At 41.5% G+C, this 70,778-nt stretch overlaps 6 protein-coding genes across 10 annotated transcripts; 3 read left to right on the top strand and 3 right to left on the bottom strand.

Moving 5' to 3' along the window:
- The first annotated feature begins 15,012 nt into the window (after positions 1 to 15,012).
- LOC134217175 (uncharacterized) lies at positions 15,013 to 17,342 on the top strand. 2 transcript variants are annotated; one of them, XM_062695958.1, is made up of 5 exons: positions 15,013 to 15,142; positions 15,197 to 15,311; positions 15,380 to 16,163; positions 16,223 to 16,693; positions 16,758 to 17,342. In XM_062695958.1, the coding sequence occupies exons 2-5, from the start codon at positions 15,223 to 15,225 to the stop codon at positions 17,211 to 17,213; spliced, it is 1,800 nt and encodes a 599-aa protein (XP_062551942.1). In that variant the 5' UTR covers positions 15,013 to 15,142; positions 15,197 to 15,222; the 3' UTR covers positions 17,214 to 17,342. The 2 variants fall into 2 exon arrangements, with proteins under 2 accessions (XP_062551942.1, XP_062551949.1); XM_062695965.1 differs by having other exon boundaries at positions 15,063 to 15,142; positions 15,203 to 15,311.
- Positions 17,343 to 27,284: 9,942 nt separating this feature from the next.
- LOC134217155 (uncharacterized) lies at positions 27,285 to 28,578 on the top strand. The gene is made up of 2 exons (XM_062695939.1): positions 27,285 to 27,414; positions 27,802 to 28,578. The coding sequence occupies exons 1-2, from the start codon at positions 27,364 to 27,366 to the stop codon at positions 28,159 to 28,161; spliced, it is 411 nt and encodes a 136-aa protein (XP_062551923.1). The 5' UTR covers positions 27,285 to 27,363; the 3' UTR covers positions 28,162 to 28,578.
- An 8,071-nt stretch (positions 28,579 to 36,649) lies between these two features.
- Positions 36,650 to 38,770, top strand: LOC134217145 (zinc finger protein 816-like). Its single transcript, XM_062695930.1, has 2 exons — positions 36,650 to 36,801; positions 36,867 to 38,770. Exon 2 carries the CDS (start codon positions 36,874 to 36,876, stop codon positions 38,713 to 38,715), a length of 1,842 nt encoding a protein of 613 aa, XP_062551914.1. The 5' UTR covers positions 36,650 to 36,801; positions 36,867 to 36,873; the 3' UTR covers positions 38,716 to 38,770.
- Positions 38,771 to 40,078: 1,308 nt separating this feature from the next.
- On the bottom strand, positions 40,079 to 42,109 carry LOC134217135 (protein C19orf12 homolog). The gene is made up of 2 exons (XM_062695918.1): positions 41,770 to 42,109; positions 40,079 to 41,706 (listed from the first exon to the last, which is right to left on the bottom strand). The coding sequence occupies exon 2, from the start codon at positions 41,684 to 41,686 to the stop codon at positions 41,264 to 41,266; it is 423 nt and encodes a 140-aa protein (XP_062551902.1). The 5' UTR covers positions 41,687 to 41,706; positions 41,770 to 42,109; the 3' UTR covers positions 40,079 to 41,263.
- Positions 42,110 to 54,833: 12,724 nt separating this feature from the next.
- LOC134217118 (protein C19orf12 homolog) lies at positions 54,834 to 55,734 on the bottom strand. Of its 2 annotated transcripts, none has more exons than XM_062695908.1 (2): positions 55,468 to 55,734; positions 54,834 to 55,407 (listed from the first exon to the last, which is right to left on the bottom strand). In XM_062695908.1, the coding sequence occupies exon 2, from the start codon at positions 55,359 to 55,361 to the stop codon at positions 54,939 to 54,941; it is 423 nt and encodes a 140-aa protein (XP_062551892.1). In that variant the 5' UTR covers positions 55,362 to 55,407; positions 55,468 to 55,734; the 3' UTR covers positions 54,834 to 54,938. The 2 variants fall into 2 exon arrangements, with proteins under 2 accessions (XP_062551892.1, XP_062551885.1); XM_062695901.1 differs by having other exon boundaries at positions 54,834 to 55,387.
- A 6,037-nt stretch (positions 55,735 to 61,771) lies between these two features.
- Positions 61,772 to 70,572, bottom strand: LOC134217108 (uncharacterized). Of its 3 annotated transcripts, XM_062695884.1 has the most exons (7): positions 70,485 to 70,572; positions 70,347 to 70,427; positions 69,719 to 70,155; positions 69,475 to 69,652; positions 69,233 to 69,420; positions 69,000 to 69,171; positions 61,772 to 63,183 (listed from the first exon to the last, which is right to left on the bottom strand). In XM_062695884.1, the coding sequence occupies exons 1-7, from the start codon at positions 70,570 to 70,572 to the stop codon at positions 62,735 to 62,737; spliced, it is 1,593 nt and encodes a 530-aa protein (XP_062551868.1). In that variant the 3' UTR covers positions 61,772 to 62,734. The 3 variants fall into 3 exon arrangements, 1 of the variants encoding a protein (XP_062551868.1); XR_009980915.1 differs by lacking the exons at positions 69,000 to 69,171; positions 69,233 to 69,420; positions 69,475 to 69,652; ... (1 more) ...; positions 70,347 to 70,427; positions 70,485 to 70,572 and adding exons at positions 68,237 to 68,509; positions 68,570 to 68,721; XR_009980916.1 differs by lacking the exons at positions 69,000 to 69,171; positions 69,233 to 69,420; positions 69,475 to 69,652; ... (1 more) ...; positions 70,347 to 70,427; positions 70,485 to 70,572 and adding exons at positions 68,237 to 68,501; positions 68,570 to 68,721.
- Positions 70,573 to 70,778: the final 206 nt, after the last annotated feature.

Below are 70,778 nucleotides of genomic sequence, written 5' to 3'. Positions count from 1 at the left end.
TTGGCAAAAATCCATAGATTTAACTCATGATGTATATCAGCGCACACATAACCATTCTCAACGCGAACTACAAATAAAATATATATCAAAATAAATTTTATGTGTGGTCTCGAATTAGCAATTATTTAATTTATGTGTGGTTCTATATTGATTATATTCAAGGGGCACGACACTTCCGCTTTTTTGAAAAAAATACCAAAAAACCCTATCAAACTAAACCCTTTTGAATATCCTATCAAATAAGCATGTACTTTCTTCGTCTATCCTTTAATATCTGTTTCTAACCCTTTATATTTTTGTATATTCCTTTCAAGCATATGTCCAAGGGGTAAACCACTCGGCACACTTTCAGAATAGCTAATTGTGCCCACTGTGCCGTTAACTGTGCCGAAGTGTGCCGATTAAAAAATAATAATTTTTCTGGCGGCACTGGTTTTTATATTTACCTATTTGGCATCACGGGAAAAATGTGTAAATAAATAACAAAAACAGGAACTTCTGAATTTCCGATAAGGAACATTAATCGCAGCTGAAATATTCCGTATTCAACCGTAGGAAGCTCCGGAGACCTCAGTTTAAATAAAAACACGCAGGGAAACATAAAAATATGTCTAATATTTCGACAACCTTGGCTTCACCCATGTGGTGCGGGAAATTAACAACTGAATCATCGCTGCCACTATCATCGAAACCGGGTGCTATCATCACAAAAGCTACCGGCGTATTACTATTCCCACAAGTAAGTTTCTTAGAATTAATCAGCCTTGCGAATATATTTATATAATCCGTTTTCACCTTTCTCCGTATTAGGCAATATATGTTGCTGCTACTCTGTATGAATGCAATATAAATCCCGAATATTCACTACCGATGCACGTTCATCCTCTGCCAGTGCTATTATACGATCCTGGAAAATCTCCAGCTAATTAGCAGCCGCACGAACTCGGACCATCAACCCTCCGTCATATCCCATCGACGACCATTGAACCGGAGTCCCATGCCTAATCTTTTCGGAAGTGCTCCGGAACGATACATCGCCGAGTCTCGCGCCGAGTATACCTTGTCGAGTAATGCGGAACCGTTTGTCTAAATGCAACAACTGAAATTGATGCTTCTTATTGTCGTCCCGGACCAAAAGCACCCTCTCAACAACGTCGAGAGGAAATATCAAAGTGGCGGCATGGTACAAGATAGCACACTAGTGGTACAACTTGTACCATGGTACGAATACCACCCAGTGTGTCATTAGTACAAACCTGAGTAAATAAATACTCTTAAATCAAATCTCTCAGCGTACTGGTGCAAATATCTTTGAATCTTCACAGATATTTGAGTAGAGTTTATTCATATGGGCTAAGGTAACGTAATGATTCAAGGGATGGCAAGACTAAATGAGAAGAAGACAGAGGGTTGTGGCGGAATGAGACTAAACTTGTTGTGACTAAATGAGAAGCAGACAGAGTGGTTGACCGACGTGTGACGGTCCATACAAAGTTTCCAGATATTTCATACAAAAAGTTGACATAGGGAGGAGGTGGGTTGAAAATTACCCATTATATATCTTCCCTAAGGGGCCCTCCTTAGCCGTGCGGTAAGACGCGCGGCTACAAAGCAAGACCATGCTGAGGGTGGCTGGGTTCGATTCCCGGTGCCGGTCTAGGCAATTTTCGGATTGGAAATTGTCGCGACTTCCCTGGGCATAAAAGTATCATCGTGCTAGCTTCATGATATACGAATGCAAAAATGGTAACCTGGCTTAGAAACCTCGCAGTTAATAACTGTGGAAGTGCTTAATGAACACTAAGCTGCGAGGCGGCTCTGTCCCAGTGTGGGGATGTAATGCCAATAAGAAGAAGAAGATATCTTCCCTAAACCGACGGACAAGGAATTTAATAAGCACTGGAAATTCAATCTTCTTAGCGCCGTTTTTCAGAGAATGTAAGTTAAAAATTATTTCTAATTTGTTTTTAAATTCTTCGAATAAATATAGGGTTACAAGCTATTTAGCATGTTTAGTTCCTCGTTGAGATGATTTGATACGCTAGCACAAAATTTGCAATTTAATTTGCATTGGACCCCATGGAAAATCTGTCGAATGCAAGGCAAACGCTCTTTACACTTCCTCCAGTCTTAAGGACTTCGTGAGTCCTCTTCTTTCAAATTCAATTACAGCATTGGTATCAAGATTTGTTTTTCCGCATATGATAATACTTGGGTATTGTCGGGCCGCCACCAAACCGGACCGCGCGATTGAGCACTCGCGCTGCGACGCGAGTCGCGACAATTTGAAATATTTCATTAGTAATGCGCATTATGCACACATGGATGTACTATCATGCGCACTAATCAGAAATGAGTTGCGACGTCTGATAACTGCAGATATTTCATTTTATTGAAAACAAATTTTCGATTTTCTACTATACACGGAATATATTGGTGTGCATGGTGTAGATTTATATTTCACTTTGCTTCGTGGCGCAGTCGGTACTGTTGAGGATCGCCTACTGATACACTTATCATCGTATCCTGTTGGTATCACTTCCGGAGCAACCAGCTACTTTGATTAGCGAATTACCACAGACTGTGGTGTCTGTGGAATTACTGTTGGCGTATGTCACTTGTAGTGGAATTCGCAGCTTATGATCGATTAGGAATAGTTTCAAATCTTCGATGTAGTTTTCGGCCACTTCTTTCGTCTTCTGAGAAAAACTCACTTAAATAAAGAACAAACAAAAATTCTGAGAAATGTGAGACCAGAGGCAGGTTACGAAGCGGAATCACGTCGTTCGGAGGAATAAAACACGGGAAAATACGGGACAATCGGAGACTTCTAAAAAAGCACGCGGCGTCGTTGCGAAACGTTTTTATATTTTGACATTTACCTTCGACAAAGTATTAACAACATAGGTATGGTATTAATTTAGTAATGCGCGATCTTGGGGCGCAAAGTGGATGATAGAAGGGCGCACCGTTGTACTCACTAACACTCCTCCTCAACGTAACGTCCTCAATCAGCCACGAGTCCAATTAGCTTAGCGAATCGGGTATGTTTCACCGCATCAAGCGGCTTGGTAAGAATATCCGCCTTCATCACTTCAGTGGGACAGTATTTTAGATGCACTACACCTTGTTCAACCAAGTCACGGATGAAGCACTGTTTGGTCTCGATGTGTTTCGACCTCTTATTTGTTCTTTCGGACTGAACGAAGTTTAAACAGCCCTGGTTGTCTTCGTTTATCAGAGTCGGTTCGGTTTGCTTTTCGCCCAGATCTTTGAGAAGACGTCGCGTCCACACCACCTCCTGGCATGCTTCGCCAAGGGCGACGTATTCGGCCTCCATTGAGGATAGGCTGACACATCCCTGCCTTCGGCTTGTCCAGGTCACAGCTCCTCCTCCAAAAAACAATATGTATCCGGTCATCGACTTCCTGGTTCTGGGGTCACCGGCCCAATCGGAATCTGTAAACACCTCCAGATTGTTAGCCGTTTCACCTCCTAGTCGCAGTCTCCAGTCTGCTGTCCCCTTAAGATATCTGACCACTCTTTTGGCCGCTGTCCAGTCGCTTTCCTTCGGTGCCTCGAAGCTCCTACCCAATATTGAAATGCTTGCTGCGATATCGGGTCGAGCACAGGTTGCAACGTACATCAGAGCTCCTACAATGCTACGGTATTTGGTATTATCAGCAAACTCTTTGCCCTTCTCTTCAATCTTCATATAGCCTGTGTCCATTGGCGTTCGGGCAACCTTTGCGTTCTCGAGTCCCAGACTCAGAATCAACTTGTGGATGTACTGCTGTACTCCCAGACTGAATACTCCATCTGCGTCTCTGCGGATCTCCAAACCCAAAAAATACTTGGGATCTCCAAGCCACTTCACCTCAAAGTGGTTCTTCAGTTCATGGTACACTCGCTTTATCTCCTCCTCAAATGCACAGCCAATTAACAAATCGTCAACGTACACTAGGAGATACACTTTCCGTCCATTTCGGGTCATAACGAACAAACAGGGATCGGCGGAACTTGCGGTAAAACCCATTGCAGTCAACACACCAGACAATTTCTTGTTCCAGCAGCGAGTGGACTGCTTAAGCCCGTAAATGCTTCTCCGCAAACGGCACACCTTCTTCTTTTGTCCCCGCACAACGTAGCCAGGTGGCTGCCGCATATACACCTCCTCTTGGATATCTCCGTACAGGTATGCGGTTTTGATATCAAGGTGTTTCAATACTAATCGATCTCTACCAGCTATCACCAATAGCGTTCGCAATGTCGAATGTCGAGTAACAGGAGCGAAAATCTCGTCGTAGTCGACACCAAACTTCTGCACATGGCCTTGAGCCACCACGCGAGCTTTGAAGCGTGTTAGCTAACCAGTTTCGTTCTGTTTTACTTTAAACACCCATCGACTGCCTACAACCTTTCGCCCTGCTGGTAAATCCGTAAGTTCCCAGGTACCGTTGCGCTCAGTGTTGTAAAATGTCATTTGCATTCGTTTGTATAATTTTCCCAGAACTTTTTCCAGAAGGTATCTATCAATTCATGATGTATGACAAACTTATAGCTCTTAAATGTGCCTACAACTTTGTCTAACAAGACATTGATGTAAATATGTAATCTGAGGCGTGGGAGGCAAAATGTCATTCAAATGACATTATGTCAAATGACACGTGACATTTTGGACAGTTTTCACTCTCCAGCCTCAGATGATATATTTAGAGCAATGTACCCTTGGACAAAAGTATAGCCCTACTAAAGCGTTATGAGTACATCTAAAATTATGGAATAAATTTGGCTTCTAAAGAAAGTTATGAACAAATTAGTCAAATGACATGCAGATGACATTTACAAGCCTGGTTGCGCTTATGCGACCGGATTTCGTCATCCATCGCCTGCTTCCAGGACTCACGTTCCGCACACCTTACTGCTTCGTTATAGGGCATAGGTTCTTTCACAATCTGCGTAGCCGCACCAACCACGAATTCAGAATATCGATCTGGTAATGTTCCGCGATTTTTACGCTTTCCGTGCATCTCACTCACTGTATTTGAATCGTCATCGTCACTCATGGGGCTGTCATAGTCAATGTCACACACTTGCTCACGTTTGATTGTCAAGGGATCTTCGGCCATTTCAGGCTCTTCCACTTGGAATTCTTCACACTCATCATATTCTTCGTCGTTCGACTCTTCGTACTCTTCACCTCGTACAGGGTCAGCATCCGGAATCTCATCACGATCCTCCAGCTTCCGTGCAGGTGTCAGCGAAATACCATCTTCTTCTACCAAGTATCGCTTTCCGTCAGCTCGTACATCAGCCTCGCCTAACTCAAGAAACCGAGCGTCTCGGCTTATGATGACTTTCTGTGTCGCCAGATCGACGAATCGATAGGCTTTATGCTGATCAGAATACCCTATGAAAGTCAACTTCTTGGCTTTACGTTCGAATTTCCCTCGTTTCACCGCTGGGATGTGAACCCACGCACTGCTGCCGTACACCCGCAAGTGATCCAACTTGGGCTTCCTTCCATGCCAATTTTCGAATGGAGTAGCATCGACCGACTTGGATGGCAGTCTGTTCTGCAGGTAGGCTGCTGTCAGAACTGCCTCACCCCAAAACTGATGATTCAACTTCGCATCTAGAAGCATTGCGGTGGCCATTTCCTGCAGGTATCTGTTGCGCCGCTCGGCAACGCCGTTCTGCTGGGGTGTGTACGCGGTCGTAAATTGAGCCTTTATCCCCTCAGCAGCGAAAAACCTCTGTAAACGCTCATTGGCGTATTCACCGCCGCCATCGGAACGCACAATACGTGGCTTCCTGCCAAAAAGGTTTTCTACATACCTGACATATTCCATCAATCGATCTGCCGCCTCAGATTTCTTGCTCAGCAAATACACGACGGTATATCGGCTGTAATCATCGATTACCGTCATGAGGAAACGTTTTCCGCCCGGTGTTGTGGTGCGCATCGGGCCACACAAGTCAGTGTGCACCAGATCGAGAACCTTCGATGACTTTCTTTCGGCTGCCTTAGGGATGGCCGTTCGTGGCAACTTACCCTCGAGGCACACTTCGCATGTAAGACGAATGCCACAGTCCTTCACCTTAACACCATCAGCAAGATTCTGCTTACACATTTTTTGCACTACCGTGGGGTCCCGGTGCCCAAATCTTCGGTGCCACTGATGCTGGCACAGCTCATTGTGTCCAGTGCTGGCTACACTTCGCACAACTTCTGACACTTCCAAGTGATACACACATCCGCGAAGATTACCCTTGGCAACCACTTTACCAGAATTGTCTACAATGTCACAACTGTTCTTCGCGAAAATCACAGTTAGTCCTTTTCCGATAAGCTTCGGCACAGACACCAAGCTGCTGCTCAACGATGGCACGTACAGCACATCACTAAGTGTGATTTCTACTCTCCCCCCACAGCCATCGACACCATACACTACCACTTTGCCGCATCCTGCAGCCTTTACTGTCGTACCGTTCGCCAACGAAACGTCCGGAGTAACACTTTTGTCAAACGAGCTGAAACACTTTCGATCGTTGCTCATGTGCGCGGTCGCACCGCTATCAATAACCCAATGGCACTTTTGTTTCTGCCCAATCATGAACAACATCGCACTGGTACACTCCGCGCTCACTTGCTTCGCCCTATAGCGGCTCTTCTCTTGCTCTTTAGGGTTTTTCTTCGCTTGCAGCAACCGACAGTTGCGACGCAGGTGGCCTTTCTTCTTACAATAGAAGCACACCTTTTCCGAAACACTGATCGAGTCTTTCACGTCACTTTTCATCACGCGCACTTGCGACGAACCACCACCCCGCTCTTTTCGCCTTTCGTGTTCGTCAAGAAGCTTCGATTTGACGAGCTCGGATGTCAAATCTTCGTCAGAGCGACTCTCTAACGCTGTTACAAGTCCACTATACGACTCAGGTAAACTGCGAAGCATCATCGCAATTTTCAGTGGTTGCTCCAACTTCATGTCAGCATTCTCCAGTCGACAAAAAAGTTCTTCAATCTCGAGCAAGTGGGCCTCCATGTCACCCCCTTCTTCTAGATTTAGGTTGCACAACTTTCGCAGTAAACTTACACGAGAGGTGACGGTCACTTTCTCGTGATAATCCCGAAGTCCCGTCCAGAAATCTTGAGCGTTTATCGCACCCTTCACGAGGCTATATTGGCTTTCTTCTATACATAGCCCCATGGTAGCCCTCGCCTTTTTGTCATCCTTTGACCACCTAGACGTCACGGGCTGCGGCATTGGTTCTTCAATCACGTACCAAAGCTCTTCACGGGTCAAGAGCATCTCCATTCTGAACTTCCATGACTGGTAGTTTTGGTTTGGAGTCAGTTTGGAGAATTTGCTCAACGCTTCCAGCCCGTTATACACAATTTTTTCGACCCGGCAAAGCACACGCACACTAATGCACCGCGGAAGCACCCGCCGAACGAAAAAAACGAGCCGAATCACGCACAAACTTTGCACCGGAAAAAACGATTGAAAAAACACTTTTCCTCGGAACTTCTACCTGGGCACAAAACCTGTGAGACCAGAGGCAGGTTACGAAGCGGAATCACGTCGTTCGGAGGAATAAAACACGGGAAAATACGGGACAATCGGAGACTTCTAAAAAAGCACGCGGCGTCGTTGCGAAACGTTTTTATATTTTGACATTTACCTTCGACAAAGTATTAACAACATAGGTATGGTATTAATTTAGTAATGCGCGATCTTGGGGCGCAAAGTGGATGATAGAAGGGCGCACCGTTGTACTCACTAACAAGAAAAAGTTGAATGGAAATAAGGAAAGGAATTTGGAACGAATCCCCTTTTGGTACACCGTTTTGTTTCGCGATGCTATTGCTTCCGGTCACAGTGCGTTAAGAGCATCATTATCGGTCGCGAGCATTTTAATCACCCGCGCAGCGCTTTCATTTTAGTTTCGTCACTCGTTTCTGTATCGGTCACTATTTTCGGCTCTCAATTTGGTTGCTGTATTCCGTACCGGTGACGTTTGACAGTTGACAGTTCATCAAATAGCAGCGCTCTTATCGCGCTACCAAATTTGGTCACCTGTCAGTCGCGCTACTGTTATAGCAGCGCGTTTAGTAGTGTCAAGTAATGATACTGCGCTGCCAAACGGCTTAAACTCCGAGGGGCGATGCACTTATGTATTTTTGATTCAGTCCGACGTATTGAATAATATTTCGATGTATTTTTCGTGTATTTCCGCGTATTGAGTGTAATAATGTATTAAACTGAATTAGAGTGAATTGTTGTGCATTAATGTAATATTTGTGTATTTTCTTCACATAAACGGATTGAAATCGAATTTTCGTATATTTTTACCACGATTTTGACATTTCAGTGTTTACGATTGATTTCAAGAAAAAAAAAATGAATTTATTATTTTATGTGCATCAAAATTTTCTTCGATGTTTTTTTCAACATCGTTTGATTTAAACCATTACATTTTACAAGCATTTTATTATAAACTATGCTTGTTATTTCGTCGAACAAAGGAGTAGAATTCAATCCTTCCAATCTGGAGATTCGAAACCTATTCTCACCCCGGTGTAGGATGTTTTAGAATGGAAAACAATGTCGACTCTTTGGGCGTAGTGTATCCATTTCGATATCCATTGTGCTTGTGCTCGAATTTTATATTCATGCCATATATCAGGCATGGAAAAACTTTCAAGTATGAATTGTGGAAATGTCAATAAATTTAGATTTGGTTAAAACATGTTCATTATATTTCTCATCTCTCTGTTCTCATTTTTATGTGGTATTGGATGATTGAATTCAAGTCATGAATATGTTCACCGAATCAATATGATGAATATGAACACCCCTGCGATGCACTGATATTTATATTAATCACGTCCCGGTGAAAATTCAAAAGTCGCATATGCAATGTTGTTTACATTTTGGACCTCGGCTGTTGATATCCAACAAACCAAATTTAGGATCACTGCTCCTGATCTTAAACGTGGTTTGTCGAATGTCTGAGATGATTTCTTGTCTGAAATGCAAGATGACTGGCAGAGCAAATATTGGTTTGAAATTTTTTTTTTTTTTTTTTTGTATTTCATTTATTTGGTAGGCTCGAGGCGCCAACATAGGCTTAAAGGAGCCAAAATTCTTCTATTTAAATGTGTAATAATACAAATTCAAACTTATCTACCAATCTGAGTCATCCCCATACAGACTTTCTTTTTCTCGTTCTGTTTCCGAGCTGGCAGCCGTCGCTTTGATGTTTCTGCGGTGGTACTCTGCAAATCAATTGAATTGGAGCTAGATGTCGATGTATTGTCGTTAAACTGTTGATCATCGTTATTCTCCTCCGTTTCTGCTTCGGCTGGAAGAAGGCTGTCAGCGTTCTTGAATTCGTCTGGGGGAGATGATGCGGACTACTCGACCAATGGTGTAAAGCTCTCGTCATTTATTACTGGTTTCAAAGATGATGAGTTAGATGCCGGTGTCAGTGATGTGACACAATTCTTCGAACATCGCTGCTTGGAATGAGCCACTTCGCCGCATGTTTCACAGATGACTTTCTGTCCAGTATAACTACATAACGATCTATCTCTCCAGTCCAGCTATCGTAATGTAAGACGGAATTTGGGTCTTTAGTCTCATTTGCAAAGTGCGTACTCCGTTGTATACCCCAGGAAAGTAGTGCTTCCAACGTTCTCGTGCTACGGTGAATACATCTCCAAACTGCTGCATGTAATCGTGGACTACGGTGTTAGGCATGGATGTAGGCAGATCGTGAACTCGAACAGTTGTCGCATCAATATCAATGTGCACCGGGATAACAAAACGAGCTTCGTCAACCACAATGAAATGTTTATTGTTGTGTTCCCTGTCGTATCGATATGCAACTTCATGACTGAGCATTTCAATGTACACACATTTGTTGATGTTGTGGAATTGAATATGCTTGACGTCGGATAGCTTTAAATTAATTTCGTCCATAAGAAACTTGTGAACTTTTCCAGCATCAGGACGTGAAGGAAGTACACTAAAATCGACAACTAATGTATTCTTCCGAATAGCCATTTTCACGAAAAGCGCGCGCGTGATATTGAAAACGATAGAAGTAGCACGTCCGATGAATACGAGCTCTAGCTGCCAACTGAGGGTTTGAAATTAATGAAGAGGATTCTCTCGCACAGTTTGAACAGACGCTACCAAACTTTTATTTTCTTTGAGGCGTGCGTTTTCTTGCGTAATGACGATTGTACCCGTATTTAGATGCATTTGATTATATTTTTTGCACTATTTGCATTAAAATATGATGTTTGAATTTTTCGTGTAATGATGTGTATTTATTTGTATTTTTGTGGATTATTTGTATTTTTTGTGCAATATTTGTATTTCCGTGCATTATTTGTATTTTTATGCATTATTTTTATTCCCATATTTTCGATTCATCATTCGATAGTAGTGAACCGCCCCTCGTTAAACTCACCACCGGTAATCTTGCTCTAAGGCTGGTTTACAGTTTGGAAAACGTGTCACAGGATTTGGTCTCCCATGTATTTTTAAAGATGCGGGAATTTTGTTTTCCGTGCCCAAATCCTGTGAATCCTGTTCCTTCAAAAATGCTTGGGGGCAAAATTCCGTGATACGTTTCTAAACTGTAAACCAGCCTTCGGGATGCACAATCTAATGTTACCACTTACCACAGGGTGCTGACTTATTTAGCAGCCGTGCTCCGCACACTGTTCTATCGTTTTGTCACACGTGTCTTCCATAAAAACGGACCCACTGCTCAGCTTCAAAACTCCTGCCGGTGTTTGTCTCTATCGGAGAGACGGAGAATCCACAGCGAATAGTAGCAGCTTAACACATCGAATCCTTCCTTGGAGTACAGCCTTCATGCATGAAATGAACCCGAGATTGTTACCAGTTGCCAAGCTCCAGCGTTTCGTGATCAACATGTTTACAACGTCCGTGAGCCAGCTTGTGAAGCGGTATGTTGTCTGGTTTGTTCACGTCGATGCTCGGCAGCTGGATGAACAGCTCCCAAAAGTTTGTCGCTCGTCGGGAAGATACATGATATGGCCGTCTTTCTGCTTCGTTCTGTCGCCCGCTGTCGACTTGGAAGACAGTTAAAATTTAATGTCGTGTTCCAGTATGTCCTGAAAAACCTATAGATACTAGTTAACTTAACGGAGATTGTGGAGCACCATCAGTACTCAGCAAAGTGTTTTGTGTTTGTTTATGACTTTTTGTTTAATTCCAAACACTTGACATTCGTGCTTGACACTGAAAGCTCAGGTGTCAAAACTAGAAAGGGTGCCCAGATGTGCCGAAAGTGTGCCATACTGTGCCGCGGGCACATTGTGCCGAGTGGTTGACCCCTTGCATATGTCAAAATTTGGCAAGTCAACTCAGATGTGACAAGGGAAAACGATGTGATGAAACGATATAAAATGAATATACAAAAATAAACAAGATTTTTTTATTTTGAGAAATGGTAAATGGACACCTGATGATGTTCTCAGGTGGTGTGGGGATGGGAGTCATTGTGGTTCTCATCCAACCCACTAAAACCAAACCCATTCACCAATCCGTATCTCCCGTCCCGCAATTAAACAATACGGTAATAAAGGCAAGGCAAAAGGCATGTAAAACACACAACATCGACTTCCAGGTGGCAACTTCTCTACCCGTTGATCGCAAATCCGTGGTGGTGGTGACCAAATGGTCTCACGGTGGGGAAGAGCACCCCGCCAACAACCACCACGGATGAATCGCAAGGACCTTTATATTTGCATATCCTCATGCCGGCACATCCTATTAGACAGGTTGCCCGGTGTCGCTCAAGTTTGAGTCGCGAGCAAACAGAATTTACAAGTGAAGACATTCCACTAAAAAGCTCAAAATAATTTTCTTAGGATTCTTTCGCCAACCAACAATACAGGAACCGGGACAGTAACACCTGATATCAGATCATTCTTCCATGTCTTGCATGCTACAAACTATTTCGTTTCTGTTCCGCGGTTGCACCAACTGATACAGCAATTCAAGACAAAATTTTCAAAACGACTTATCTGCTTTTGTAAACAAAGAGTCAAACGAAGATTTGACGAATCTGATAGCTCTCCCACGCAAACCAACACCATCAATAGGTAGGTGAAGGATTCCGCTACCTGTTGATGGTGTTGATTTGCGTGGGAGAGCTATCAGATTCGTCAAATCGTCGTTTGAATCTTTGTTTACAAAAGCAGATAAGTCGTTTTTAAAATTTTGTCTTGAATTATCAGATGTGAGAACATCAGGGGGAGAAGGCGGAGCACTGAATCCCTACCCCAACATGTGCGACATCTGGATTTGGTTCTAAACTGTAAACAACAGTGTTAATTCTCTACCACCTTTTTGTTATGGCGAAGCAATTTTTATGCACACTTTTCTTTTCGATATTTTATCAAAATTAAACACTCAATCATGCAGCAATATAACGATGTGATATGCTTGAGATACCTGCTTGATTATAGGGACTCGAAAAAGAATTTATTTGCAGTAACTAACCGAATATAAAAATGTTCACATTAACGATTGCGCCCTAACACCGGTTCTAAGCTTCGATGCAGAGTACACGAGCTTTGTTCGCCAGTGACAGGCGTATGAGGCCCTTGGAGAACATTGATGCCTGTGACGCAGTTTGACAAAAATCTGAAGAGGCTATTGTATAGAAGAATATCAAAATAAAGTCGAGGATTATTTCCCATTTCCTTTTTGTTTGTCATTATGACAGCATATTGACAGTATGCCACACGGAAATATCCTAAAATATCCGTTTCTAAACAAATTTAATCTAAGAAAAGATAGGGCCCATTCACAAATTACATAACGCTTTAGGGGGTGGGAGGGTACCTATCAGAACGTTACGCCCCATACAAATTTCAGAACCCTTTAATACAAAAAACGTTACAAGGGGGTGGGTGGGGGTTGAAATTGGTCAATTTTTGCGTTATGTAATTTGTGAATGAACCCATAGTCCAATTTGAGTTAATTTAGGCTGTGAACCGTTCCACCGATTCGTTTAACTTTTAGTTAAAATTTGACAGTTCGATGGTTATTTCGCCGTGATTAAAAATAACCCTGCTCCGGAGCATGGTTAGATTTGACAGTTCGATAGTTAAACTTTGTTCGCGAGAAAATTGGCGCCAAATCCATTTCGCTTCAAATAACCATCAATCTGTCAAAACACAAATGGGTCGGCTTCAGAGTAAAATTTTAACCACGATGAGAAAATAACTATCGAAATGTCAAATTTTAACTAAAAGTTAAACGAATCGGTGGAATGGTTCACAGCCTTAAGCTATTTTTATCTAAGACTCTGAAAGTAATGTTCGGAAAAAATATTTCAAAAAATCCGATCAGAAGTATGGATATTTTTTTGAGAATTGTCTTGTGTCGTGCCCCTTGAAATAAATAACTTTGAAGTAGTTTGACGTAAAGAGGCTGCACTCATAACAAAGAGATGAAGTGTCAAAATTGGAACAGCGCATTTGCTGTCAAATCGGTTGTTCCAATCGAGCACAAGGTTGTTAAAGGTAGGAGCACAGACAAACAGACGTCTCACTTAGAACAAAATGCAATCAAAATTATCGTCACGAAAACATTGTCGCCCAATGCTAAAATCCCGGTGAGTGGCCAAGCGGCAACCAGATGGCGGTAGTGTGCAAATGTCAAACACAAGCAAAATCGATGAAAGCGCCATCGGTGGCCGATTGACCACCTACAAAAAGTTAAATAAACCGTTAAAAAGGTGTACGATGGAACATACCCAAGTAACCATGAAGCTACATATGCATGTAAAAAACACAGCCCTAAAAGTTGACTTAAAGTGGAAAAGGGCAATTATAAGACCGAATTAATGGTTCATTACTTTGGCATGTTGAAATAAAGCACCAGTAATGTATCGCTGCATTCGTACTGCTGATTTAGAGTATCGTTGTCTGACAGTTGATAAATAAATGCAACAACACATCGTTAAAACAGATCTAATGCAATTAGCATTTAGCATGCCGATTTGTGATTGATATATGTGCAATATTGTAATGCTTGGTGTTACTTGGGTATGTTGAGTGAGACGTCTGTTTGTCTGTGGTAGGAGTATTGCGTCTCTTTGTTTTTAATCCAGGCTCGTTAGTTTGACGAGTTTGACGAATCTGGGAGCTGCGGATAGAGTCGAAACGAGTGTCAAAAAATCTCCAAAGTATTGCAAATTTTGCGCCGTGTTCGACTCCCATGCAGAAAATATTGTCCCACCAAAATATGTTCCCACCAGTTTCTCCATATATGGATGACGTCTCAACTGCAAGAAAGAGCTTTTGGGGTGTGAAAAAAGGTGCAATAATGATGTTTTGGGATTGTGCTGTCGCTAATTTCTATACAATTCGACGTGTGAGCATTTGTTTTGGTATTTCGACAAATTTGCACGGTAGTCTATTTTTCGGTGAGAAAAGCAATAAGCTGTCAAATAGTATCCATCGCATCGAGAGAGGTTTTGTGCATTTTGAGCGTAGACGAGAGAGTACACGTATAAATCAACTCATACTAAATATAGCTCATTTTCAACTAATTTCAATTTACTGGCGTCATTTTAAATATATCGACGGATTCAACATAACTGGAGGGTATGAATTAATTTAACATTCGACACGTTAATATATACGATGCCGTAAATTGATGAAATCTTTGTAATTTAATTTTATAAAGATAAACATAATGATAATTCGATGTGAGAAAATCGTAACGTGTACAGTGAACACTGGGAGGAAATTTGCGAGTTTCAAGCAAAATATCTTGAAAATTTGATTCGATTGAGTCCGCAGCTCCCAGTCGGGGACAGTCCGGGACATTACATTTTTTTACGTGAAGAATTTTCTCAGTGTACGCGTGTACAAAAAATCGATATACGGTCAAATGGGCCAAATGGGCCGAACATCAAAAAGTCGATACAAAATATCGATTAATCGGAATGATCGATTTCCGTATCGGTATCGCCCATTCCTATATGACTTGCAGTTTGCGGACAGCACTCGTGAAAAATGTGAAAAATTGCGTTGCTCCCCATAAATATTTTTGAATTTCACTGGATTTTTATTCTGAAGGTAAGTTTTTATAAATTTTCGTATGTTTGTATCTTATTAATGGGATTTGAATAGATATAGAGCATACATATTTGATCAAAATGGGCGTCGTCGGTCTGGTTACATTTCTCACGCGGATTGGAGGCTGTCGTGGAGTGAACATTCTGGACGAAATTCACAAATGCGGCAAGTACGTTTTACAATTTAACCGAGAGATACGATAAGCGATAATTGATCGAGAACATTTCCCATCGGCAGGAAGGAGCCACTGATAGTGATCGATCTGCTGACGTTGATCTGTTCGTTGAGTGGTCCAATGGATGAGCAGATCTACGGCTGTCGGAATCAGTTCGCCTGGACGTACGCCACTCAGTTTTGCGACAAAATGATCGACGCCGGTGCTCGGTTGGTGTTTTTCATCGATGGTAAACTGCAGGAGGGTAAGTACAAACACTGGATTCAGCGACAGGAGAAGGTCTATGCGGAGTGCTTGAAGAAGCTGGAGACTATTCCGACGGAGTTTCGGGGTAAGAACCGCGGCAATATCCAGGGTAATGTGGTGAAACATGCATTCATTTCGGCGCTGGTGGCTGCAGCTCGGAAGAAAGGAGTACTGATTACGTCGTACGATGCGGAGTGCGACAGGGAATTGGCAGCGTTTGCGCGGAAACATGACGCGCTGGCGATAATAACGGGGGATTCCGACTTTCTGATATACGAAGGAAATTTTAGGATTTGGTCTAGTTCGGATCTGAATTTGGAGATCATGCGAACGTACGAGTGGAACAAGGAAGAGCTGCGAAGATGCCTTAAGCTCGAGTGGAGCCACATGCCGTTCTTTGCTGTTGTGGCCGGGAATGACCACTTCAGACATAGGCCGTCCGGAATTTGCACATTCTACAACGTGGCGCAAAAGGTTCGGGAGCTGAATTTGAGATACGGTTACACAAAGATTACAATCGAACTGTACGAGAAGATATTCCGCCGGCGGGATGAAAACTATAAAAAGAGTTTCGAAGATGCCCTCAAATTGTATGACACAGTAAGGGACATATTTTGAAGATTTGTCATAGAAGGTTATTTAGAAAATCAATATTTCAGGATTACATCGTTCGAAAGCCGCTTATACCGTCGGAGATGCGCCACTATCCCAATTACGCCTTGTGCATAATCCGAGGAATTCCGGGGACAATTCGTCTGCCCTGCCTGGATCTTCGTGAAGCGGAGTATTCGCAGATTGCACTACAGCTCCATCGTCGCCAGGTGGGTGCACTGTTCCGCCACCGCCCGGTAGTTTTTGGACAAACCCTGACCTCTCCGGTGTTCATGAAACCAAATCATTACGACACCTACAAAATTGTTGCAACGACTCCGATCACTCCGCCGCTGGCGGTGAAAGTTCCCCTACCGGAGGAGCTGTATTCGCTCGACCCGCAGGTGTCTAAGCATCTTGAAGAGATCAAGTATCGGCTTCTCACCTGGCTCGTGTCAGATACGCTTACTTTCGAAGAAGTATGCCACATCAATCCCAAGTATCTGATGGACGTGTTCACTTTGTATTTTTTGGTTGAGGTGAGCATTATGCGATGCAAAACTATAGACGGATCTCCTTCATTACATTTTCGTATGTTTTCAGAAAAACCTACTGGACATTACCACCGCCGACATCATCCTGATAACCATTGATGACTGCATCAAGAATCTCATCCCGCGCCAAATTCCACTGCAGCCACCGCGCAGAACAAACGCCCGGACCTGTTTCATTTACACCAACTTTTACGCGGTGATGTATTTCTGTGCCGAGACGGCCGGCATGCGGCAGCAGCTGGACAGTACGTTCCTGTGCAAGTTTGACGGGGTGTATTTTAATCTGATCGTGGACCACCTGCGGTACGATGCATCCTTGCTGGCGTCAAAACTGGAGGCTATCCAGTCATACCGGGTGTATTCCAAGCTAGCCCAAAATCGGGTGAAGGCTGAGACAGGGGCCGGTAGCTCGGATACGAGTACGACCTTGAAGGCGGAACCGGACTGGGAACTGAAACCCAACGCGTATGGAGAATTACCGAGGAAGATGAGTCGGTGGAATTGAACTTTACCTTGGACTGTTGAATTTCTTTGAATTATTCGTTGACATGGAATTGAATTTTTAATATTTTAGGATTTCGATATGCTGAATATAGCATATTTACTAGCTTCAATTGAGGCGGACAATATTAAATACAGTTCGTTCTTTCAAGCATAAAATCACGGTTATTGAAATAATTGCCTACTTTATCTACAGTGCGCTCTTTGGATAGATCTGCTTACCTGAAAAGCGCAACAACTACGATTTTTGTCTAGAATGGGACATTATTTTATTGAACATTTGATGGAATGTCTCAATATTAGAAATTCTATGAAGTTCATTGGTACTAGGGGAACTGTTCCGATTTTCATCTCACTGAATATATGTTCATCTCATCGCAAAACAAAGAAATACAACAGCAATATTGTCGCTTCTTTTTGCTAACCCGCGTGCTCACTGGTGAAAAAAATCACAAAATTAAGAAACAAACCAAATTCCTTTTCATTGCTTTGTTTTTGATGCGATCGAAATAGGAGCTATGGGATGAAGTGCCGAACCGTTCCCCTATTTATACCACGGAGGAAACTTCAGAATCATTTTCATTTTCTTATTTTGAATCCTCTGGAGTGCCTTCTTTCTGGTATTGCAGCAACTAGTCCATATTGGCACAGCATACAACATGGCTGGTCTAAACATTTCTTAAGACAAAGTTTTGATTTTCTGTTAATAAGTGGATATAGACTAGTCACTATTTGTTACATTTGGCTTGAATGCCTTCAATGTGATTTTTAAAAGTTAATTTTTGGTCTAGGGACGATTCAAATATGACGTCCACTACTTTTTGAGATTACTAGACCCCCTCCTTCTGTCACGCTTTTTGTGTATATACCTAATATATGCAGTGTCACAAAATCTTAGACCCCCTCTCCCCCAAAAACCTGTGACATCATTGTTGAACGACCCCCTAGGAGAAGTCCTAAATATTTAGCTTCGCTAGACCAAATAATTGGAACCCCATTTATAGTGACAATATGTCTGCTAGAAGGTTTCAAATAAGAAGCTGTCGGCTTATGTTGGAATATTATAAGCTGAGTTTTGGAAGCATTCAAGAAAATTTTCCGTTTTCGCAAATAAGTGGAGAAAATATCCAAACATTTTTGCAATCTACTACAAATGACACGAAGGCTTCGCCCTTTGGCGGAAAGGCCCGTGTCATCTGCAAAAAAAGATTTTTGACACCCTGGTGGTAAATTAGGTGAGTCAGAAGTAAAAATGTTATACCATATGGGCCCCAGTATGCTGCCTTGGGGAACACCAGCTCTTACAGGTAATCAGATTTAGAATTCTGATAGTTTACCTGTAGTGAGCGATCTGATAAAAAGTTTTGAATCAGTTTAATAATGTACAGAGGAAAATTAAAATTAAAAACATTGTGGAAAACTTTCTGTAGTCCGTAACTTTTATTGCGTGACTCAAACTGTAACATATGATTTTTTTAGAATTAAAATAAGGTATGAATTATTGTATAACTTACAGTTAGTTTTCTCTTCAATTCGCAATTAGCTGGCAATCATAGGGAGGAGGTAAAGTTCGAGGTTAGGTGCACCGAGGTTATGTGCTGTACAGTAGATGTGCTAAAATATTCAAATTCAATAAATTTGTAACATACATTCGGAAAAAGTTGAAAGTTCTTACAAATTATTTCAGGTTTTACAGGATCGATGTGCCTTAGTTAGTTGAATCAACGAGTTTGAAAAGGTTTTTTCCTGTGATTATAAACAAATTTTAGCATGAAATTGGAACAGATAATTTTTCCATCTAACCTCACCTCACTTGATAAACATAAAGATAACAATTAATAGTCCAACTCGCGATATTTCAATCTTAGGCTAATAGTTTAACTAATCGGTTAACTTGTTTTAATTATAGAGAATTTCTTAGTCAATCAACGTGAAAAATATGACTCCACGCTTTCTGTTGTAGTTTGACAGATGCAGCGATGTGGAAGTTACACAAAGGCCTAGGCTCACTTCTCGCAACATCCCCGCCCGTAATGCCACTCCATTAATCGGCTTTACCATTACTATCCAGTATATCCAGAAGAGCGACCTTTGTGGCAGGACGTTGCATCACTCCGGAGTTCGTTTGGACATCCACTTTTCGTACCTGCCCGTCTTTACTTGGGTAGACCTTTATTACTTTTCCTCTAAGCCATCCGTTCCTCACCTGCTCGTCTACAATAACTACCAGTTCATCAACCTGTAAAGGACGTACTTCCGAAAACCATTTCGTTCTTCTCGCGATTGTGGGTAGGTATGCTTGAATCCAGCGTTTCCAGAATTGGTTGAGGAGGTGTTGCATCAATTTCCAGTTGGTACTGAGTGATAATTGATCGTTGACTGGAATTATCGATGAACTGTTTGACCCATCTGAGCTCATATGAGGAGAAAACTATTGAGCGTGATGACTTGCTGATCTGGAGACTCCAACGGTACAAACGTTAACGGATGGGAATTTACAAACAACTCGATTTCCGTGAGAAGTATCACCAGCTTTTCATCGTACAGGCAATCCTTATGCGAAAATACTTTGAAAGCTTCTTCAACCGACCTCACTTTCCGCTCCCACACTCCTCCCATGTGTGGGGCCGAGAGCGGGTTGGAAATCCATTCTGTATCCGCATCAGTAAACGTGCCAGCCACCTCTCGATTGATTGCTCTTATTTCTTCGGCGAGCTCTCGTGCTGCGGCCTTAAAATTAATGCCATTGTCACTGTAAATTCGTTGGGGAGCCCCTCTTCAGGCTACGAATCTCTCTAATCTAATGGTCATCTTACAAGATTCTGTAGTCAAGGAATGAACAACTTCCCAATGAATCGCGGGCACAGAGAAGCACATAAAAAGAGCAACCCAACGTTTAACTTCACATCTTCCTCTTTTGATAGTTAGTAGGCCTAAATAATCCAATCCGTTAAATGTAATTGGACGTACGTACGGATTCACTCTATGTTGAGGAAGAGGTGCCATCTTCGGTTCGCTTGGTTTGGCTGGATATACAGCGACGTACTACTTTTCCGACGACTGACCGCATCTTGGGAATTTGGTGCCTTCGCCGCATTTCATTCAATACAGTATCTGTATTAGCATGTCCAAAGCGTTGATGAAAACAGCTAATCAATAGTGTTGTCACGTGGCTCTCCTTTGGAAGTATTACCGGGTTCCGAAAATCGTACGCATAATACATAGCACCGGGATCGATTCTGCTTTGCATCCTGAGGAGTCCATCGCGGTCCACAGCTTAGCTAATGGACTGGATTTCTTTATTTGCTTACGTGTTGGTGTTGTTCCTTTGATGTTTTGTTTCAGCAAATCGATTTCTTCGGGAAAATGCTTCGACTGAACCATACGCAAAATACTTGTCTCAACCTGTTCATAATCCCTTTGAGACAGAACTAGTTTTGTGGCTTTGAGGTTAGTAGGATTGTTAGGTTTTGACTGACACCGGTGTATGAAGTGGTACAAAAAGGCTACTCTTCGAAGCAGGTCATGCCACAGTGAGAAATCCTCAATGTTTACGATTGGGCTATCATTCAGATGAAGATTCACGCGACCTGGTCGTAACTCCTCTCTAGCGTCCAACGATATAGGATTTACTATATCCCATTCGGTGTCGGGCTGATAAAGGAACTCTGGTCCTTTAAACCAAGAACTTTCAACATCAAAACAAGGTCCATTACCCCATTTCGTCGCCAGGTCAGCGACATTCACTTGAGATTTCACCTTACGCCACTCGTTTATGTTACTATCGTTGAGTATTTCCACTACTCTTAGTGCAACGTATTGACGATAACATCGTGGGTCAGCATGCAACCAAGCCAACACTGTTGTCGAATCGGTCCAGAAAAATCGTTTTGAGATCGGCAAAGTATGGTGCTCCATTATGCTTTTCATTAGACGCACACCAAGTACTCCAGCATTCAGCTCACATCGCGGAATCGATTGAGGCTTCAATGGAGTAACTCTAGATTTGGCAGCAATTAGCGTACACCGTGGGACTCCATGCTCGACAATGCGGAAAAAGGCTACACTGCAATAGGCTTGCTCACTCGCATCTACAAAGAGGTGTAACTGCAAATCGTTGTAACTTTCAATCGACCGGTTCGGGAAATAGCATCTGGGTATACGCAATTCATTCAGACTCCTACTTCGCATAATCCATCGCTGCCAATTCAAAAGTTCGCATCGTTTATTGGATCGTCCCACTTGACTGCAGATCGCCAGATATCCTGAATCATAATCTTTCCATGAATTGTATAGAATGAAATCAATCCCAGAGGGTCGAAGAAACTCATCACCACTCTAAGTACTTGTCGTTTCGTTGGAATAACTTCGCCGGATATCAATGGTTTTAGATCGTCTTTGAACTGCACATTGAAAGTGAGAACATCTTCGGATGGGTTCCAAGCGATGCCTAAGACGCGCTCTGTCACAGCTGTTTTATCGGCTGTGAAAGTCTTCACCAGTTCCTCACTTCTATCTCCCATGTACTGGAGGACTTCAGGTGCATTTGATTGCCAATTACGTATTTCAAATCCTGCATCGCTATGGATATTACGTACTTGGGTGGCTAATTTCACTAGTTCATCGATCGTATCCCTACTATCCAAGTAGTCGTCAACATATGTGTTTTGTATAATAGCTTGTGCTGCTTCAGGGTACTCGGATGAATGTTCCAGGGCATTCCGATTTTTTACGTGTTGTGCAGAGCAAGGCGAGCATGTTGCTCCGAAGGTAACAACGTCTAACATGTAAATATCCGGCTCTGTCATTGATTCTCGACTGTACAAAAATAACTGTGATTGACGATCGATCGGTCTCATTTGCAACTGTAAAAACATCTGCCGAATATCTCCTGCGATTGCGTACATCTTTTGACGGAACCGGAAAACAACCCCGAGCAGTGAAACCAACATATCGGGTCCCTTTAACAATTCAGAGTTCAGCGAAGTATCACCAACTCGGGCCGCCGCATCCCATACGATTCGTATTTTGCCTGGTTTGTGGTGATTGCGAACTATAGCGAGGGGGAGGTACCATATGCGATGCCGGTCAAATTGCTGGATTTCATCCTTGGTCACTTTATGCGCATAGCCATTGGCGACAAACTCGGCCACTTGTTCGTCAAATTTTGTTTTAAGTTCGGTATCTTTCGATAACTGCCTTTGAAGACATTTGAATCGCTGTAAAGCCATCGGATGGCTATTGGGTAAGATGACTTCATCTGACTTCCATAGTAACCCTGTTTCAAATTTACCATCCTTAGTACGTTTAGTCGTTTCTTCAAGGATTTTCCGAGCGCGTTGATCATCCGGTGATTCCGGAAGGACAACTGTATTAGTTCCAATTGTTTCAATGTCAAAGTAATCTTTAACTAAATCGTGTAAAGTTCGTGACATAGGCGGATTGCAAGCGTGCACGTGGATACGATTTGGCCCATTTTTGTCGATTTTTCCTCCACATACAGTCCATCCAAGTCTCGTTTTTGTTGCAATTGGTCCTCCTTTTCGACCCTCGCGCCTGGTGAGGGCAATCGTCAGTTTGACGTTCTCCAAAAATCTCAATAGCTTAGGATTTGCTTGAGCGTAACTTTCTATCGGTAGCCCATTCAAGTATGGGTACCGTCTCGATAGCTCCTTGTAATTCAAACTTTGCTTAGGTAAACCCAGACTTTTAACAGTACGCACGTCGGACAATGCGTATTTTACTCGGCTATTATTGCTCGAGATATGAAATTCAACCCGCCGAGAACTTTCCTCATTCCTTGTTACTTCACTGGTCCATTGGAGACACAGAGTACCATCTTCACCGTCTAATCCGAGTTCATCAGCAATGCAAGATTCCAAAAGCGTAAGCTCGGAGCCATCGTCTAGAAAAGCAAAAACGGTCATTGACTTTCCCTTAGCTTCTAGAGTTACTGGAAGTATCTTGAATATAGTTGATGATTGTTTGTAGCTATGTGTAGTGATTATTCCTGACACATCCTCTACCGCAGCTGTTCTAGTGTTTTCGGGCTTTCCGGGATGAAGTAACTTATGATGCATTTCTTCGCAATTGTCGACCTCACTGTAATGACTAAGCGAAAGATTACTGTTCGGTAAATTGGAAGAATCCATCCAGTAGGGTTCTCAGAATATTGTTGTATCGAGAGAGTATTGAGTGGAGCAGGGCTCTTGTGCTTGAGCGCTGATGATAATAAAATCAGAATTAGTTTGACTGACCACGAACTCGGACGTGTATTTATTTCTCTTAAAGAAGATCCATTTTTAGTGAAGAAGCTAGTTATATCAGTGGCGACGAGGTGAAAAATAAAAATAAAATTGAACCATTTTCCGCCCTTTTTTCACGACCGCTGGTGAATGCTTTTGGCGTGATTTTTCGGCGCAGGTTGGTTTTTAGTGAAAGTGAGACGTTAATGCTATTCGCGTAAAAAACTCGAATTCATTTTTTTTTTCGAAGGTGGTCTGTGATTGATCAATTCTCTACATTTTATCGATTGGTGTTGCGTGTATAAAAAACGCTTTTTGCAAAACTAGCTATTTTTTGTGCCAATAGATTTTTTTATTGTGTAGAGGAATAGTGTACTTTGTACTTTACAGTACTTTTGATCCTATTAAAGAAATGCTTTTGTTTCTTTTATCTTAAAACAATCCTATATTGTTACTATTTTTGCTAATTTATAATATCCACCATTTTCTTCTTTCATCCACAGCACAAAGAAATTGGATATTATATACCAGCTCATTTGTCTTGATAAACTGTGGTTTATGCAAGGTCCAGCCAGCACCATTTTTCCGTTCTCTTTCTGAGTGCGGTGAGTACCGACCTTTGACAGTTTATGGTGTAGCAAGTGAATCTCGCCGTATAGTGCATTTTGCGGTCGTCGGCGAAAGTGCATTCGTAGTTGGTGGTTGCTGTTGTTGTTGAGTACTGGTGGATCGCTGTTCGCAAGGTGGAAGGTCATTGACTCAAGCATTGACCTCGGTCATATTGGTGACTATACAAACTGCGGATTATCAGCTGGGCTTGCTGTTGCTGAAGGAATTTTGTTGTGGATTGCTGTTGTTGCTTTTCTGCTGCGGGTGCATTCGAGGTGCTTTTGTTGTTTGCTGTGCATTGTGGCCTGCTTTTGGTTGATTTTGGAGTGCTTTTGGATTGTGCGCCATCACTGCAGGGTATAGATTACAGGTATGTTGTTTTGTTTCCTTTTCTTTGAATTTTTAATCGTAGCAGCTGTTTTCATTGTACAGTTAGTCGTTTTGTGCAATTTAGAGAAATTTATAGAATTTTGCATTTGTGCTTCCGTTTTTTTATTTTGATATTGATGAATAGGATGTCTTTGACAACGACGACAGAACCGTGCGTGCCGGGATCCATCCCCTTCTCCCAATATTTGGAACAATTAGAATTTTTGTTCGAGCACAATAATTACACTGCCGATAGATACAAAATTTCGTTTTTGGCCGTTTGTGGCATTGAAGTTTATAGCCAACTAAAACTGCTTTTTCCGGGACAAAACATTAAAGATTTAACATACAAACAAATAACAGACGAATTAAAAAAACGATATGATAAAAAAGATTCCGATGTAATCCATACATATAAGTTTTGGACCCGCAGACAGGGGCAATACGAGAAGTGCGAAGATTTTGTACTTGCCATAAAACAGATGGCAGAATTATGCGGTTTTGGAGATTTTAAGGAACGAGCCATTCGGGACGCGTTGGTTATTGGAACATATGACCGGAATTTACAAAAACGTTTGTTCGATGAGGATGATTTGACCGCGGCTAAAGCTGAGAAGTTGATCGTCAATCAAGAGCTATCATCAAATAGTACACGTTTTGTGAACCGTGACGAGGAACAAAGAACCAGTGTCGTTGCTAGGTTGGGCAGAAGAGAGCAGTATAATCCAACTAGGCAAGGTTTCAGAGATAGAAGTAGGAGTTTTGAGCGTAACCCATCTAGGCAAAATTTTAGGAATAGAAGCAGGAGTTTTGAGCGTAATCGATCTTTCTACTCTAGAAGCGGAAGCGGGGGTAGAAGGATTGGGAATGAGAATAAGGAAAAAAGTTTTCAAGTGTTCTTTTTGTCATAAAACTGGACACACAAAGAAATTTTGTTACAGATTAAAAAGGAAGAGTCCTCGTAAGTCTATGCAATCAGTGAAATGTATCGACTCTCCCAAACCTTCGAAACCCTCTAGTTCGTCATACATTTTAAGCGTCTTAAAGAAGAACTAAATGGGTCTGAATCTGACGATGAGGACATTCATTGCATGATGGTTACTGCAAAGAGTAAGAATAGCGCACCTTGCTATATTGAGGCATTTATCGTAAAGTCTCGATAAATAAACTTATAATTCCAAACAAATATCCTTTACCACTGCCACAAGACTTATTCGCAGCGCTCTCCGGTTCAAAAGTATTTTGTTCTTTGGATCTTGCTGGAGCTTATTCCCAGCTTTTGCTTTCTAAGCGATCTAAAAAGTTCATGGTGATCAACATCATCAAAGGCCTCTACGCGTATAATCGACTTCCACAGGGGGCATCGTCGAGTGCCGCGATTTTCCAGAAAGTAATGGATCAGGTACTTAAAGGGTTAGAGTACGTATTTTGTTATCTAGACGACGTTCTAATTGCCGGTAAGGACTTCGAGGATTGCAGGAAGAAACTTTATTTGGTCCTAGAAAGACTGGCTAGATTCAACATAAAGGTAAACTTTAAAAAATGCAAGTTTTTTGTAGACAAATTGCCTTATCTGGGTCATGTGCTGACAGATGCTGGTCTTTTACCATGCCCAGAGAAAGTAGAGACTATCGTAGGAATGTTACGGAACTTAAGGCTTTTTTGGGTTTGATTACTTATTATTCCAAATTTATCCCAAATTTGTCCTCCCGGATTAGAGTCCTTTATGGGCTTTTGAAGAAGAACGTACGTTTTGATTGGACTGGAGAATGTGACCTAGTTTTCAACCAATGTAAACAATTTTTGCTGAAACCTAATGTGTTAGAATACTTTGACCCTGACAAACCGGTGATTGTGGTTACTGACGCGTGTAATTATGGCCTCGGTGGAGTAATCGCGCACGTAGTGAATGGAGAAGAAAGACCCATCTCATTCACATCATTTTCACTCAACGAAGCACAGAAAAAGTATCCAATTCTTCATCTGGAGGCTTTGGCTGTTGTTACCACAGTGAAGAAGTTCCATAAGTTCCTGTACGGGAAGAAATTTACAATCTACACGGACCACAAGCCGTTGATTGGCATCTACGGGAAGGAAGGTAGGAATTCTATTTCTGTTACACGGTTACAACGCTACGTGATAGACCTTGCCATCTACGACTATGATATAATTTATAGACCGTCAGCAAGAATGGGAAACGCGGACTTTTGTTCGCGATTTCCAATTTCTCAGGAGGTTACCAAGGAGTTGGATCGAGAATACGTCAAAAGCCTAAACTTCACTGAAGAATTCCCATTGGATTATAAGAAGATAGCAGCTGAAACGGGAAAAGACGAATTTCTTCTGAGGATTATGGAGTACCTAAGGAAAGGATGGCCCGATCGTTTAGAGAAAAAGTTTCGGGATGTTTATTCTCATTACCAAGATTTGGAAGAAATCGAAGGTTGTGTGCTTTTCCAGGGCAGAGTAGTGATTCCGAACTCTATGAAAAGGAGTATCTTGAAGCTACTTCATAGGAACCATTCTGGAATGCACAAGATCAAGCAACTGGCCAGACGAACTATCTACTGGTTCGGGTTGAACCGAGATATTGAGGATTTTGTGAGATCATGTCGGGTTTGCCTAGAAACTTCTTCTGTTGCTAAACGTCCACCGTATGCGCCTTGGACCCCAACGAGCAAACCTTTCAGTCGTATTCACGCTGATTTTTTCTTTTTTGAGAGGAAGGTTTTCCTAGTAGTAGTGGACAGTTACACAAAGTGGGTGGAAATTGAACAAATGAACACTGGCACAGATACCAAAAAAGTTATCAGGGTTTTCCTCAATATATTTTCTAGGTTCGGGTTGCCAGATGTGCTAGTTACAGATGGTGGCCCTCCATTCAACTCAGAACATTTTCAAACCTTTTTCAAGAAACAAGGAGTAATCGTTATGAAGAGTCCTGCATACCATCCGGAAAGCAACGGCCAGGCGGAACGAATGGTGCGTTTGGTTAAGGATGGCCTGAAGAAGTGTTTGATTGACCCAGAGACAAGAAGACTAGACACGGATGTACAGATTTATTATTTCTTGATGAATTATAGGAATATTTGCGTAGGATCGGACAACAATTTCCCCTCAGAGCGCCTTCTTTCATACAAACCAAAGACGACGTTGGATTTAATTAACCCGAAGTATAGTTTTAAGTACAACTTGACAAAATCGGAAGATTGCAACAATGCATGTTCTACCAACACAGAAAACACTCACAGCACGCTAACAAATTTGAGAAAAGGAGATTTATTGTATTATAAAAATCCATACAAAACTGACATTAGACAATGGTTACCTGCTGCATACCTAACGCATATTTCTCCAAATGTTTTACAGATTAACCTCAGCGGGCGGATCGTTTCGGCACACAGACGGCAAATCAAGATCCCTAAGGACTCTCGCCGAAGACGATCGCAACGCTTTGTTTTTAGTGGAGAGAGTCCCAGCATCTCAGCACAACTTTGCAATAGCAACAACAGCAGTTTTGAAGAAGGAACCTATGGCGGTTCCAAAAGTCACAGCAAGAAGAGGAAGAGAAGTGAAGAAGATGATACAGATTCGGACTTTTACGGCTTCGCGGCCGATTCCCTTTTGTTCGAAGAGGATCAGGATCCTCTATGGAATCCTTGCCTTCTCGAGATGGAGAGGGGCTTGGATACACCGCGCGCTTGTTCCGGAAGGGAATGTGAATTGTAGACGTAGTAAGAGAAAAACGCAGAAAAGGAGGAAAGTAGATTATGAGTATTATTAGTTTAAGCAAACTATCGAACTATAGAATGGTCGACATTTGAACTGCATTTTCTTTAGTTTAATTCAGTGTGGATTTTCCAATATGCAAACATGAATGAAGAAGTTTGCTTTCTGATTTTAATTATTTTAGTAATCTTCAAGTTTTGATATAGATGCTCAGCATTTTCAGAAATAGATAAGCTTTTACTTAAGCGGGAAGGAGTTGTAATGACTAAGCGAAAGATTACTGTTCGGTAAATTGGAAGAATCCATCCAGTAGGGTTCTCAGAATATTGTTGTATCGAGAGAGTATTGAGTGGAGCAGGGCTCTTGTGCTTGAGCGCTGATGATAATAAAATCAGAATTAGTTTGACTGACCACGAACTCGGACGTGTATTTATTTCTCTTAAAGAAGATCCATTTTTAGTGAAGAAGCTAGTTATATCACTCACAGCATTGCTTTGTCCGACAAGGCCATTTACCATGACCTGACAAACATCGTTGACAAAGATTATTCTCTTCCACGACCTTCCAACGTTCTTCAAGCGGACACATTTTGAAAGTCTTACAGTCTCGGATTTTATGACCGTCTCGCTGACAGTAGATGCATGGTCGCGGTTCGTTCTTAGGCTGGGATCTTAATTCACGATTTTGCTCATCATCAGTAGAATGCGCATTGACGAATCCTCCCTTTTCCTTTTTGCCACTTTGTTTCATATGGTTTGGAGATACTGTGTCAGAAGCTACGGACACTTGACAAGCTGCGTTTTTGATAACCGATACGAAGTCGCTGAAAGCTTTCAGGGTTGCTGAATGATTACATTGCAGATGTATACCCCAGTCCAATCGCAAGCTCGGTGGGAGCTTTCCGACCAATTCCGAAAGAAGCATTGGATTCGAAAGATGGTCATTTAGTTTCGCCGCTTCAATGTACGTCACCAGGTTTCGAACCTCTCGTCCAAACGTCACTAATGTTTCAAGTTTATTGACGTTAGGAGTGGGTGCGTTGCGAACCTTTGCTAGTAAACAATGTACAAGTTGGTCCGGTCGTCCACATTCGTCGCGTAAGGTTGCTATGATGTCCGGAATAGCTTCTGGGAGTGTGAGAATACTCAGTACTTTCTCTCTCGCATTTCCTTCTAGGCTTTTCTGTAACCTTGCAAGGTTTTCATCCGGTTGGATTCCGCACATCTCCGTTGTGGATTCAAATGCCTTCAGAAACATTGGCCATTCAAGAGGATCACCGGAGAATTTTGTCAGATCCCTAGACTCAATTTGTCTTGCGGCGATCTGTTGAGGTGTTATCAAACCGTGCGTTCCAGACCACCGCGTTGCTGGCTTATTCTCCAAATGTGGATAATAGGAGTATTGCGGGTTGTCGGTGACGTTGTGCTGGTTTGTCCCTGAATTGTGTGGATATTGTTGACACAGGAAGGTTTTATTCGTTTCCGGAAATGTGTTCATCTGTTTCTTTGGGACTGTGTTTTGTTCAGGAAAAGAATCACTGCATGGTCGCAAACCAGGGTTCATTCATTGTCTTGACTCCACGTATCTAGCATGTTTAGTTTGCAGTTTTTGCATATCTCCAGCGGTAGCATGCTGCATGAAACGATCTGGAGTGTTTACAACAGAGCGATTCGTTTCCGAGGTTTTGTGAAATTCTTCGCCCTGACATGTTTGATCTCTTATGCCAAATTGGACCGATGGCGGCGGGTGATTTATATTCGACGAAATTGCTATTGCACCGGCGACGGTGTGCTCACCGGTTTCAAAGTTCAGCCTGGAAATATCTGGCATTTGCTCGATATTTTGTTGGGCTACCCATTTTTGAACGTCTTCACGGCGTCGTGTCCGCATATTGGAGCTCGTGGAGCTAGCGTTGCTGATCTCGCTTTGCTCCTCGGCTTCGAGTTCGGCCTCCAACTGATGTTTTGTATCAAGGTATTGTCTCTCATTTTCAGCCTGTTCGTGGCGTAACCGATCTTCCAATGCCTTTGATTCTTCTAGCTGTTGCAATCGGAGTCGCGCACTTGTTCCCGTTGTCCGAGTGGTTCTTGACGAGGCAACTGAGCCGTACAAAGAAGGCTTATTGCAGCTGTTGCAGCGCCACGAACGGTTACCAACAGAGGCTCCTACTCCTGCGCAGCTGTAATGCCACCACTGGCTACAATTGTCACAAGCTACCATATCGTCAGCATCTTCCGGTCGAGAGCAACCTCGGCAACAATTATTCCCTTGAGAGCTCATAACTTTTGAGCTTGTGCAATAGATAATAAATAATCATTAGTGTTCTAACATCCAAACCTGAAGCACACATTTTATCAAGATCTACTAGAGGTTATGGGACCAGCCGGTAACCGAAAAAAATTTGAAAATTGAAGATGACATCTCCAATAAGAAGGTCCGGTTCTCAATCTGGCGGCGGAATCGGCAGTCAATCTAAAGAAGGAAGTGTTCGAGTTGTGATGGGGTCCTCGTTGCGATGCTGGCAATAGCGAAGTAAAAAGGACGCGAGAATTACTCCACCTTGGCATTCATTATGCGAATGATTCTAATTCGTGAAGGTGGCTGAGAGTTCTGCGGCCGGAGAAGAGGTTCCTGAAGACGTAAAGTTGCGTACATTGGCAACAATCTGCATGAGCCTGGAAAGTTATAACTACAGTCTCGTCCAGGATGCGGCGGATGCAACAGAAGCGTGGATCAAGTTAGCAACAGCTTTTCAAGACTCCGGATTGACGAGGAAGATTGGGCTACTGAGGAAGTTGACCTCTATTCGTCTGGTTGGCTGTTCAAGCGTAGAGGAATACGTCAACGATTTAATGAGTACCAGCCACAAGCTTGCTTCGATTGGGTTCAAGGTAAATGACTCGGTTGGTGGCGTTGCTGCTGATGGGGCTACCAGAACACTACGAACCTATGATCATGGGATTGGAGGCCTCAGGAGCGAATCTGACGTCGGATGCGGTGAAAGCTAAGATCCTTCAAGATGTGAAGCTCGAGAGGGGACCACTGAACAGCAACGATGGTGGGGCGCTATACACGAAAAGCACAAATTCGAACAAATTCAAATCACATGGTAAGAAGAAACCCGAGAAGACGTGCTTCAACTGTGGCAAGCCAGGCCATTTTGCGTCCAAGTGTCCGGATAAGTTGCTGATCAAGACGAAATCGAAGTCGAATGGCCTCTGCAGTATTTTTGCGATCGGCGATGTTCAAGCGGAAGGCTGGTATTTTGATTCAGGAGCGACGAGTCACATGGCCAGACCGAACCAGAATTTCGTTCACGAAACGGCATTGCAGCACGCCGTGGGGACCGCGAACAATGGCAGCATGGAGACTATGGCGAAAGGTACGGTTGCAGTGCAGGTTCCAGATGGTACGATCGATGTCCACGAAGTGCTAAAAATTCCCAATTTGGCCGCTAATTTATTGTCGGTAAGTGCGATCTGCAAGAGAGGTTATACCATGATGTTTACTGCGAACAAATGTGAGGTGCTGAACGAGACTGGTGATCTGGTCGTTTCTGGTAAGTTTGAAAGCGGTCTATATCGATTGAATCAGCCGGAGCGTGCGTTTATGGCAAACGGAATACAGCTATGGCATCGGAGGATGGGCCATCTGAATGGTTCAAGTTTGAAGCAGCTCAAGAACTTGTCCGATGGCGTTGATTTTCAAGGTGAGAAGGTGAAGAATTGCACAGTCTGTCTGGAAGGGAAACAATCTAGAAGACCATTTCCAAAAACCAAATCCAAAGCATCAGAACTGCTGGAGCTGGTGCATTCCGATCTCTGCGGACCAGTAGAGATACCTTCCTTGGGTGGCAGTCGATATTTCGCCACGTTCGTAGATGATGCAAGTAAAAGAGTGGCAGTCTACTTTCTAAAGACCAAAAGCGAAGTTCTGGCTGCGTTCAAGTTGTTTCGAGCGAAGGCGGAGCGGCAAACAGGTAGAAAACTTAAAATTCTCAGGACTGACAATGGGCGAGAGTACGTTAGCAACGAATTCCGGAAGACGTTGGAGAAAGATAGCATCCGTCATCAGAAGTCGTGTCCAGTGTTGTAAAATGTCATTTGCATTCGTTTGTATAATTTTCCCAGAACTTTTTCCAAAAGGTAGCTATCAATTCATGATGTATGACGAACTTATAGCGCTTAAATGTGCCTACAACTTTGTCTAACAAGACATTGCTGTAAATATGTAATCTGAGGTGTGGGAGGCAAAATGTCATTCAAATGAAATTATGTCAAATGACACGTGACATTTTGGAGAGTTTTCACTCTCCATCCTCAGATGTTATATTTAGAACAATGTACCCTTGGACAAAAATATAGCCCTATCCTAGCTTTATGAGTTCATCTAAAATAATGGAATAAATTTGGCTTCTAAAGAAAGTTATGAACAAATTAGTCAAATGACATGCAGATGACATTTTACAAGCCTGGTCGTGTCCATACACTCCAGAGCAGAATGGTACGGCAGAAACGATGAATAGAACCCTTGTGGAAAAGGCTCGATGTCTTCTAAACGATGCGCGTATGCAGAAGGAATTCTGGGCGGAGGCAATATCGACTGCAGCGTATCTAGTAAATCGATCACCAACTAGAACCATTGGAAACAAGACACCTGAAGAAATGTGGACCGGCATAAGGCCTGATCTGCGGCACCTGAAAGTTTTCGGTACGAGTGTGATGGTCCATGTTCCAAAGGTCAAGCGCAGGAAGTTCGATCCGAAAGCGGTAAAGGGAATTTTCGTAGGCTATTGCGAGGACACAAAGGGATTCCGGGTTTACCTCCCGGAGAGTCACAAGTTCGAGGTCAGCCGTGACGTGGAGGTGGTTAACGAGGACGAGCAGGGTGTCAGTACCAAGTGTCCTCAAGAGGTTCAACCGGTGGAATTCTTGGAGATATTTACTGAAGAGATCATAGTGCCTGTTAAATGTCCAAATGCGAACACCACCAATAATGATGATGACGATAAAGAAGAAGCAAGCAACAACACACTGGAGACGTCTAGCGATGAATATGAAGATGCCTATACCAATCACGCGCTCCCACCGCAACAATCAAGACCAGTTGAACAAAGTCAACAAGGGTTGACGCGCAGCGATCGGGAGCGCATCTGTCCAGGCAAGTATGATGAATTTATAACTTTCGGTACATTTACTGGTGATGCAATTCCCCCCCCAGCAATCTACTCCATTGACAGTTTTGGAGGATATTCCACAAAGCTACGACGAAGTCATGCGGCGACCTGACCGTGATTGTTGGATCGCAGCGATGGAGCAAGAGATGGCGCCACTAAGCGAAAACCAGACCTGGACGTTAACAAACCTACCCAAGGGACGCAAAGCCATCCGGAATAAGTGGGTTTTTGCCGTCAAGCGAGGACCTGATGGAAGCCCGGAGCGATACAAGGCGCGTCTTGTCGTGAAGGGGTGTTCACAGAAGCCTGGCGTTGACTACGAGGAAGTCTACGCTCCCGTAGTACGATATTCGACCATTCGGTACCTGATGGCGGTGGCAACGAAGTTCGACTTGGATGTGGATCAGATGGACGTGGTTACCGCATTCTTGCAAGGCGAACTGGGTGACGAACAAATATTTATGGTTCAGCCCGAAGGATTCGAGGATTCAAACGGCAAGGTCTGCAAGCTGAAGAAGGCATTATACGGCCTGAAGCAATCAAGCCGAGTATGGAATGCGAAGCTAGACGAGGTGCTACGAGAATTTGGCTTGCAGAGATCGCGGGTGGACACCTGCCTGTACTGGATGCTGGATGGGGAGAAGATGCTCTTCGTGACAATATACGTGGATGACCTGTTGATTTTCACGAACGATCGACGATTGAAGCAGAAGCTGAAGGACTTCTTGATGCAGAGGTTCAAAATGAAGGGGCGAGGCAACACACTGCCTCGGCATTCGGATCCAACGGGATCGACTGGCCGGATATAGCGATGCTGATTGGGGAGGAGATCCCGATAGCCGCAGATCGACAACTGGCTATGTTTTTACGATGCAGGGAGCCGCTATAGCCTGGAATGTGAAGAAACAGCCGACAGTAGCTCTATCGACATGCGAGGCGGAGTACATGGCAGTTTCTCGAAGTATACAAGAGGCCATGTGGTGGAACAATCTTCGGTCTGAATTCGCCATCGTTGGACCAATCCCGATGTACTGCGACAACCAATCAGCAATCAGCATCGCAGGTAACGGATCCTATAATCCCAGGACGAAACATGTTAGCATCCGATATCATTTCGTTCACGAGAACTTGGAGAACGGTGTGGTCAAACTTGGCTATACGCCTACTTCAAGCCAACCGGCAGATGGATTCACCAAACCACTGGCGACACTGAACCAGCAGAAGTTTTGCCGATTTATAGGCGTCGCAGATTAGGGAGGAGTGTTGTGTACTAACCCGCGACATCCTTTAGCAACGCGTCGCAATTACCCCTAGTTACCTAGTTGTGCATAGTAACCTAAGTTTGTTATTTTCAATAAATAATCATTAGTGTTCTAACATCCAAACCTGAAGCACACATTTTATCAAGATCTACTAGAGACTTGAAGCTGTTTGCGGAATCTGTGGAGAAGCTGCACCACTTTCTGCAGCTTGTAACGGTATTCAGCAACGACATCCGGATGGAGTTTGGTTTCGATAAATGTCGATCCATACATCTACACCGGGGTCACCTGGTCGATGCCGACAGTTTCCGCGTCAACGAACAGGAGGAGATTCGAAACATGGTTGAAGGTGAAACGTACAAGTTCCTAGGTTTCCTGCAACTGAAAGGAATTCACCATACGACGATCAAGAAAGAGCTGCAGGAAAAGTTCTTGCATCGTGTCAACGGTATTTTGAAGAGCCTCTTGTCGGCCGGCAACAAGATGAAGGCGATAAACACGTTTGCTGTGCCCTTGTTAACATACAGTTTCGGGGTGGTGAAGTGGACCAAGACTGACTTGGAGGCGTTAGAACGAGCAGTACGAGTGGCGTTCACTAAGCATCGCATGCGCCATCCAAAATCGTCCATTGAGAGAGTCACCCTGCCACGTACAGTAGGAGGAAAAGGCGTCACCGATATACAAACACTATGTGTTTCCCAGATCCAGCAGTTGCGAAGATACTTCGTGGAAAGCCAGAACCGCCACGAAATCTATCGCGCTGTGTGTGAAGCTGATCACGGATTCAGTGCTCTGCATCTGGCGCAGGAGGACTATCAGCTGAATTGCGACATCAAATCTGTCGACGAGATGATCGTATCGTGGAAGCAGAAGGAGTTGCATGGGACGCACCCCCATCAACTGGAGCTGGAATATATCGACAAAGCGGCGTCGAATACGTGGCTGGTGCGGGGTGAACTCTTCTCGGAAACAGAAGGATTCATGGTAGCCATCCAGGACCGGGTAATTGCAACGAAGAACTATCGGCACTATATATTGCACGAAAACGTGGAGGACCGCTGCAGGAAGTGCAATTCAGTAGGAGAGACGATCGAACATATCGTGTCCGGGTGTTCAGCCTTAGCTGATTCAGCCTATCTCGGTCGTCATAACGAAGTAGCCAAGATTGTGCACCAACAGCTTGCTTTAAAGCACAACTTGGTTAACCAGTTTATCGCCTACTACAAATATGTGCCTGTCCCGGTTCTGGAAAATAGTTTCGTGAAGCTGTACTGGGATCGCGAGATCATAACGGATGTCCTCATTCGTGCCAATCGGCCCGATATTGTGGTCTACGACAAAAGGATGAAGCGGGTAACCCTCATCGATATTGCTGTACCGCTAGACCATAATGTCCAAACAACATTCTCCAACAAGATAACGAAGTACCACGACTTGGCGGAGGAGTTGAAGCAGATGTGGCACCTGGAGGACGTGCGTATAATTCCGGTTGTTATCTCAGCAACCGGAATCGTCCTGAAATCTCTTCTGAGATCCTTAGGAGAGCTGGAACTATCTCATAACCTCCATAGCATCCAAAAGACAGTGGTTCTTGGAACTTGCAGCATCGTAAGAAGATTCCTGAACCACCATAACTAATACATCCGGTGCAAACGTTTATTATAGGATTTTAAGTCAACCGGCGAATGAGATCCACAGAGCCTAATCCCCTTTGGCATTCAGATTGCCCGGGGTAGGTGAAAATTCCCAGCACGCTTGCTGAGGAAGTGCCAAAACTCTATAATAATAATAATAATAATAATAATATTGGTGCCTGTATTCTCGCAAGTTGTCTCATATGAATAGGAAAACCAACAAAGATGCAGACAGATATAAGAATGGAAGTAGTGTTTCTAGGCGTACAATTTCTTCCTAAACGAATGCCAGTCGTATTTTTATCGTTGTAATGAGCAATTATAATCATAACTGGATTGATTTGATCGCTTTAGCCCATAGCATATAAATATTTGGTATATATTTTTCCGTCCAGTGTATTGTTTTGATCTCCTTAATAAGTATATAGATAGTTTATCATTTAGCTGATCCGTTATCAAAAACTTAGTTTTCAGAAGAATCTAGTTGGAGTCTATATGATTCAAAGAAAATATATTCTCCGAAAGTCCAGACGAAGAACCAATCGCAAATCGTCAAAGCCTGAACGATGTGAGCATTAAATTGTACATCACATACTTACTCAATTCTTAAAAAAAAATCTTTCCATCTTCTAGACCTGAAATGCCCCGTCGACGATGTTCTGTCTTGGCGTCACGAAATGCCTCCAAAAATAAATGCAACCAACGCCGTAAAGCGGAGGAACCATCCACCGACCAGGCCACCAAATCGCTTTGCCGCGTCTGCATGCGCTGGTGTTCCGCCTCCCTGTCGATGGCGAGGATGGTGGGCCTATTCGATCGTCAGGTTCAGGGTATGAAGTTGGCCGAACTGTTGTCCCTGGTGGGAGCGGTGGCAGTGCCCACTGAGGGTGACCATTTGCCCAACAGGTGCTGCAAGAAATGCTTGAAGGAACTGGAACAGGCGTACAAGACGAGGCTATTGTGCCAGGATTCGGATCGCAAATTGCGGGATATGTTTGCCGATGGTGAACCCGTGGCTGTTAAGGTGGAGTTCGATGCGGACGAGTTGAATCCCCTGGAAGATATGGTCGTTGAATGCGAACCGGACGTGGATAAAATGCTGAAGGTGGAGGAAGTGGGTGTTGTTTCGGAAGTAATTGCGCTACCTAAGTTGGAGATTTTGGAAGATAACACAGCGCAGAGAGAGGACCAAAAGATGTTAGAGGAAGACGACACAACAGAAGACTTGGGCTGTGAAGACGCGGAATCGAACGAAGACGGCGAAGATGTATCTCAAGAAGAGCAGAAGACTGAGCAGACGGAGGAAAATAATAAACCAAGGAAGTTTTTGATACCGGGCGTGTTCGATGAAGTTCCTGTGGTTGGTTTTAGGTGCTGTGGCTGCAAGAATAAGTTTGATACCATAAAGGATTTGAAGGCGCACGCATTGACAGCACATTTCCACAAGAAGCTTCCTAAGGAGCAACTGGAGAAACGAATGCAGTGCGATATTTGCTTTAGAGTTTTGAGGAGTTCCTTTGCTTTGAAGAACCACAAAACAATAGACACAGTAAATTTTCGCTGCAAAGCCTGTGGAGACCTGTTCCGGAGTCGTCGAAGAGTGTGTCTCCATCACGAACGCATTCATGGCCGCAATCCCACAATTTCTGGCCCATCGAAAATTTGCTGTGGCTGTTCGGAGCGGTTTGAAACCGACAAACAACTTAAGGAACATTCTGTGATAGTTCATTTGCCGGAGAAACCTCCACCGGAGCCCACTCGACCCTTCATCTGCAATGTCTGCTATCGCAATTACCCCACTGATAGGCATCTGTACGGTCATCAGTCCCGAATGCTCAAAGCAACCAAGAACCATATGTGCGTCGAGTGTGGTTTAAGGTTCAAGCATCCTGGTCTGCTGCGGGATCACGAAATTACACACACGGGAGAGAGGGCGTTCAAGTGTTCAGAGTGTCCCGCAACATACAACAGTAAGGAGAGCTATCGTAAACACATCAAGCTCCATAGCGACCCGGCGAACAAGTACAAATGTGACATATGTGGTTGCAGTTATCGGCATGCAAAAGGACTCAAAGAACACATAACTGCCGAGCACACCGGAGAGCGTCCCCACAAGTGCCCACACTGTCCGGCGAGCTACGCGCGCACATCCGGTCTCAGTTCGCACTTGCTCAGCCACAGCGTACAGAAGCTTCATCGGTGCCCATTGTGCGGGAAGGAATTCAAGCGGTTCTCGGAGTGCAAACAGCATGTCAACTTTTTCCACCACAAACTGAAGCCGTTTCCGTGCTTCTTCTGTCCAAGGCAGTACCCGCGAAAGGACTATCGCAAACGGCACATGGTTAGTGCGCACGCGGAGGAGCTTCGTAATAATCCGCTTCCGCCGGTGGAGCTTTTCGGTAACCCCCGATGGAACGAACTCAAGGCGAACGCGGTTCCTCCGGTGCAAACGTTAAGTTCAGGGTTGTTACGAAGATCCTGAAATATTTTCCGCGCCAAATCCGCGCCGACTAAAATCAAATCCGCGCCATTTCCGCGCGACATTGAACTAATTTCTAAGCAAAACACGTGAAATATCAATTTTTTATCGCAATTTACTGAATGTCTTCTCTTCATGTTCGTTTTTTATAATATTCTTATTTTTTTATTATTCCAACTGAAACTTGGCCTGCTTTTCAACTTAGTATTCTATAAGCAGTTTTCTCTACATACTAAGTAACCCGCAGAAGTACTGATCCTGAACTGAAAGTGAACAAGAACTAAACAGTCAAAACTTTTTCAATAAGCACCGCTTTTTAAATCAGATGATGGTTTTGTTATGTTACTGTCAGTTGATTTTTTGTTGATCGAACTTCGACAAAAGTTCGGCAAAAGATACATTTATATACAAAGAATGTTCAGGTCAGATTTAATCATAATAATTATAGATAAACTTGGCAAATAATTAAAATTCTGCCAAAACCGTAATTTCTTCTGAAGTAATCAATTATGCAACTTTTTTGTAATTATTGTTCACAAAACAAACTTGTGAAGAGATTAAGGAATAAGACAAGCTCCAGTTTTAAACAAAACTTCCATAAAACAATTCTTTGAATTCGTATCAAGAAACAAATATGTAATACAAAATCTAATATGTTTGCTTAAGCTCCTTTGATTTGCCAGTCAGAATCCTGATTTTCAAGCGTAAATTCCTTTGGAAATTCCAGAGGCATATTTTCAGATATTTCAGCAGATATTCATTTGGAAATTTTACAGAATAACTTAAAATTTAGAAAAAAAAAAAACGTTAAATTTAGCAGAAATTAGGTCGTTGTGTGTGTATTATTTCTCCTTGAATTCTTCTAACAAGTTTCTATGAGCGTTCATGCACAAATTCTGACATTTTTAGTGTAAATTAATTTGCAATTTTTTGACCGTATTTGAATTGCAGCCAAAATCTCTGAGACTATCTGCGAAAACTTCTTCGAGAATTCACATTATTATTGTGGGCAGATTCATCCCAGAAATTGGTGTGGTCGATCTTCCTGGAATTCTTCCGGAAATTTTCTTGGAAACGTTTGCAGAAATCCAACTACTCTCGGATCTGCTGCAGAAATCGCTCTTTAATTGTACAAAAGCTCCCCAGGGAATGTATTTGGAAATTCTTTTGGGAATTTTGATGTAAGTTCAAGGAAATTCTTCAAAAACTGCAGAAAATCTTTAGACCCTACTTGTGGAAATGTTTTCATGAGTCCCTGCGGAAATTGCTTTAGAAATAATTGCAGAAATTGAATAAATTCCGCGGATATTCCTCCATTTTTTTTTATAACTTTTCGGATTTTAAATGCTGCAAAAATCCTCTTTAGGCTGTGGAAATTTATTTACAAGGAATTTATACAAGGATCCTCATAGGGTCCTTGTGAGAAATTTCTTTATGAGGTTTCTTCGTTTTCTGATGATAATCCTGTAAAAATACCATCGGAATTATTAAAAAATGTCGCAAAAAACCTTAAAAAATAACTTTTGAGAATCATCTTCTTATTTTGCAACGACTTTCTGCGGGAGCACCAAAATGAAGCATCTGCATAAAATCCAAATGAAAGTACATTTTTATGTTTTTAATTGTTGAATAAACCCATATTCGTTCTAGATGAACGTTATGAAAGCAATACAAAATGTGTCAACACTATGAAAGCATTCTTGACGAAAAGTCTTTCGAAAAATGTCATCATGCTAAGTGCTTCATCGTAAAAGAAATAACCAATCAGAAAATGACAAATACGATTAAAAATGGCAACAACCCTCCCATGTAAGATTTTTCCAATACAAATATTTTTTTTTATTTATATGGAGTGTATGAAAATGACAAACCCCGCTCCCTCCATAAGTGCCTACGTTATTAGTGTACGACCCCTAAGCGTTTGGACATATCAAACAACATTTGCCAATGAAAATAAGCCCATCAAAAAAGACTAAAAACTAATTTTCAAATAAATTTCCTTACATCTAGCATTTTATTTATTAAATTTTCACCTAAAACTAAATCCGCGCCAAATCCGCGCGAAAAACTAAAACCGTTTTGAAAATCCGCGCCAAATCCGCAAAAACCGCGAAATCCGCGAAAATCGCGAAATCCGCGTAGTCGTAACAACCCTGTAAGTTCAACATAAAGTTGCGGATGCAGTCAGTAGTGACGCTAAGCACAATGTTCGTACTTGAAATCGTATTCCGGAAGGATGTGATTAGGTTTAAGTATTTATGTTTAGAAGGTATGGTCGCTGATAGTTAAGTATAAGTCCATTGGAGAATGAAAGAGTGTTGCAATATAATTTTTATTTCAATATAATATCCATGCTACAATAGATCTAATAACTGGTCACAGTGGCATATCTGAACAAGAATAGAAATATGTTTTTATTTTTATTAGAAATAATTTTTATTTAGATAACACTTCCAATAAAAGTTTGTTTTGCAAAAGGTCATATCACTTTCAAAATGTAATTTCCCAATAAAATTGGATTATTCTAATACACACACTCATCTAAAAAATATCAATCGATAATCTGCAGATTCATATCACTTCTAATAAAATTGGCCACCGTGTCAAGCACGACATTTGCGGCAGCGGACTCGTTCATCAAAAGGGGCAACAGCATGGCTACGTCCGAAATTTGGAAATCGGCCAACGCGGCCACAATGTGATTTTTGAGTCTCTCCCGTTCGTGGTGGCTCATTTCGTTCATGATGATGTCGCTAACCGGGCGGAACTGTCCCCAGTTCATGTAGGCGGCGGTGAGGGCACCGGCTGTACCTCCTATGGCGAGACCCTTGGGACCACCAAGCAAACCCCCAACGAAGCACAGGCCAGCACATACCGCAGCTCCAGCGGCACTGGACGCCACCGTAACTCTCATACTCTCCCTATCGGCAAGGATGCTTACAGCATCCATTAACTCTCGCGTATTGATTGGCATTTTAGTCCTCAATAGTGCGCCTTGTACAAAGACGTTTCGTTTTCAATATATTACGAAACTTTAATTCAATTCAGGATCCCTACCTCCTGGAACGATGCTTTGATCTGCTTGAAGCGTCAATTTTAAACTGGTAACTGACGGTTGGAAATGTGCAAAGCGATCTAAAATTTATTTTGGATTATTTGTCATCATTTTATCAGCTTCTATGGCCAACCGATAAGAGATTCTCGGAAGCAATGTAATAACGTTGTCAGATTGAAGATACTCGATAAGCGCTTCCAATAGAGTAGATTTGCATTTTCATATTTTTCCTTTCTTGTACAACAAAGACTTGAACCGTTTGTTTGAGAAACCTTTTTAGATTTGTCTGGCCACGTCCTTGCGAATGCTGGGGACGGGGAAGGAGTTGGACACCTACCTATGAAAGATGCACAATTTGCACACTCAAGAAAAAAAAGCCCATTTGATTCATGTGCTCACCTTTAATTTAACACAAAAATCATTTAAAATGCACTAAGCACTTCCTGTAGTATATTATAGTAGGGTGGTTCAAAAAATCGATTTTGCTCCACAGTGCTCATCTGATTCTTTACCATGTTCTGAATGTCCTCTGAAAATTTGAGCTCATTTGGATTAAAACTGATTTAGCACAAGCCGTTTCAAGTTTGCATGCAAATTAGTATGGGGAAATTTATTTTTTCATTATACTGTTAATGACGTTTCCCCATTAAGCGCAGGTTAAAAGAAAACCTACATAGCTAAAAGGAATACTCAACAGCTTTCACTCAGTGAAAACCGCATCTCAATTAATCGTTCCAATAATTAGTAATCGAATTTAATCTATACCGTGGTTTTCTGGAGCTAATTGCATAACTCATCAACAGGCAACATTGCTGCTCGTGGCGCGAAAGATAGCACACACAAATTCAGGCTACTATGTTGCACTGCACATTTCAGTGATGCGCTCAACGATCATGACTAAAGATTCGCAACCTGTCTTAAAATCGATTACTAATTATTGGGACGATTAATCAACATGCGGTTTCCGTTGGGTGAAAGCTGTTGAGTATCCCTTTTAGCTATTTAGGTTTTTTTTAACCTGCGCTTAATGGGGAAACGTCATTAACAGTATAATGAAAAAATAAATTTCCCCATACTAATTTGCATGCAAACTTGAAACGGCTTGTGCTAAATCAGTTTTAATCCAAATGAGCTCAAATTTTCAGAGGACACTCAGAACATGGTAAAGAATCAGATGAGCACTGTGGAGCAAAATCGATTTTTTGAACCACCCTAATTATAGTACCTATACATCAATTGCGTTCACGCGTTTATCTAATCTAATCTAATCTCATACTTGCGTAGCCAATACTCGAAAGCATCCGACGGTTTCTGAATTCCGTCATTTTTCTTTTCATATGGCCAGGCCAACTACGCAGTATGTACCGCAGAGATGACTCCTAGATATTGAGCGATTTCAGGAATACCTTAAGTCACTTAATAACTTGGAATCGAGGGGAAAGGAAGAAAGCGTGGACCTCCCGTACCAAACGCTTCCAATATCGTGACCTGCCCTAATTCCGCGCATCGCCTAATATGTACCGTGGTTTTCATAAAAAAAAATCAGAGCCTGGCTATCATGGACATCACATTATTTGGTGAAATGTTCAAACATAATACACTCCACCCACTATTGTGAATCACGTAAGGCTTTCAGCAACACAAGAAATGCCACAGGAAATGGAAGAAAACACATATTTTAATGCAAATGAAACCAATTGCTACCATAGGGTGTGTATTTTGAATTCGGGTACACTTTACTTAGTGATATTTGAATCAATGATTTCAAAATATTGAAAGGATATCGGATCTCACATTTTATGAATCAGTAGAGTGCCTTCCCACAAATGTGAATCAGTTTGGTCACGGTTTTTGAATCAAACGAATATTGTTCAATTTTTGCGAATAACTGTCAGAAATTTACAAAATTTATTTACATTTGAACCCATGCAATAAGTGTTTTGTATATAAGAGCCAATAATAACTGAAATAAGACGAGCTCGGTGGTCTAGTGGCTACCGCTTCTGCCTTATAAGCAGGAGGTTGTGGGTTCAATTCCAGGCTCGTCCCTTTCCTACTTTGTATTTCTATCTTAGTTCTTTCTGTGTTTCAAGTTCTAACGATTCCTACTGTTATAACCTTCCACACAATCCCAAAACCTCCCGTGGCACCTATGAGAGGTCGTAGAATTCTCTGCATCTTTCTTAAGTAGGTGTCCAACTAACCATCCTTCCCCTTCCTCAGCATTCGCAAGGACGTGGCCAGGACAGATCTCGACTATTGGAGGGTGCATTGCTTCCATCTAAGACAGCGGTTCTCAACCTGGGGTACATGTACCCCTGGGGGTACCTTCGCTGGCCCTAGGGGGTACCTCGGACAAAAATGCGTAATGGCGGACGTATTAAATTCCAATCGAAACTTATTGATGAAGTTTTGATAATTGTGTATTTTTTATTTCGAAACTTTGTCTTGTACATAATATGCATAATCAAAGCCAATTGAATCCTGCTCAGCTCAACCACCACAGCGTATGAAGGGCTGCGGAACAAAAGATCAAACGGACGAAACGTCGAAAAATCTTCAATGCAATCTACCTGATCTAAACAAAATGTTGAATAATATGTTAGGAATATGCTTTTGAACTCTTTCCTCCTTTCAAGAGGCTCGGAAGCCTCCTTTCAAGATGCTCGGAAGCCTCCTTTCAAGATGCTCGGAAGCCTCCTTCCAAGAGGCTCGGAAGCCTCTTTTCAAGAGGAAGCCTCCTTTCAAGAGGCTCGGAAGCTTCCTTTCAAGAGGCTCGGAAGCCTCCTTTCAAGAGGCTTGGAAGCCTCCTTTCAAGAGGCCTGCAAGCCTCCTTTCAAGAGGCCTCGAGGCCTCCTTTCAAGAGGCTTGGAAGCCTCCTTTCAAGAGGCTTGGAAGCCTTCTTTCAAGAGGCCTGGAAGCCTTCTTTCAAGAGGCCTGGAAGCCTTCTTTCAAGAGGCCTGGAAGCCTCCTTTCAAGAGGCTCGGAAGCCTCCTTTCAAGAGGCCTGGAAGCCTCCTTTCAAGAGGCTTGGAAGCCTCCTTTCAAGAGGCTCGGAAGCCTCCTTTCAAGAGGCTCGGAAGCCTCCTTTCAAGAGGCTCGGAAGCCTCCTTTCAAGAGGCCTGGAAGCCTCCTTTCAAGAGGCTCGGAAGCCTCCTTTCAAGAGGCTCGGAAGCCTCCTTTCAAGAGGCTCGGAAGCCTCCTTTCAAGAGGCTCGGAAGCCTCCTTTCAAGAGGCCTGGAACTCCTGGAAGCCTCCTTTCAAGAGGCTCGGAAGCCTCCTTTCAAGAGGCTCGGAAGCCTCCTTTCAAGAGGCTCGGAAGCCTCCTTTCAAGAGGCTCGGAAGCCTCCTTTCAAGAGGCTCGGAAGCCTCCTTTCAAGAGGCTCGGAAGCCTCCTTTCAAGAGGCTCGGAAGCCTCCTTTCAAGAGACTCGGAAGCCTCCTTTCAAGAGGCTCGGAAGTCTCCTTTCAAGAGGCTCGGAAGCCTCCTTTCAAGATGAAACGAATGCTTTATTCCTCAAGACCAACAGCAGCTTTAGCGCCACTCTTCAGGGGGGAGGCTGCTGAGGCGTTTTGGATTGCGCGGTTAAGACTCAATCTATTCGGGCGGGTTGATATGAGTTTCAAACACCGATCTCATTCTGACTTTCCAACCATGCAGCAAACCAAACTCAAAATCCTTTCATTTCCTGAATTCAAACCCGAATGAACGGAGATTGAATATAATTTAGGCGGGGAAATAAAATCGGAACCGAATCAGACTACTCCAAGAGAAAACGTCAACTCGAATCAGTTAAAAAAGAAGATCTTTTTTGTTGATGGTACCATGGTTCATATTTTTAGAAATTCAAATCATCAAATTTGGCCTACTCTGATCTTCAGTTGACGTCAACACTAACTGTCGTGATAGTATAAAGGTTTTAGATCTTATTTCTAGGAAACTTAATAACTAGATGGGTCTGACCTTGTGGCTTCTACGACGAAAGCTTCGATGAGCGGTAAACTTTGCTTGCGGACATTCTGGGCTTCAACGGCAACGGTTCTGGGACTCACACGTCGATATTCACCGTTGGAAGCGCCAAGAACGGCGGCATACACGGGGAAGCTACACCGAGGCGTACGCGTGATAGTTACACCGTCGCAGAGTTGCGGAGGCATGCGTTTGGTGCTTACTTGGCGTCAGTTCTGCCGATTCCCACGAAATGGCGTACAGGGGTATGCACGTGATGCTGTGTTACCAGCGGTAACAGCGACGGTAGCTACGGGGTTTGACCACACGGTGGTGCTGAGGGGCTCGGATGCGTATACTACAGGCGTTACCCGGCCGACCCCCAGGCTGAATGGTGGGTGGTAACTTTTGATGGAAAAGCGTGGCTCCTGTCCGTTGCAGGTATCCGTAGATAGGGGAATGTGACTGCGTGTTGGACTCGTCGTGCGTCACGCCGAAAACTGAACGTTCCGCATAAACACCCACGTCTAACAACTTGGGGTTTTCTGTACCTAACAGCAAAAGCTGCACTTAAGGGTACTTTGAGAGTAGATTTAGTTTCTCACTTCAATAAATTGACTTCAACGACCTAGTGCAATTTGCACACTTAGCACTTTTTTAGGTTTAGGTTTTTTTTACAACTTTTCTAGAACGGCCACGTATTTCAACTTTTCCGATCAACGCATGAACTTGAAATGGTCTGATATAATTTTACAACACCCGTCAAAACCCGCACACAAAGCCTATATCTCTCGACCTCTCTCGACAATTAAACTCATATCTCTTCTCATTTGCACCAACGGGTTTCTCTTCGCTGCTGTGGCTATTTTGAGATTTTGCGAAATGGACAAAATTAGCAGCAAGGAGTGAGGTGGTTGCAGATGCCCAGAAATCTAAATGAGATCTGCCGTGGTACTCGTTTAAAGCTTTAAATCAAAAGCTCAACGATCTCTGCACCCACAGGTAGGTGGCGCATCGGCTGCGTGGAGGGCTATATTTTTAAACATTCGTCGCATGATATGTATAACGTTACAAAGAGGCTTCGAAGCCTCCTTTCAAGAGGTTCGGAAGCCTCCTTTCACGAGGGTCGGAAGCCTCCTTTCAAGAGGCTCGGAAGCCTCCTTTCAAGAGGCTCGGAAGCCTCTTTTCAAGAGGCTCGGAAGGTTCTTTTCAAAAGGCTCGGAAAGCTCCTTTCAAGAGGCTCGGAAGGATCTTTTCAAAAGGCTCGGAAAGCTCCTTTCAAGAGGCTCGGAAGCCTACTTCCAAGAGGCCCGGAAGCCTCGTTTTAAGAGGCCCTGAAGCCTCCTTTCAAGAGGCTCGGAAGCCTCATTTTAAGAAGGCCGGAAGCCTTCTTACAAAAAGCCCTTACAAGAAGGCTCTTTGAGGCCTCCCTTCAAGAAGCTTAGAATTCTTCGTTCAAAAGGCTTAGAAGTTTACTTTAAAGAGGCTAAGGAGCGTCCTTTTAAGATGCAAAAGAAGCCTCCTTGTAAGGGGCTCGAAAGCCGCCATTCGAGAGGCTAGAAAGCCTCTCTACAAGACGCTCAGAAGTATCTTATCAAGAGGTAAGGAAGCCTACTTTCAAGAGATCCAGAAGCTCGCTTCAAGAGGCTCAACCTCCTTTTAAGAGGTACCGGAAGCCTACTTGCAAAAAGTTCGGAAGACTCGGAAGGCTCGGAAGCCTCCCTTCAAGAAGCTCAGAATTCTTCTTTCAAGACGCTTGGAAGCATTCTTTCAAGAGGCTCAGAAGCGTCCTTTCAAGATGCAAAGGAAGCCTCCTTTTAAGTGGCTCGAAAGCCGCCATTCAAGAGGCTCGGAAGCCTCTTGTCAAAAGGTGCGAAAGCCTACTTTCAAGAGATTCAGAAGCTTCTTTCAAGAGGCTCGGAAGGCTCCATTCAAAGGGCTCGGAATTATTCTTTCAAAGGCTTGGAAGCCTACTTTCAAGAGGGGGTACCTCAATTAATGCGAAAGTTTGGAGGGGTACCTCTCAAGAAAAAGGTTGAGAACCGCTGATTTAAGAGATAGTGATTAGTCCCAAATCAATATCTGTGGTAACGGATGAAAGTGATGAAAGCTACTCTCATACAATAGTCTTGGCTTGTACCACCTAGGAATTTGTGCGAATTGCTCAATGCTAAAAAAAAAAAAGAGCCAATAATAACTGAAATAGATTACATAACGCTGTATAAGGGGGGAGTGATCTCTTAGTGCTATGGAGATACACGGTTGCAATCTTCAACAAAGTTGTTCGAGACATCAGACAAATTAGAGATTCATCCGCCTAGCTGTGTTATGGTGGTTATACAACAAAGCCACAAATCGGCCATCTTGGAAACCACGTGCTTTTTCTAGTGATTTTTCAAGAGCACGGATTGAAAGAACCACAACTCGCATGGGGATGAAACATCCGTAGATCGTTTGCTTACTTATGCTAAACAATCGACTTTAATTTCAGCATTGTGCGAAAATAATTACGCTAGATTTTAGCTTTTGATAAAAGGAGTAGGAAACCGTGTGGTGAATTAGAAATTCACCACATGGCTTGATTGTATAATGACCTTATGTATGTGACGACTTCAGGGGGAGTAGGCGGAGCACTAAATCCCTACCTCGACATCTGGATTTGGTTCTAAAGTGTAAACAACAGTGTTAATTCTCTACCACCTCTTTGTTATGGCGAGGCAATTTTTATGCACACTTTTGTTTTCGATATTTTATTAAAATTAAACACTCAATCATGCAGCAATATAACGATATGGTATGCTTGAGATACCTGCTTGATTATAGGGACTCGAAAAAGAATTTATTTGCAGTAACTAACCGAATATGAAAATGTTCGCATTAACGATTGCGCCCTAACACCGGTTCTAAGCTTCGATGCAGAGTACACGAGCTTTGTTCGCCAGTGACAGGCGTATGAGGCCCTTGGACGACTTAATGGGGTAGATATCTCAAGGTCAATATAATTTAGTACTTGTCATAAGACGAGTTTGTACAATCCCATTGAATTTCACCACTTATGTGGTGGAATTCAATGGGATTGTACAAACTCGTCTTATAGCTTAAGCACGTTCTACCGTACTATATGTGTTCCGTGTGTGTCCTGCATGATTATTTTAGGTTAGGTTAAGTTTTAACAATAGCTATAGTACACTTACTAATTGCATGGAATTCACACGATTTTATAGAGAACAAACCACTAATTTTAGTTAAGGATATTTAGCTCGAATTTAGCTGTAGGATAAATTCAATTTTTATAAAAGTTTCCTGAACAACAATATATTTTAATTAGTTCACCTTTCTGAAATGATATTGTCTATCCGGAACAAATTTATACCGCTTTTCATACCGAAGTTGGATTTTTCTCCAGATACAGGCAACTTTCCCAACTTCGGAAGTAGTGCGCTGGATTCGCCTAAAAATGCGCTAAACAACGCATCAACTAGTTTGACAGATAAAACTTAGGAAGAAAGTTCGGTTCGGAAGTCCCGACTTCCGAATTCTAAGTTGGTGCTACGCCTACAATACCGTTCGCTGCATGTTTTCGTTTCAATAAACAGCAAGAAGCCGATAATTAATAATAGACAGGTTACCTTCATCAACCTGTCAACCTCCGTCATCTTAACAGGTCTGTCAACGGGTCAACCTGCCGTATATCGGCCGTCACATTGGCGTGACCAGAAGTGCTGCCAGTGTTAACATAGGCAGGTTAACATAGTCCGTATCTGTAAGATGCGAGACTTTAGTTTTCAACGCAAACCGTAGAAAATGCTACTTGCGGTCGCAATTCATCTTTTCACTTCGCGGCTTACATCATTATTGTCTATCCGGAATAAATTTATAACGCTTTTTATACACTGAGAAAAATTCCATGGTAACGGTTACTATTTTGTAGACTACGCCATGTTTTCAAAACAACCACAAATTTTCAGTTAAATTAACCACGCATTCGGACAAATTCACCACTGATTCATTTCATGCAACAACATTCCACCAGGACCACAGTTGATTTTTACTGCGCGCATGGTAAAATCAAACGGGTTTGTTGTCTGCTGAAAATCGTCGGTGCGTATTCTTAAATTAACCCTCGGAATGGTAGTTTCGACCGCCAAATTTTTTTGCGTGTACCGAAGTTGGATTTTTCTCCGGATACAGTGACCGTTCGCTAATTGGGGCACGACCTCATCCCAACTAGCGAATGCTGTTCGCTAATTGGGGCGTTTTGACAAGCGTCAATGCTATTACCACAGACAAACAGACGTAACAGCTAGAACAATTTGTTTCAAAATTCATCGGCCAGTTATTTTACCACCACCTAACGTGCATGTTGTACGAAACACAGTTTAGTACGACAATGTCAACAGAAGGCGCTAGTGTGAGATGTCAAATACAAAGGTATACGATGCGCGCGCCCCTGGATGTGAAACTCGCAAGCAGTTGAATTTAAAACGACCGTTGAGCTCATGGTCGATGGGAATTTTCTCAGTGTTACGTCTGTTTGTCTGTGCCAATACTTTTTGCATTGAACAAAGGAAAATTTTACGCGCAAGAAAATATCGATCCTGCCAAACACGGAAACAAAATGTCAACTCGTTTCTGACATCACATTCTGACGTTTAGCTGCTTTTTAATTGGGTTTCGCCCCAATTAGCGAACCCTCAACTAAAAAGCGCCCCAACTAGAAAAACCCCAATTAGCGAACGTTCACTGTACAGGCAACTTTCCCAACTTCGGATATAGTGCGCTGGATTCGCCTAAAGATGCGCTAAACAACGCATCAATTAGTTTGACAGATAAAACTTCGGAAGAAAGTTCGGTTCGGAAGTCCCGACTTCCGAATTCTAAGTTGGTACTACGCCGACAATATCACATGTAACGAGTGTCGACAGTCATTCGCCGCGTGAAGTTTTGTGCACTCTGAGAAAAATAAATACTAAATAGAATTAATGTTACGCTAAACCGATACTCGCCTGGTTGACCCCATGTTAGATTAAGTGGCAACTATACCCGCTTAGTATAACTTTGATTTATTTGGCTTTAGCATAGTGTGGCTTTATAATGAATAGTTTATTTTAGCTCCCGGTTTGAATTGGTCGTAGCAGGATTCTGCTTCAGTGTTTATAACTCTTGATAATTGATGATCAGAAACAAATAATGACGGAAACAGAAAAAAACATTTTAATTTCTAAGAGAATAACAATTATATAAATGTACTGCTGTAGTTATTGATGTCGAATATACAATCTGCCTTTCTATCGATAACCAAAATTTTGTTCAGACTCTAAGCGGTACCATCCGTAGAAATAATTTTCTCCATATTAAAGCCTGGATGTATCTTCGGGAAAAAAGCCTTCTTTGATCAGGATCAGGAATTGTCGCATCACATCACAAATCACATGGGACGGCCACCATCGCAGACGGTACTGGTACTTGGCAGTTGGCTTACCGGGATGTGTGTGGCAGACTGCAAAAGTTTCACTTGGCTGATAGACATAATATTCAAGCTTCTTGTAGCTCAATTTTTCAAAGATTATAGGGTCCTAAAATAAAGAGCGATTCAATAATTTATATAGTTCCTGGTTCATGTATCACAACTTACATCTTCTAAATATTCCTCACTGCCGTTTGAATGTTTAATAACATCTACTTGATTTGAAGAGGCTGGAGCCTTTTTAGCTGCCATTACAACCTTTTCTTTCAACTTAATAGTTGTTGAGTTCATCATTTAGCTATAAATATCCAGAATCACGATGTAGCGAGGAAGTGTGTGCTTGGTCCTGCTGCCAGAATCACAACGAGCGGGATCGGAATTTTGTTCACTTGTTCCTACAAATACGACAAATTCGATGTCGGAGCATCGTTAACTTTCTAACTTTATTTTAGCACTGAAACTTTTGTTTAGCTTAGCAGAGTAAAGGAAATAAGGCAACCCAAAATCGACTGCAAATTTTACGAAGGACTGCGAAAATGTGGTGATAAAGTTGTTGACTTGAAAATGGTTGTTTGATTAATCAATGAAAATATATCATCAAGATATGCTGAGATAGGTTAAATTAAAAACATCAATAGTATACTTCTATATACTAGATTTGTTAAACAATCGTTTATGACTAAATAGTTTAAGTTTTAATCTAAATACGTTTAACTTTGTTTCTGAGTGTGCAAGTACCCATTTGGGAACATTACAAACGCCGCGCAGTGTATCACATCGAGAGAATCTGATAATATTAAAATTATTAAGACGATCCCCACCGATGTGTATCCAAATGAGTGTCTAGTATACTCCATTGCACAGTGACGTCACACACGACTTTTGACAGGTACTGGTCCTGTTGTTTACAGACGACTTCATTTTAATTTTGAGATACTTCTATCATTCTTTGGATTTTCGAATCGTTAATTACCTAAACTTATCGATAATTACCAATATTCGAATGCGGAATGTACGGAATGTCTTCAACATCGTGAAATATGCAGATTTAATTTGGATCAAAAAAATTCTAAGTCCGAGACGTAAACAACAGGACCAGTACCTGTCAAAATATTGAGGTTAGGTTTGCCGCGCGCAATGACCTATAGGAACGAAATGCGTTCATATTTTATTTATGCACTTGTTCTCGCACCGGTTGTTTCTATCAAGGTTGTTGAAGTGCAATCATGCTTCGCACCGGTGGTGAATATCCGGTTGCTATAGGTCATTGCGCGCGGCAAACCTAACCTCACTATTTTGACAGGTACTGGTTCTGTTGTTTACGTTTCGGACTTAGAATTTTTTTGATCCAAATTAAATCTGCATATTTCACGATGTTGAAGACATTCCGTACATTCCGCATTCGAATATTGGTAATTATCGATAAGTTTAGGTAATTAACGATTCGAAAATCCAAAGAATGATAGAAGTATCTCAAAATTAAAATGAAGTCGTCTGTAAACAACAGGACCAGTACCTGTCAAAAGTCGTGTGTGACGTCACTGTGCAATGGAGTATTGAGGCAAACACGGAAATAAATAAAATCAGGAAAAAATTATTATTTATTTTCAAATCATTCAGAACGCGCTCCAACTTTTGTAATATAAATATATGCGCGTAATGCTTTTTGTGATTATCAGATTAGCTAGACACACTTCTGCTAGGTGGCGCTAGCTTATATGCAATAATTTAGTGAGGTGGATATCTCGAGATCTATAAGACTTAGAAAGATTTTGTCTTCTACAAAGTTGTTCGGGTAGCCATAACATTTATAATGGAGACTAGTTTAGTTTGGAATTCATACGCATAGCGGCGCTAGTGTATGAGAAATAACCTGTTAGGTTAAATATTTCCAAATCCGTTAGAGTTAGATAGTGACCATCTTCTACAAAGTTATCCGAATTATCTGTTAGGTTGGTTATTATAATATAAGATTTAAAAGGGTAGTCAAAACCAGAAGTTTAGTTTGAAACCGCAATACTCGTTGGCGCTCGAGTTGAGCCGAATCAATTCAAGTATACGAGACACTGAAGATGGCCTTATTGTAGAAGTCGAAATAAGTATCTGTCAAAGGTACAACCAAGTGGCAAGTAACTTTGTAGAATACGGCAATATTCTGAAAATTTCAGATTTTGAGATATTAAACCTATCAGTTTATTTCTTATACACTAGCGCCGCTAAGCGATTGTGTTTAAAACTAAACTTGCTTGCATCATGGCGGTTTTCACCACCCGAATGGGCCAAACACAATTGATACGTTTGCGTGCGTTTTGACAGTTTTCCCATGGAAAAACTGTCAAAACGCACGCAAACGTACCAATTGTGTTTGACCCAGAACAACTTTGTGGAATACGGAAATATTCTAAAAATTTCAGTTTTCGAAATATCTAACCTAGCAGGTTATTTCTTATACATTAGCGCCACCAAGCGGTTATATCTTAATCTAGGTTTTGACTAGAGGCCTTGATAAGAGAAACGCGGATTGGCATGTGCCGCCAATCGAACCGTCAAAAACAGCAGCCAATCGAGCAAGAGACCTGTCAAGCAGCCAAAACATCGGCACAAATACTGAAAACGGCTCAGTTCGATTTAATACCAATTATGAATAAACAAATTTTGATTGCATTTGTTATGCAAATCAATGACAGATTATGAAATGCAATTGCTTTGTTTATTGGATTGTATTGTCCTGTGATATGACCACATTAAATAGTGACATGTAAAATTTTACCTGGATAAATCGTTTCTTCCTTTTCATGTGTTGTTCTTTAATGAAGAAGATTGACTGCAGTGTTGGAAGAGTTACCATTTTCTATCCGCGTTTCTCTTATCGAGTTCTCTAGTTTTGACCACCCGAACAACTTTGTAGAAGGCGCCAATATTCTAAAAAATACATATTTTGAGATACCTGACCTATCAGGGTATTTCCAATACACTAGCGCTGCCAAGTGGTTGTATTATTAACTAAACTTGCTTTCGTCATGATGGTTTTAATCATCCGAACAACTTTGTAGAAGACGGCAATATTCTTAAGGTTTCAACTATCGAAATATCTAACCTTTTAGGTTATTTCCAATTCACTAGCGCCGCCAAGCGGTTGTATTTCAAATTAAACTTGTTTTCGTCATGATGGTTTTGTCCACCCAAACAACTTTGTAGAAGACGCCAATATTCTAAAAAATCCAGATTTCGAGATATCTAACCTATCAGGTTATTTCATATGCACTAGCGCCGCCAATCAGTTGAAATCCAAACTAAACTGACCTCCATCACAATGGTTTTGATGATGAATAACCGAACAATTTTTCAGAAGACGGCACATTTTTATTTATGCGTTACTCTATATTTCCGTGTGATGGTTTGGCAACGGTTGGAGCGGGTCGCCAAATTTGCCAACTCGCTATTCACCGAAGGTTGCGTTTACATTTCCCAAACCCGTTTACCAACGACCGGTGCGAGTTCGCGTCATGATAGAGGTTGCTATTTTGGCTTTATTTACGCACTGGTGGGGATCGTCTAATAGCAGATGAATAATGACAAAATATGTGGTCTCGTGCGAGAAAGACAAAAATATGATAAAGAAAACTTTAACGAGATAAGAGATAAGATGCCATTTATAAAACTATAAATTCATTTTTATTTATAACGCAAATTCGTCTTTTCTTAAAACATTAACATTTCGCCCATTTGCACCATTTAGAGAAGCACCCGTTCCGTATCAGTCGATGATCTGCAGCCTCATTTCGTTGGTAATAAAACTTGCCACCGTGCTAAGCACGGCACGCTGCGCCCCGGCGTTACCCATCAATAGTGGCAACAGCATGACCATATCCGTGGGGTGGAACTCGGACAATGCAGCCACAATATGATTTTTAAGTTTTTCTTGTTCGCGGTCGTTCATTTCATGCAGGATGATGTGACTAACGGGACGGAACCTACCCCGGCTCATGTAGCCAGCGCTGACGGCACCAATCGTACCTCCTACGGCTAAGCCCACGGGTCCGCCTAGTAAGCCTCCGACGAAGCAGCTTGCCCCACATACCGCCGCTCCCTTGGCACTGCTCCTCAGCGTGACCCTCATGCTCTCCTTATCCGTAAGCGTCCCGACGGCTTCCATCAGCTCGCGAGTATTGATCGGCATTTTTGGTCTTTTATAGTACGTATAATCTACGAAAAAAGAATATCACCTTGATATCAAAGGTTAACGTAAATACAATGCAACATGCGAGAGCGCAGATTTCTACTACCTTCTAGAACGATCCTTCGGTGTGCCGGGTAAAGCCTACACCAAACTCATCACTTTAAACTGAGAAAGAGCGGATAAACGCCGACTTGTTGTGATTGATTGCCTTCCAACTCTTACAAAATACTTATCAAAAAAATATATACAGATAAGAGAAACCAGAGCGAGACGATAAGGAAAACGCGAAATTTCGCTGATGAAACGAACTCAAAATGCAATGCAATCAAATCAAAGGAAAAGGCAATGCATTTTTTTGTTGCGAACAGGAAAGTGAAAACAAAATGTCAAGACATAAATCAGCATCAACATTTCAAAAGGCGAAACTGCTTTTGTAAACAAGAGCTTCTCACGTCTCTTGTGGGCTTATTTGTGTTCACCCACGCAATCCAGCACCATTAAATGAAAGAAGAGGATTCGACGCTTCCATCAGTGGTGTTGGATTGCGTGGGTGGACTCAAATGAGCCCACCAGCGACGTGAGAAGCTTTTGTTTACAAAAGCAGTTACGCCCTTTTGAAATGTTGGTGCCGAAATATCGACGTTTGGTTTGTTTTGAAAGTCGTCCCCAGTGGGGTTGAGCTACACTATCATTCTTTTTTAATTTATTTTTGAGTCAAAAATTACTCAGTCAACCGTTTTTGACGTGGGACTACGTATGTGTTTTCTATAAACTGAGGAAACTGGACGTACGATTTTCAATCAAACGCCTTATGAAAATTTGCCACAAGGAATCGGTATGAATTTCAATATATTGCCTTATAAATGATGATTTTCATTTGAAAAAAAGTAAAGTGCGGCAGACTGGGTTCCAACCATGGACGTCGGAGTCGGGGGGGCCGGTATGTAGACCACACGCTCATCGACGCTTGAATTCTCGGGAAGGTGATACTAATGACACACTGGTGGTATAAGTAGCATGGTACAAGAATCTTGAAATGAGTAACATACCAATTATTGTCTTTATTAAAGATAGTCTTGGAATAATTTCCTTGTCCTCTTGTACCATGATACTGTAGAACGTAGATCACCGATCCCGGAGGTTACAAGGTGGACAACACTCCGACGGACTAGCAACACAAACGACTGGGAACTTTTCGGATTTCGCGTGTACGGTGGACGAGCAAATCAAATAACACAACTTATATTTGCGAGCTTTACTTGTGGAATGAGAGACACAAAGAAAAAGAACCAATATATTATAATGTAACAGGTATATTACTTTTCGCCGCATCATAGACGTGATGGGAAAGATGTCGTACTTTCTACACTCCTCCTCGATATTTTTGAGGGATATTGGACTCAGTTAAGCCCATCATCTCCGAGAATCAGAGATGTCCATCTCCTCAGTGTGGTGAAAAGAAATTTTAATACACGCACACGCACTGTTGCATTTGAACGGGAGCGCGCCTCTTACGTTTGAATTCACCACAGCTTTGGAGAAGTGTGTGATGAAAGAAGATCGAACAAAATGAACCGAGCGCACAATCAACAGCAGAACAGTGCAGTGTGGAAAAAGGGCCCTAAAACGCACTGCAGTGAGCGCTGATAAATACGCAGCCGCGCGCACGGCCGTGTATACGCGCCGGTGGCATTTCTGTGTGAATATTACTGCTGAGCTACCTAATAGAATTAACCGAGCAGTTCGTAGCGAATTTTTTTAGGAAATAATATTGAATGTTCTTAAGTCTTTTATTTTTCAGCTTAATCCATTTGCATGTAAAGCATTATGATTGCCATAATGAATTATTTTCTCACACGGCACTTTTTCGGTCATACGAAAAATCTAATTTTACTGAAAATTTACAAATCCCCGTATAATGCAAGGTAAGTGGGTTGGACAAGACGCTTGAATTGAACTCGAATTGAACGTCTAAACACCTCCATTCAACTCACTTGAACGAAAAGCATCGTGGAATAAAAACCGAGTTTAAACAAATGTATTCATGATCCCCTTCGATGCAGGGTACTGCAGAGAGCATGCACGCTATGTTGACTGGACAATTAGTGGACATCAAACCTTAGAGGAATGTACTAAAGCGCAAAAGCCTGCCGAGAATATTAATCATTTTCCCACATACATATTAAGAATTTGGAAATTACAATGAATAGTAAAATTCACGTGAATTTCACTAGTATCACTAACCACATAAAAAATTAATCTATTTTACCATTCTTGCGACTGACATACTGCGACTCCATACTCGATTTTTCCAGTTTTCAGGCCACGCACAACATTTTTGTTGAATCCCAAGCATCTGAGCAAGGGTCATAGTGCCTTTCGTATCACGACGAAGTTTTCTCGAATTTAGCTAATAAATATGGGTTCTAATTTTCGGTTCGAATTTAGCTAAAAAAAATTGGTTCGGTGTTACATTTTGGGTAAATTATTTTAATTTTGGAATACTTAAAAAAAAGGGGTCTCCAGTTAGCCGCGAGCAAAGGCATAGGATTGCCAATCCGGAGATAACGAGCTCGATTCTCGGTCCGGTCTAGGATGTTTTCAGGTGGGACACATTCGCGACTCCCTGGGCCTAGTGTATGCATTGAACATGCCATCACACTTAAAATACTATTTTCATCTCGGTAAAATAAATTGACGAACATGGTCGTAAAAGCTTATTTCAACTGATATCTCGTCAATAAATATGACGTTTACATAAGTTACTGAAACTCGGTAGTCAAGTTTGCCATCGTCATCGGTAGTTCGGAGTTTGACTGAGTTTCGGCAAACCCATCTGTCAAACATTGAAACTCTGGCATGCTCTGTAAAAAAAAACACGTGAAGCAAAGCAAGAGCAATGGAAAAATAGAATTTTCATCTTTGAATTTTTTGGTAAGTATTCATTCTGATTTCAATTTTTTCTGTACGGGCAGAACACTATAATCTGTTCAACATTCACACATTTTACGTCGATTTTAACATTGGAAATAACCAAAGTCATGTCCATATTAATTTCAGCTCCAGCTGTAATTAAAAGAATACCAGAGATACAGCAAGGATGAAAATTGCTTACCCCACATGAAGGAGTCAACAAATGAACACGTTAAACATCGTTGGAATCATCAGGACTAGCCTACTATAACTTGTCCTGTCCCGGGTCCTGTGCTTTATGGAATCATGGAACAATATCATTAAATGGCTCCCAGAGAGAAAAGAAATTCTGTTCACTTTGGTAGGCAAATCAGGTTTGATTTAGCATTTCATATCGTTTTTCAAGCAAAAATTACCAAAAATAAAATCTACTTTCGTGTTGATTAAGGCTTTTTATTTCTGTTTTGATTCATCAGAAAATAAATAAAAATAATTATTCACTGAATTTCGGCAAATTCATTTACCGAATTGATCGGCAACGCACTACCGAACAGCACGGTAAATTTTGACAGCTGGGTGGTGTCGAACATTTTACGACCAATCGGTAATTCGAACTTTCACCGAGATTTTTACCGAGATATCAGCTGTTGGATTCTCGGCAATTTATTTTGCCGGCCTCGGCGAAAAAAATTAAGTGTGATAAGAGGATAACCAATAGTAAAGTTAACGTTGTCCACTGTATCCGCATGGTGATGGAGAGTGTTCTTATCTTTATAATGCATTGGTTCAATTAACTTGTAATCACTTTTTTTGTTAAATATCTTGGCTGTGCATATGCACAGCATATGTTTCGAAATGGACAAATTGATATGAAATTTGCGAAAAAGAATCCAGGTGTCTTGGAGGGACTCGAACCCTCAACCTCCTACTCTCTAGATAGGCGTGATAACCCCTACACAACAAGACCACTTAAAGGTCTTTCGTACGGCCGAGTTGCCGAATAATATGCAATTAATTGTAATCTCTGATGAATTGAATAATATCTACATTTCATTTTTTGGGGTATCCAGTTAGCTTTGCGAGAAAAGGCGTAGGATTGCCAATCTTGAAATGACAAGGCCTGTTTATGACAACAATATGTCTTTATTAAAGAAACTTGCAGCCCTTAGACCTTGGCTGACTCGCCACTGGATAGCGTGAAACATTCTCGGCTCCTTGGGCACAGTGTTTCCATTGTACTTGCCACACAATATTCATGCAGTTGGCGGGCAAAGAAAAGCATTTAATTAATAACTGTGGAAATGCTAATGAAACACTAAGTTGAAAATCATACCAAGTTCTGGTTGAAATGTAGAACTCAAGACAAAATTTTCAAAACGACTTATCTGCTTTTGTAAACAAAGATTCAAACGACGATTTGACGAATCTGATTATTCTCCCACGCAAACCAACACCACTAATAGGTAGGTGAAGGATTCCGCTACCTGTTGATGGTGTTAGTTTGTGTGGGAGAGCTATCAGATTCGCCAAATCGTCGTTTGAATCATTGTTTACAAAAGCAGATAAGTCGTTTTGAAAATTTTGTCTTGAACTATTGAAGAAGAATAATACTAAAGACACACTGGTGGTACAAGTACCACGGTTATATACCCTAGTACATATTGTACCATGGTTTTCCACGTTGTACCAGCATGGTACAAGGTGACACACAGTGGTACAACTTGTACCATGGTACGAATACCACCAGTGTGTCATTAGTATAAGATAAGTACCAGCTACACGGAGAAACATGAAAAAGCTAATTAGCTTTATATTTAATCCTTTCTAAAATTTTCCAACTTTAATTCTTTCTAAAGATTAAAAAATATGCTTTTCTTTAAGCATTGAAATGTTTTTCTTAAAAATAATCACAACCTTGATTTTTAAGCCCTCATTAGTACTCTTGGGACTTGGTGAAGCATTGATTTGTCTTGTCCTAGTTTTGCAAGCTGCCATCGCGTAAGTTTTTCACCGCGCTTATTTTGGTAGAAAAAATTGAAGAAAAACAGTTTAATGTGGAGTTTATTCATGGTCTTACTAAACACAATGGGCTGCTGGACGAGTCGAACACACAAAACCACGATGGAGAGTCTCGCCGATTTCTATGTTCAGCACGCAGTGATTGATAGGTAGGTTTTATTCTTTTAGCGATATTTTCACGATACTGATGTTTTCTTAAATCACGTCTTTCGCAGGTTGAAATTCGTGATGCATTTGAAGCTCCGTTTAAGGAACAAAAGTTTCGACGAACAGCGATTGGCAGGTTCTTGTTCGTTCCTTCGAGAGTTGCAACGCCATCAGCAGCAGCATTACGATGCGTTGCCCTCAGCGGAACTTTTTACACGGACCCTCGTAGGAATCCCAGGGCACAAATGGTATACATTTTGAGAAGGAGCTGCTACATTGCTACCCTTTCCACTGAGCCGTAATATGTATTAGTCTTAATGTGAGATGGTTTCAATAAAAATTCATTAAATTAATATTGCTTCCGACTTTTATGCTGATTCCACAATGATTGAAATGCCAAATTGTTTTTGTTTTGTCCTGTGAAAAAACGCTTTTCAGAATAAAACTCATTAAATCTTATTCGATTAATCATTAAGTAATCATTTTCAATGAATATACTTAATTTAATCATCCGCAGCTTATTATCAATTTAAGCATAGCAGTGAGTGGATAGACCGAATATGGTTTTAGATTATATTTTAATCAATTTAGCTTTTTTATTTTTATCCGTGTACATTTATTTGATGAAAACGATAGTTTGACTGAATGTATCCATTTTAACATTATTCTTCTATTCATCCAGCGTCTGACCATCTATGGTGTAAAGCTTAAATATTCATTATAATGAAATTAATACTCGAGCACGCGTGATGTTGTATTTTGTACAACATTTATGAAAAAATCATCGCTCGTGGTACACAGCACGAGCGAGCCTGCATGAGCGTTTCAGGATCGAGAACGTCTTAACGGTTAAAATAAATCATTCGATCTTTACCACATCGCACCAATTTACTGCTGCGATCCTGAAAGAGCGCACACTGGCGTGTACACGGCAGTGAATACGCAGCCGAGCGCGTGCGAGCGTTTTTCTAAGCACAAGTTTGGTACACATGCACTGTAGCATGCAGGCACCTACACTGAGAGCAGCTTTACAGTTAAAATTACTATATTGTAGGGTTAAATTAAAAACACAACGCCACTAAATTTGTGCAGACTACCTTTCATGATCATCCTAAAATCATTAATCTGTCAATTCTACCATGGGTCAAAATCAAAATATAGAAGTAGAAATAACTATGCTTCATTGTTAATTCAAAAACATTTCAACTTTGATAAACAGATAGGTGAGGTCAAGTTAAAAAGATTTTTGTAGTAATTTAGAATGTATTCAATATTTAAATAAATGGTGGGATTATTTTACAATAAATTAAAAAAAAACACATTGAGAGATTTCAATTGCTCTTTTTATTTCATTAAAAAATGCAACAATTATTGTTGTTAGTAAATGTGAATTGGCTATAGAATTGGGGTCCATCAAAATAATTGAAACTGAATATGTGGAATGTTGGTACCGGACTAAGTTCTAATGGCATTGTTCATCTTCACTTCGTGAGAGTATAAGGTATTATACATCGATTTTCATACGATTGTTTTACATGTTAAATACCGTTTACAACATTCGTTGTTTTTTTCTCTTCTAACAATCTAATGTAATTAACCGTGTCATTAAAAATATTTCTGCTGTCGAGAAACAGATTAAACTGATGCTTTATTGGCATTAGGCATCCTTTTGAATTTATGAGCACATCATTATTTTTTTTAATAATAAAAATATTGTAATAAATGATTTAGTTGGATGTTATGCAATGTGGCATATAGTTTTTATTCGATGGTTATGAATGGTTGATGAATATCATTACTTAACTGTTTGCCGATCTTGTTATCAACTACAGGGCATTAAGTAGTGTGTTACAAATCGATTTAATCACTTTAACTATTTCTTCGACAATACATAGATGCAACGTCTTATCTCGTAAATTTCGGCTTACTGTGTAAATCTAACGAAAAGTTTAAAAACATGTTCCTTGGCCTTAACCTAACTTTTGGATTGTCTTTGTCTTTGAATCTAGTTTTCTCCGTATCTTCATTTTCGTCTTCGAGATTGTCATAATCGCATTCGATTCGCATGAATATATCTTCATTGTTGAATTGAAAATTGTTGTTTCCGGGACCGTCGCTGCCAGGCGTGGTTCGAAACGACTTGTCGACGTAGATTCTGGTGCAGTTTTGAGGGCACGCATGCTGTACAAGTATATTTGAAAACGGTGAGCCATGAAGAATAGCCAAGTTGGTGAAGAAACCATGAAGAGAGTTGCACAGGTTATGGCACAGATGGCAGTACATGTAATCGATTCTCAATGTTCCAAATATGCGAGCAGCTGCAGCAGTTGGCTACTTTTTGCCTTTCGAGAGTATCCGATGTGGTAGAAGTATTTAGCAACAAAGTACCAGAATAGCTCACAACTTTCCGGGAAGTTGTAATTCAGGACAAACTTCAGCTTCACCACCAAGTCGATACAACGAAGAAACGAAGGAAGCTTGAATTGCATACTCGACGTTACAACGTAGAAGGCCACAATTTTCTCCGTCTTTCCAATCACAAAAACGCGTGGAAAAAATTGAACTTCTTCTTCTTTCAGCTCGTCACGTAGCTCTTCCACTACTTCCTGAAACTCTTGCTCTGTTTTGCATGCATAGCACATATCTGTTTGTGCTTGCAATATCGTTGGTAGCTTCCGAGCCGATGTGCGCACCGGTTTCACGACTGCATGAAATATTGTGCAACATATGAAGTTTCTAGTATCTGAAATATATTAAAAAATGAAGCAGATGTTAAAACGAAATTGAGTTTAATACATGGCTGAGATTAGTGGAAATATCCAATGCCCAATGATATTTACTACAATCAGATATCAGATTGGCATTAAAAGTAAAATATGGAGATAATAATGAAAAAGTATTGTGTAAACCCGAAATAAATCATAAAATTAGTGATAAATTGATTCTTGACCGTAGGAATTTCTCTAAGCGACATCCTCATAATCATTGGCGTAACTAAGAGGGGGGGGGGGGCGGGGGCTGGCCCTCCCCAGACCTAAATTGATTCAGAATAGGTCGTGCGACACCTCAAACTTCATGATTTTACAAAGCAATGATAGGAATGATATTTTTAGGGTTCCTGGTCCACTCGGACTCAAACTGGCCACATCGGTCACAATCCAGGGACCTACGGAATGGCCATTTTCTAAATTGATTCAAAATAGGTCGTGTGACGCCTCAAACTTCATGATTTCACAAGGCAATGATGAGAATGATATGTTTAGGGTTCCTGGCCCCCTCGGATCCATTTCGGCCACAATCTGGAGGACCTACGGAATGGCCATTTTCTAAATTTATTCAAAATAGATCGTGCGACACCTCAAACTTCATTATTTTACAAAGCAATGATGGGAATGATATTTTTAAGGTTCCTGGCCCATTCGGATTCAATCCAGCCACATCGGTCACAATCCGGGAACCTACGGAATGGCCATTTTCTAAATTTATTCAAAATAGGTCGTGCGACACCTCAACTTCATGATTTTCCAAAGCAATGATGGGAATGATATTTTTATGGTTCCTGGCCCACTCGGATTCAATCCAGCTACATCGGTCACAATCCGGGGACCAACTGAATGGCCATTTCCTAAATTGATTCAGAATAGGTCGTGCGACACCTCAAACTTCATGGTTTTACAAAGTAATGATGTGAATGATACAAGAGCGTAGCCTGAGGGGCAGGTTGGGGCAAAACAACTCGAAAAATTTGAGGCTCAAGAATTCTCCTTGAAATCCTTCTTGAAGCTCCCCTGGGAACTTCTGAAAATCGTTCGAAAATCTTTCCCATGTAATTGTAATTTCTCCTTATCTAGAAACCCCTCACTGAATTCGTTTTTTAGGAAATGAAGAGTTTTTTTCTTCAATTTTTCTTCTAGTTATTTCTTTGGCTATTCTTCCAGAAAAATCTCCGGCATTTCCTTCAGGAATACTTTTCGAGAGTTCCTTCAAGAATACAAACGTAATTTCCTCCCAAATTCCGCTAGAAGTTTCATCAGAAATTTATGACGGAAATCCTCCGAATTCGCTTCATAATTTCACTTGTAAATCTATAAGAAATTCCTTCGGAAATTCTTCTAGGAACTTCTCCGGGCATTCCTCCAGGATCTGTTCCAATAATTCCTCCAGGATAACTTTCAGGAGTTTTTCCGGGAATACTCCATAAATTTAATAGCGAAATCCTCTAGGATTTCATTCTGGAATTCTTTTCGCTATTTCCTCGGAAATTCTTTCAGGTATTCTCCCGGGAATTGCTTCAGGTACTTCTCCAGGAATTCCTTCAGCAAATTCTCCCTAAATTTTACCGCGGAATTGTCCTAGAATGCTTTCCGGACTTCACTAGAAATTTACTACAGAATTTCATTCGGATATTAATTTGAGTTCCTCCAAGATATCTCGCTTAACTTTTCAAAAGGACCTAAGTAACATTTTTTTCATGAATTAATTTGAGTACTGCAATCAAAAGCTTTCTTGTTTTTCTGTTGATTGCGCTATTCAAATTAATTCACGAAAAAAATGTTACTTAGGTCCTTTTGAAAAGTTAAGCGAGATATCTTCCATGAGTTCTTCCAGGAATTTCTTCAGAACTAGCCTCCGGGAATTCATCCGGTAATTTCTTCAGCATTTCATCTGGGAATTTCTGCATTAATTCCTCCTGGTATTTTTCCAGGAATTCTTTCAGATATTTATTCAGAATTATTTATCAACTTCTGGAGAAATTTCTTAAAGAACTACAGGAAGTATTTCTAGAGTAACTTCCAGAGAAACTATTGGAAGAACTTTGGGAGAAATTTCCAGCTAAATTTCCAAAGAAGGCCTAAATGATTTCCTGAAAAAAGCTTGCATGGTTTCCTGGCAGAGCTACTAGTGGAATTCCCGGATAAACACCCGGATGAATTGCCTGTGGAATTCCTGGAGGAACTATCGGAGGAATTCTTGAAATAACTTCCGGAGGAATTTCTGAAAAAAGCTCCCGGGAGAATTTTCAAATGAACCCCCGAAGGAACTGCTAGTGAAACTACCAGAAGAATTCTCGGAAAAAATCTTGGATAATTCATCTTATAGACAAATCTCGTCTAGCTGAAACCTTTCTAGGGGTATGTAGCTGGATCATCATCATCATCAGAGAACCTCCCGGAGAATTCCTTGAGGAGCTCCAAGAGAAATTCTCGGTGGAGATTCTGGAGGAATTTCTATATAAATTCCTGAAGAAGCCCAAATGAATTTCAGAAAGAAGGCTTGAATGAAGTCCCGGAGGAAATTCTGGAGAAATTCCCGGAAGAATTTTCAGAGGAACCCCCGTAGGATCTGCCGATAGAACTACCGAAATAATTCTCGGAGAAAATCCTGCATTAACTCTTTGAGGAACTGCCGGTGGAATTTCCGGAGGAACTCCAGGAGGAATTTTCGGAAAAACTACTGGAGGAGCTCGCAGTAGAAATCTTGAAGTTTCCACCGAAATTCTTTCAGGATTTCTTTGGGAATTAATCTAGGAATTCCTCCGAAAATTCCATTGTTGATTTCATTTACGGTATAATTTCGGTGGAATTCCTGGGTCCCTGGATTATGACCGATGTGGCCGGATTGAATCCCAGTGGGCCAGGAACTCTAGAAATATCATTCCCAGCATTGCTTTGTAAAATCATGAAGTTTGAGGTGTCGCACGACCTATTTTGAATCAATTTAGAAAATGGCCATTCCGCAGGTCCCCGGATTGTGACCGATGTGGCCGAATTGAATCTAAGTGGGCCAGGATCCCTAAAAATATCATTCCCATCATTGGTTTGTGAAATCATGAAGTTTGAGGTGTCGCACGACCTATTTTGAATAAATTTAGAAAATGGCCATTCCGTAGGTCCTCCAGATTGTGGCCGAAATGGATCCGAGTGGGCCAGGAACCCTAAACATATCATTCTCATCATTGCCTTGTGAAATCATGAAGTTTGAGGTGTCGCACGACCTATTTTGAATCAATTTAGAAAATGACCATTCCGTAGGTCCCTGGATTGTGACCGATGTGGCCAGTTTGAGTCCGAGTGGACCAGGAACCCTAAAAATATCATACCCATCATTGCTTTGTGAAATCATGAAATTTGGGATGTCGCACGACCTGTTTTGACTTAAAATTGTAAATGACCACTTATTCCGGGGTCAACTAACCTCAACGGAATCTGGAATAATTCTGGAACCGTACTGTGGACAGCCTCGAAACTAGTATAAACAGAAAATTGGGATCCATCCGGATGGAATGCAACTTGTTGCGGACGAATCGGTCAAGAAATGCGTTGGGGACGGAAAGGTTAAGAAAACCTTGTGCACTACTCAAATTCAGTCTAATTGTTCGCATATTGAGTGATGTTGAACAACATGACAAATGAGCAGCAAAAGCATAAAAAGAACCTTGGAAGTGCAGTGCTCCATATCGCCTTAAAAAATATCTCTCACCATCTCTCTTCTGTGATTTTACACAGCCAATCCCAAACGCTGGGCATATATGACCCATCCGTCGGTCCTGAAAGGGTCCAGTCCATTAGGGAACGTACACACGGTCAAGCAGTTCGACCAACATTGACAGACAACAGATATAAAGCTAATGCACTAGCTTCACTAATTTATACTAAATGATTGGAATTGCATAGTATGCGAAAATAAAACAAATACGTTTTTATATAAAAATCTTAGAATGGTCGCACCTAGAATCCCTGCCAATAAAAGCAAGATTACCGGTCGTAAGTATTATATGTGCAGCTCAAACCCGATTTTTTGAACTCACGACAATCAATTTTTCTCCTATTAATGGCGGGCATAGAAAACTTTCAAATAATAACTAAGGAAATGCTAATAGAACACTAAGTTGAAAAGCAGGCCAAGTTCCATTTGGAATGTAGAGCCATAAAAGAAGACGGATTTATCCTATAATTCATTAACGAATATAATTATCGAATATGTAATGACCTGTGCAGATTACGAGCTTAATGACATGATAAAAGAGTATCTTGATGTCAAAGTTCAATCATTTTCGAGATCATTTTATACTAATTTCAGTTCTAACTATCACATTAATGCTCGTTAGGGGTGATTCAAATATGACGTCCACTTCTTTTTGGGATTTATAGACCCTTTCTAGAGGGGGGGACTCTGTCACGCTTTTTTGTATACCTAGTACATGTACTGTCACAACATCTCACACCCCCTCCCGCCCTAAAACCTGTGACATCATTTGTGAACGACCCCTTATCTGAATAGGCTATAAGCGAGACATAGGCATCGCACATTAGTATCGCCGTAAAGTGGAGAAGTCAGGTGCAAGCATCACTGTATCCATACAATTAATTAGTGTATCATACGAATCTTGCGCTAAATATCTTCTAGATTTCGAGTAGATATACATGTCAATCGTTAATGAAATGTAATCGTTATAGTGTATCCTTTTAGTTTCTTTTTGTGAAAATCTCCCACAAAAGAGCTTACTTCATAGTCTTAGGGTGAAGCAAGAGTAGACGCGAACACGCGATGCGACAGTGCAATTTGACATTGCATTGATAATAAATGTTATTCCTTTACGTGAGTCGCGTCGCATCGCACATCGCGTTCACTCTGGCAGACACCTTAATGAAATATTCCATGTTCAAAATGGGTTTGTCGTCTTTTGGTCTTTATTTGCAGTGTCATAGATATAAGTTATCATCTGATCTAGTACAATATCCTTTGAAATTGAAGCTGATTTTTTGCCAGAAGAATAACTTAAGTTTGTATCTCACCTGGATTTAAAACTGCATAGATATAACGTCAGACAAAATCACTATTTTCGCTTCCAGCTTACTGAATTGTGTGCTTCGACATCAATTTAGTTATCTCTGCCGGTGATTAAAGCTGCCCCCTAATGGGTGCTGAATTGGGTGCAAGTCTCAATCCAATCAGAAATAATTCCTCCTTAATACTCCGGAAATGTTTTAGGATAGGTTTGTACCTAGTAGCGGTGGATGCTTTTGCCCAAGCGTGAAGCCACTCTGGTAAAGTTGGTTGCTAAAATACTGGAATGTTAAATATATGTTGATTGCAGCTTAAAAGTTTAAAATTATTTTTATACTTACTATTACTTGACTAGATACAGAAAAATCACTTGAATCACTTGAGAACGACCTGTTTCCTGGTTTAATACTTTAACAGCTGACAGGTTTGCTTTAATTAAATCATAATTACAACACTTTGAACTGAAATGTTTGTTGTTGACTGGGGATCGGAGTTGCTGACAACCGCAATTTGACAGTAAGGCATATATGCACCACGCTTCATTATTTCGAATTACGTTAAGGCAAGTATACATCTGTGCGTAAAAGTTTGAATGATAAATGGAAAATGAATGAGAAAAAGAAATCTTAATGAATATTTTGCGGCCGAATGGGCACTTTATAGCATTAGCGTTTTGATATATTGTTTTAGTTGAATATTTGGGTTTTCTTCTAAGTGTTACGATTTTATGTTGCACATTGCTTTTGTTACGTCATATTTGCCACTATTTACCTTGACTCAAAGATTCGTCCTCCAGGTGGATAAGCAACTGCCGTGAATAATCGTCCTTCAATCCTTCCCGTTGAGCGTACTCTATTAGTCGAGTAGCAAATCTGTCCCAAGAGTTGAAAATGTTTGATGGATTGCCAGCTTTTGCATAAATCGCATCAAAATCCGCGTCGATCTAAAAGAAATAGAATATGTTCAATAATAAATCTGCAATTGAAAAAAGTACTTTGTATTACCAATAAATATCCGTTTTCGTCCGCAAGTCGTGGCCACTCTTTGAGTGTATTCCTCTTGTCTGCATGTGTATCCTGAGAAATACACCGTATGCGCAGCAGTAGTGACTCTTTCCAAAGCTGTGCGACTTTCTCAATCGGTTGTTGGTTATTTCGGAGCCAATTTTTTAAACAATTCTGTTTTTCAATTTCTGCAAAGTTGAGTAAGATGAGTAAGAATTAATAACTTAGGCTTACCTTCTAACCTTCGGCCGATAGCACTACGGCCTTTGCTTCCAATAATTTCCAGTAGTCCATATCCGACGAACCGATGCGTTTTCTGTCTAACAATGCTTTTTTATTTCGATTATGGAAGCGATCATAAAGCAACCCAGACGGATGTTTTTTCCCAATTGTACCGTCTCGTGGGTTATAGTAGACCGCCTATGAGAAACAAATGAAAGCGTTAGTAATATCTCATATATGTAAATATAAGTAAAGTGTCATTACAGCTATTTCCGGAGGAAATATTTCGGCGATGAAATCTGCAAACCGAGCCATATCCGACAATGTAAAATAGCACTCATTGGCTATGTAGTAGTCTACGACCGTATGAGCCAGATATTTTTTGTGTTGAGTATCCAACAGCCGATGCTTATTGTAATAATTTCGAACGATTTTTCCCTTCTCGTTTCTCTCCAAAATATCTTCCAGTAGATTCTTCGTCACTGATGAAGATAGCAAAGGATGCTTAGATGATCCTGGAGCAGAACTCTGGTAGGACTTTTCGTTAACAGTGGCATTCGATTCATATAATGAGCTTTCTGGCCAACTTTTTAGTTTTTGTTTCAGCGCATACTTGTGGCCAGTCCATTTGGCTAACGAGAAAATCTCTGAAACAGCAGCTTCATCCATGTCCTTCAAATATCCGAGTGTAATGCCGTGTCCTAAATAGTGTATAAATATGAGCTAGTCTACTGTGTGTTAAATAGGGTAATGAAGGTCTTCTGATTTATTGAATATGCCTCGGAATATGCCAACAACTCAGTGCACTATAGAGTCAATTCACGATACAAAACCGCATAATAGCAATTATTGCCACAATGACCCTTAAAAATAGTATCTACTTGTAACTTACCGATTAAAATGGAATAAATTGAAGCATTCAATCCCCATTTATTCACGACGAGCTCTTCGAGCTCTGGATCTTCGTTGTCCTCTGAAATGTTTATACGTATGTTGTAACTGCTTTCTGCTTTTTAAATTATAAAATTACCTTCAACCATTTCATCCGGATCATCCAGAACCTCATCAAGAACTTCATTCACTTCAATTATTTCAACAGGTTCAGTTTTTTCGGCCATATTTTCAAAGGCAAACATGAAACACGAGATCGAATGAAACACTTGGAAAACAATAATGGCGACTACAAAAAAATTAAGCCTGTTTCTTACCGAAAAGCTCTTTATTTTAGAAATTACCATGCATTTAGATTTGTTTTTACTATGACCGCAGTTGAAATAAAAACACTGCATTAAACAAACATGTGAACTGTTGCAAAACGTCCGAT

The sequence above is a fragment of the Armigeres subalbatus genome, chromosome 1, assembly GCF_024139115.2.
Source record: "Armigeres subalbatus isolate Guangzhou_Male chromosome 1, GZ_Asu_2, whole genome shotgun sequence".
In the NCBI taxonomy this organism is placed as follows: domain Eukaryota; kingdom Metazoa; phylum Arthropoda; class Insecta; order Diptera; family Culicidae; genus Armigeres; species Armigeres subalbatus.
The sequence above is the reverse complement of the archived record's forward strand: the minus strand, read 5'-3'. Positions and strand labels throughout refer to the sequence as shown.

Excerpts from the sequence above, each read along its gene's own strand:
- LOC134217155 (XM_062695939.1), top strand. The coding sequence starts at position 27,364 with ATGAAGAGTCCTGCATACCATCCGGAAAGCAACGGCCAGGCGGAACGA. Across the intron at positions 27,415-27,801 it reads ACGGCCAGGCGGAACGAATG|ATTAACCTCAGCGGGCGGAT; the intron begins GTGCGTTTGGTT and ends AATGTTTTACAG.
- LOC134217135 (XM_062695918.1), bottom strand. The coding sequence starts at position 41,686 with ATGCCAATCAATACGCGAGAGTTAATGGATGCTGTAAGCATCCTTGCC.
- LOC134217108 (XM_062695884.1), bottom strand. The coding sequence starts at position 70,572 with ATGGCCGAAAAAACTGAACCTGTTGAAATAATTGAAGTGAATGAAGTT. Across the intron at positions 70,428-70,484 it reads TCCGGATGAAATGGTTGAAG|AGGACAACGAAGATCCAGAG; the intron begins GTAATTTTATAA and ends TAAACATTTCAG. Across the intron at positions 69,172-69,232 it reads ACGAAAACGGATATTTATTG|ATCGACGCGGATTTTGATGC; the intron begins GTAATACAAAGT and ends TATTTCTTTTAG.
- LOC134217145 (XM_062695930.1), top strand. The coding sequence starts at position 36,874 with ATGCCCCGTCGACGATGTTCTGTCTTGGCGTCACGAAATGCCTCCAAA.
- LOC134217175 (XM_062695958.1), top strand. The coding sequence starts at position 15,223 with ATGGGCGTCGTCGGTCTGGTTACATTTCTCACGCGGATTGGAGGCTGT. Across the intron at positions 15,312-15,379 it reads GAAATTCACAAATGCGGCAA|GAAGGAGCCACTGATAGTGA; the intron begins GTACGTTTTACA and ends TCCCATCGGCAG. Across the intron at positions 16,164-16,222 it reads CCCTCAAATTGTATGACACA|GATTACATCGTTCGAAAGCC; the intron begins GTAAGGGACATA and ends TCAATATTTCAG.
- LOC134217118 (XM_062695908.1), bottom strand. The coding sequence starts at position 55,361 with ATGCCGATCAATACTCGCGAGCTGATGGAAGCCGTCGGGACGCTTACG.